At 46.2% G+C, this 72,089-nt stretch overlaps 1 protein-coding gene across 3 annotated transcripts; it reads right to left on the reverse strand.

Moving 5' to 3' along the window:
• Positions 1–784: 784 nt before the first annotated feature.
• On the reverse strand, positions 785–43,423 carry LOC118723655 (caspase recruitment domain-containing protein 8). Of its 3 annotated transcripts, none has more exons than XM_036446205.2 (17): positions 43,316–43,423; positions 31,659–31,690; positions 29,325–29,369; positions 27,656–27,700; positions 27,054–27,083; positions 22,531–22,575; positions 21,891–21,938; positions 21,680–21,726; positions 21,530–21,579; positions 20,565–20,782; positions 20,221–20,471; positions 17,322–17,456; positions 11,156–11,294; positions 10,375–10,428; positions 10,026–10,106; positions 5,920–6,183; positions 785–2,365 (listed from the first exon to the last, which is right to left on the reverse strand). In XM_036446205.2, exons 1-17 carry the CDS (start codon positions 43,345–43,347, stop codon positions 2,355–2,357), a joined length of 1,527 nt encoding a protein of 508 aa, XP_036302098.1. In that variant the 5' UTR covers positions 43,348–43,423; the 3' UTR covers positions 785–2,354. The 3 variants fall into 3 exon arrangements, with proteins under 3 accessions (XP_036302098.1, XP_036302099.1, XP_036302101.1); XM_036446206.2 differs by having other exon boundaries at positions 10,026–10,102; positions 10,371–10,428; XM_036446208.2 differs by lacking the exon at positions 27,054–27,083.
• Between the last annotated feature and the right edge of the window lie 28,666 nt (positions 43,424–72,089).

Consider the following 72,089-nt stretch of genomic DNA (forward strand, 5'->3'; position numbering starts at 1 on the left):
GCCAGCAGCAACATCCAGGCTCCCCGGCTGGGACCTGCCCTTCTGCTTCACCCAAGGCCTGTGACAACTGCTGGAGCCACCGCCCCATGAGAGCACATTTAGACAAAGGCAACCCAAGTGGCTTCTTTAGAAAACGGAGTGAAAATGCGCTTCCACGTGACAAAGCCGAGGAGGAAACTGTTGCCCTAAGCAATACAATGAAATAGCATGGGTTCCAAATGTGCAGAATCCCATTAGAGAGCCGCACGGGTGAGGAACTAATACAGACCCACCGGGTTTAAAGTAAAAGCATACCTTCCCATGGCCAGGGGCGGAGAAAAAGCTCTAAAGCATCCCGGAGTGAGACCTGTGCAAACTCTGGGTGCACTAGGTTATGGGGCGGGAGGCGGGGAGGGCAGATTGGGGGTAGGTTAATACTCACTCACTCAGCCTCTGCCCAAGACCTAGACCCCTGGGCACAAAACTAGCCAGCAGCCAAAACCGGTTTGGCTCAGTGGATAGAGCGTCGGCCTGCGGACTGAAGGGTGCAAGTTCAATTCTGGTCAAGGGCATATACCTTGGTTGCAGGCACATCCCTGGTAGGGGGTGTACAGGAGGCAGCTGGTCAATGTTTCTCTCTCATTGACATTTCTAGCTCTCTATCCCTCTCCTTCCTCTCTGTGGAAAATCAATAAAATAAAATAAAAAATAAACTAGCCAACATCCAGTCACAGTAATAGCAACCGAGGGGCCCGATGCTATCAGACACCACTTGTAAATAAGTAAGAACACTAGGGAGCCCACGTGCACTGTACAAATAAATGCAGGTTTATTTTTCTTCCCTTCATCCATAGTATGAAAATGGCTAGGAAACCAGCTGATATACAAAGCTTTTCTGCAATTATGCTTTTCTTTGAAAAACAACTTATAAAAAAATAATAAACATTTAAAAAATTTAAGTCCTTTTACGTAGTTTACACTTCCGAATGTTAAAAGTCCACGTGTTTCCTAAAATATAGTACAATTTTAAAAAAAAAAAACAACACAAAACAAAAAAACTCATTAAAGTGACACTGATCTGAATTCCACAGGATCCCGGACAGTTAAAAAATACGTTATTCCCTATAAAGTAAATCTGTTCTTCTTCACAGGCAAAACCATAAAGTGTGTCTCTCTGCTTAATTCATTGAGATTCATTTTACTCTCCAGCTAATGACGACAGAAGACTAAAGGGCAATTGATAGTGTCTTCCAATAAGTTAACAACACATATCCAAAATGCTAATCACCACAGGCATGATTCTGGAGGAGGGACAGTATCTGTACACACAGAACACACCAATTATCAAGAGCCAGTGTGACCCATGGTCCCCGAGGGCGAGTCTTCTTCAAGAAGAGGCGACGGTTCTCCCGTGGTCCGGCGGAGGCCGTTTCTGAGCGGGTTCCCCACCTACCCCCACCCCCAAAGTAAACGATCCCAGGGTCACAGTCCAGAAAGGCAGTGCTTGGCCCGGCGAGCTCAGAAAGCTGATGACACTTACAGCAACTCTGACAGCGGGTCCAGTTGAACTTGCCCGGGGAAGGCGAGGAGATCACCTGGGAGTGAGCTTATCAACGCTCCGATGGGGAGAGGATGACATTCCGTTCTAATCACTCCGGGACCAGGCGACCGGATGGGTTTGACTGTTTAACGGGCCGCTAACCAGAGAGGTTAGAGATGGGCGACGCGGAAAAAATTCAATCCCACGTGGAAAGATCCATTGTGCCCAGTGGCATGCGTACCCTCTAAGGGACTCCGGGAGGCTTGCAACCAGGGGAGCAATGGGCAGCGGCAGCTCATCCTGGGATCACCCCCCCAAACCTGTGGAGGCTGGGAGAACAGGAACCTCTCGTCGTGATGAATGTCAGCCCGACAAAAGCTACACTGAATCGGTGCAAGTGTAAGCGCACCACCGTGTCGCTGCTAAAAGTGTTCCAAACACTTGGTAGGAATTTCAGAGTCCACTCGGCTCCGAAAAAAGAATATTACCACATTTCTCACCTGCCTGAGTTGAGTTATTTTAAGCACCCTTTGGGATGGTACCTATTTGGGGTGGGGAGCTGGTGGGATGGTGTGAGCCAGAGGTGCCAAAAAATAAAAGAAAAAATCTTGAGGTTATAAAGGTGTTTTCTTCCTCAAGTTTTCCCAAAATGTTGCATTCTCTTTGCCCCTGGATAGTGTGAGCTACAGAGGGGCGGGCGGGGAAGAAGTTGTTCCAGAGACTGGGTTCAAGGTCGCATTAAGTCGCTACCCCAATGACCCGGTGAAATGGTGTTTCGCGGATAAAACGTTCCTGAGGCTTCCTTTTTCGGTTCATCTTCTAAATTTCATGTTGCCTATAAGAAACCTGACAAAACAAAGAATTAAACACATTTAGAGATTCGTTAACGCGGAAAACCGGGCAAGTGCTGAGATAAAATCACTTGTGTATTTTAAAAAAGAAACTTGTGGGGAAAGGAAAGAAGGAATTCCTGGGAGCTGTTTGTTAGACAGATGTGCAGAGCAAGGATGATGGGCCAGATACAGAAACTCTCCAGGGCAGGAGGCCCCGGCTGCCTAGCAACAGGAGAAACTGGGAAAATAAGAACGTCGCCCCTCGGGGTAACCTGCCCTCCCCTCGCATGTCACTGGTCGTGCGGTGTGGACCCTGGGTCTTTCATGTGGTTTAGACGCCCTGATCTTTTCCTTCCTAGATACAATGACTAGGCCTCAGTAGTATTTCAGCTCCAGGCCCCGAAAGGCAGCAAAACCAAAACCCTTTGGATATCCCCACGTGGCACCATGGCTGCCTCAGAACCAGCTGCACTGACTGAAGACCCCCTGCCCTGCGCGGACCGATCGCCTGAAAAGGTGGAGACCGGCCCCCTAAAAAGCTGCTGGATATTCTACGAAGACCCTCCCCTGAGGCCTCCCCTGAGATTTCCACCTGCAAGACAGAGACAGCTACGCTCAGGACAAAGAACCAGTGCATGCTCTCCCTGCAAGGAGCAGGCCCATGCCATTCCTCCCCCATCTCCTCCCCCCACATGTATGTGTCCCCTCACCTCTAAGGGACCCCAGGAGACTTGCAATCAGGGGAGCAACGGGCGATGGCAGCTCATCCTGGGCTCACCCCCAAACCTGTCTCCAAAGCCCCCTTTTCTCTGACTTCCCAGAGAGCCAAAGAGGCCCAGCCCAGGCTCTCCTGCTGCTTCTGCGGTGCCCTTCCTCGTTTCACCATCCTAAGTATATTCATGCTGCCACCATCAACCCAGTACCCCCAGGGTTTGGTGCTGTGCAGCTCTTCCCTTTGGATCGCCCCATCCCCTTTTCCGTAAATAAATTCCACTTTCTGTAATCACCGTCTGAGATGGCGATTTAGCCTGCCCACCCATGACCGACTTGAACCTTTCATTGCTGCGTTTCCTGAGCTGAAGAGAAGCCACTGCAACGTAAAGGCGATAAGATACTGAAACATCCCGATTAAAAAATATATATAATACAAACTTCAGCCAATTAGCCAGGTATTTTTGCTTCAGGAGGGCATAAAATATTGGTAAATTGGGGAGTGGGAGGGGTGTTTGTTTTTAACTGAAAGATTTTTTCTTTTCCTATTTAATGAGGAGATTGGACCAGTAAGTGTTTACGATCCCTGTACTGCCAAAATGATGTCACAAGCCCTTCTGTATTTCTAATGTATCAGCAAATCAGGTGTCAGCAAGGTCAGGAGCCGATAAAAACAAACAACACAAGATAACAACTTGCTACGAAGGGTCTGAGATGGATGTTCTGAGCCATCTGGTTATCGCAGTCGTGTGGCCGCTGCTGTACACAGCGCCCCACATGCAAATGCGATCTCCACGCGTGGGCCTCCGTAATCCACAGAATTTCAACACAGCCAAGAATACGAATGAAAACCTCGACGGTGAAACTAGTAACCGTTCTATTTGCGTGATGCTTCTGTACCCCAAGGCTCCTGGGGGGTGGGGGGTGGGGTTCAGACCCTTGCCCACCACCCCCGAAAGCATCCTGAGGGGTCAGCGAGTGCTTATAAACTTTCAGGGCTTGTGTACACTTCACATCCCTTTCGGAATAAAAATTTAAATAGCATTCCAAATAAAAACCTCTCTCTGACTTACCGAGGTTTCTGAGCAGTAACACCGCATTTGTTAACTAGGGCAACGATATAGTATAACCGACGTTTTGAATCGGTTTGATCTTGGATATAACGAAATCAAAACCACAAAAAAAAGAAGTGCTTAAAAACAAAGGAAGGAACCCTGTGGTTTTCTGGAACAACTCCCTTCGGCCTCGCCCACTCACCTTCCCCTCTTTGCCAACCGAGGTTCACTAGTGCCACCCAGTGGACTCCTGGAGCACTGCTTCAGCGCCTGGGGAAGGCCCAGAAGGCTCAGTGCTACCAGTTGTCTCTCAAGTACCAAAATGACATCCTTATCTATTCTTTACAGAGCCTTACTACCTGCCTGAAGCTTCAATCTATTTTTATTGATTTCAGAGAGGAAGAAAGGGGGGGAGGAAGGGGAGAAAGAGAGAAAGAAAATCATCAATGATAAGAAAAAAACTGAGGCCAGAGGTGTGGAGGGAAAAGGTATGGCCCACAGAGACACAGGGGCTGTAGCATCCATACAGAAGTTGCTGGAGCTGAGACAGAAGCTTGTCTCAGAGCTGCGGAGTGCCGGGATCGAGGCTGAGCTGCTTTACAAGAAAAACCCAAAGTTACGGAGCCGGCTGCGGTGCTGTGAGGAGGCAGGCCTCCCATCGTCAGTGAGCGGGAGCTCAGGACGGGGTCACCAAGCTCCGTTCAGCGGCCAGCGGAGAAGAGGTGGCTGTCCGAGGAGAAGACCTCGTGAAGGAAATCAGAAAGAGAACGAGCCAGCCCCTCTGCACCTGCTGAACCGTGAAAACTCTCAGAGGAGAGTGGGCGGGCACGACTTCAGGCTGAGACAAAACTCTGCCCATGTCCTTCGCCGTCTTCTCACACTTCCAGCGGGAAACCTGAAGAGCAGTCAGAACCAAGACTCTGTGATGATTTTATTGATAATCACGGGTAATTTTACGGTGCCGTTGTCCATAGGAAGCCCTGGGGGCTCAGTCCAGCCTGGCTCCTAGGCTACAGGGACGGGAACTGATATGGCCTCCTCTACAGGGGGCTACACCAGGAGGGACTGAGCCCCACAACCAGTCACCAAAGGTGCAATAAAATATCTCAACCTCTAAACCTCTTAAAAAAAAAAAAAGCCCTACCCAGTTTGGCTCAGTAGACAGATTGTCGGCCTGAAGACTGAAGGGTCCCCAATTGGATTCCGGTCAAAGGCACATGCCCCAGTGATGGGCCTGATCCCCAGTAGGGGGTGTGCAGGAGGCAGTCAATCAATGATTCTCTCTCATCACTGATGTTCCTCTCTCTCTATCTCCCTATCTCCCTTCCTCTCTGAAATCAACAAAAGTATATTTAAAAAAAAAAAAAAAAGAATTTGCTTGGTCACCAAGCTAGCCAGCACCTGAGCTGGGATTTGAACCCCTTCCTCTGACTCCATGCACAAATCATCATGACTAAGGCCAGTGGTTGGCAAACTCATTAGTCAACAGAGCCAAATAGCAAACAGTACAACGATTGAAATTTCTTTTGAGAGCCAAATTTTTTAAACTTAAACTATATAAGTAGGCACCTTGTTAACTTAATTTTGTGCAAGAGCCAAAGAACCGCATGTGGCTTGCGAGCCGCGGTTTGCCGACCACTGACTTAGGCTATCGCAGGCCACTAGCTCACGGCTGCATTTGCGTAATAATCTGAACCCAAACTTATACATACACAAGCATCACGTTTTACAGTAGAAATCTGCTATTCACAAAGACACAGCTTGGCTCCAAGTCCATGGCTTCAGACCATTTCCTGCTCACCTTCCAGCACATCCTGGACTTCCGCCGAGACGTTTTTCAAGCAGCTATGTAAATTCTGGACTGTGGCGTTGCTCTTCTCCTTCTCCTGCCACTTCTTCAGCATCCAAAACTTACAAATCGTCACATTTTCATTCTTCTCCCGGATATCGTCGATATCGCTGATGTCCAACTCCAGGTTGACAATGGCAACTTTTATCCACTCCTTCCCCAACTTCCCAGCAAGGGTAATCAACTGATCGTCTGTTACCGGGGTCTTTGCTGCATCTAAAAGCAGATGAGGAATTCAGTAGTTCCTCTCAACACTTGGTAACTACTTACAATGAAAATATATCCTCCTCCTATTAGAAAAGAGACTGAGCCCAAGCTGGTTTGGCTCAGTGGGTAGAGAGTAAGCCTGTGGACCAAAGGGTCCCAGGTTGGATTCCAGTCAGGAGCACATACCTCTGCTGCAGGTCCCTCTCTTGCCAGGGCCCTCTAGTCAGGGTGCTTGCAGGAGGCAACCAATCACTGTGTTTCTCTCACATCGATATTTCTCCATGTCTTTCCCTCTCTCTAAAAATCAATGGAAAAATATCCTCTGGTGAGGATAAAAAAAAAAAGAGAGACTATATTTGTAGTAACACTAACTGCTTTTAAAATATATTTAAATGCCAAAAATCCTTGCTTTCCAAACTATCTTAAGAACTAAAGGGAACCCTTTTTATATAGTAACATTAAACTGGAGTATAATGTTCATAATTATAAATGTGACTTTTACAAAGCAGCACAAATCAGGTTGGAATATAAAAATTCAGATACCAAAAAGAATTTATGGGCCTCAAAAAGAAAAATATACAGCTTTGCCCTTGTGACCTCTGTGTCTCCATCTAAATGCTCGCAAGATGTCTGCATCGGCCCTGGCTGGTTTGGCTCAATGGATAGAGCGTCAGCCTGCAAACTGAGGGGTCCCAGGTTCGACTCCGGTCAAAGGCACATGCCTGGGTTATGGGCTTGATCCCCAGTGGGGACGTTCAGGAGGCAGCCAATCAATTATTCTCTCTCATCATTGATGTTTCTATCTCTCTCTCTCCCTCTCCCTTCCTCTCTGAAATCAATAAAAATATATTAAAAAAAAATGTCTGCATCCAAGTCTCTATTGCACCATCTCCTGGCACTAGGGGAACAGCACGTCCTGTAGCAAAGTCATGGGATGGTTATCTGTAATAGCTGTTATCTCCAAGAATCAGCGTTATAATCTTGGAAGAGCATATATCTGCCAATGCAAACTACCGGCCCCATAAAAATATTAGCATTATCATTAAACTAGATGTTGGACGATCGCTCTGTACCATGATGCAGCCAAGCTCACAGGTTGCGGAGTTCCGGGTAAGGATCCTCGAGGCATGACAAATACTGGAGGACGTGAGAAGGGAGTGGGAGGTAAGAAGAATAATTCCTGCCCCTCCTCCAGGGCTGCAACACTGCTGCTCCAAAGACAGCAACTTATTCATGTGAATCTAACTCTGTGCTTGGACCTTTTCCACTTCGGCTTCCTCTCTCTAACTTTCTAGACTGAAGAACGGGTTCTTAAGGAAGGCCTTCGCCCTCTGGTGGTTTCCTGATACATGGCCGACTGCTCCTAGCTCTCGAGACTCCAGTAGATGAAAACGACTGCACAGGGAACCTACTTAGATGGAAGTTCTCAAGACCATCCCAAAACTCACTGTATCACACGCTGGGCCTAAATTTTAACAAGATCTCAAAATAATACTTATCATATTTTTAAAAGCAACACAGTGATATATTGAGTCTGAAACTGCCAGGCTAGTGACTGAACATCTCAAAGAATATTGAGGGAATACCTAATCAAACAAACGAAAAGTCTTTATTAATTAATTTATTTACTTAGATCCTACACTGTTATCAACTCCAAAACAGTTGGAAATCCATAATCTTTCTGGGTGCATTTGATCGTTTTGATTCTATTTCTAGCTACTCGGTATTGGAGCTCATTTTATTATATTTATTTACTAGAGGCCCGGTGCATGAAATTTGTGCATGGGGTGGGGGGAGGGGTATCCCCCTCAGCCCAGCCTGCACCCTCTCCAATCTGGGAAATCCCCCTCACAATCCGGAACTGCTGGCTCCCAACTGCTCACCTGCCTGCCTACCTGATCACCCCTAACTGCGAGCCCTGCAAGCCCAGTCATCCCTAACTACCTCTGCCTGCCAACCCAATCACCCCTAACTGCCTCCCCCAGCCCCCACTGGCCTGGTCGCTCCTTACTGCCCCTCCTGCCAGCCTGGTCGCCCCCAACCCCCAACTGCCTCCACTTGCTGGCTTGGTCGCCCATAACTGCTTCCCCTGCCAGCCTGGTCACCCCAAGCAGCCTGCTGTTTGGTCGTTACTGTTATTGTAACAGCGTCCCCAGACAATTTGCATATTCCTCTATTATTAGTATAGATTTATTAATATTTTAAAATATATTTTTTATTGATTTCAGAGAAGGGAGAGGGAGGGAGATAGAAACATCGATAATGAGAGATAATCACCAATATGCTGCCTCCTGCACAACTCTTACTGGGAATCAAGCCCACAACCTGGGCAAATGTGCAGACCAGGAATCGAACCCTGACCTCCGGTTCATAGGTTGATGCTCAACCACTGAGCCATGCCACCTGGGCTCATTGTAAATAGCCAAATAATTGCATGAAACAGAAAAACTTGCCCAGCCAGCATGGCTCAGTGGTTGTGTCAACCCATGAACCAAGATGATACCAGTTTGATTCCCAGTCAGGGCACATGCCTGGGTTGCAGGCTCGATTCCCCGTAGGGGGCGTGCAGTAAGCAGCCCACTGATGTTTGTCTCTCATCAATGTTACTCTCTCTTTCCCCTCTCCCTCTACAACCAATAAAAACATAAAGAAAAACTTGTCCTATAAGTCAATCAAATAAAAACTATGCCCCACTCAGTTATAAGATGAATAATTTCTGAGGATCTAATGTACAGCATGGTGACTAAAGCTAATAATACCATACAGTATTATATACTTAAAATTTGCTAAGAGAGTAAATCTTAAGTGTTCTCGCCACTAAAATAAAAAGTAACTGTGAGGTGATGAATGTATTAACCTGATTGACAAATATTTCATAATGTACATGTATATCAAATCATAATGTTGTACCCTTTAGTATATACAATTTTATCTGTCGAATTATCTCTCAATAGAACTGGAGAAAAATTGCATCTCGATGTAGTTATGTTTTAAAAATAATTCCAGAGCCTCACTTATTTTGGTGTTGACTATTAAAAATAACAAACATCTCTATAGCAATATACAGTAAAACCATTCATGTCATCCTTACCATCTCCCGCTCTTGAAAGTGTAACACAGATATCTTATTTCATTTTACAGAGTTTGCCTGCTTTTATAGATTCATGCCTTCTTACAATAACAGTAAAAGAAAAGGTACTTTGGTGTAAGGGTTCATTTGAAGATGTATATGAGGTTCCTAACTGCTTGAGATCTTGTCTCATATAATTTGAGTCTGGGCTTTTAAATTTAGATTTGTGAATTCTCGTTGGACTTGCATTTTGAACTACGAGTTCCATCTTTCTGGCGCCTTAAGAGTATTGTTAAATGTTTTAAATCTCCATTGTGTTTTCACAACTTTTGAGCCTAGCTGAGACCTGCCTCTAATGACTGAACTGGAGGTGCTTCACCCCGAAATAGCTAACAACTGTGAAGCCAATGAACGCACACATGGACATTCACAATCCCATTCATTCTGCTTGAATGGAATGCTCACCGTCTCCTACACGAGGCTCCATGCTCCATGCTACGGGAAATGTAACGATGGATAGGTACAGCCCTACCATTAAGGACTGCAAGGAACCCTCTACCTCACAGTCCTGCTGAGGGAAGGGGAGAAGCAGGGGATCAAATGGGAAAATAGGCCGGGGCAGGCCAAGAGGGACCCTTATCCAGGTCCGAGGCGCTGGGACACGTGTGCCCACAACCGGATGTGGTGCCAGGAACACCGATCCGAGAGCATGTGTGATGGATGAACGTCGACGGGAGAGCCCGGGAAATGACTGATGGCCGCTGAGGACAGCGTTACAAACCTGACGTGTCAACCTGCTTCAGCCTTTTAGCATTGATCTCCTCTTCAGGCAAAGTGCTACTTACTTTACGCCGCCTTTTACCTTAAAAAAGAGAAAAGGATCAACAAGTCTGCTTTCCATCGTGTTTATTACCCTCAATCTGGATTTTTTTTTTTTTTTTTAAGTTTCATCATCCAGGTAGAAAACAATTGAACATGGATTCCAAGATTGTCCAGATGATTGACAGAGTCACAGAGCACTTAACAGATCCACAATGCCGCCACCTCGGCGCAGCAAAAGACAAATCCCGGCGGACGGGAGGAACACAGAGTGGGCACGACTCGCCTACTGTCCGGCTACCAGCACTTACCACTTGTGCTGCTCTTGGAAACGTTCTGACTCTGTTCGTGTTGAACCCAGTCACCTGTCAGAGTACAGGAAGCATCCCTTAGAAAAACTGGCACGAAATCAGAATTCAAGAAATCGACTTGTGGAAGCGGGTGAAGCTCTGGGGTCTTGGCAACCTCTCTGCAGTTGCATTTGCGCACATATCAAATGCGACACCCCAAACACATGAGTTTGGGGCGTCACATTTGATATGTGCGCAAATGCACTGGGCTTGAATTTTTGAGATAAATAATGAGCAGGAGAGGATGTTGGGGGGGGGGAGGGGGGGCACTATCAGAGGGCTTCCCAGCCCCAAGAATTTGAACAGGGGGACACAGGGGCAATGGGCCCTCCCAGCAGAGCTGTAATCGCAGAGAACGGGAACTATCCATTGAAGGCCGAAGAGGGAGAGTCAGCCAGTGAGACACGCAGTCAGCCAAAATGCAGAGCTACATCCGGGGCATGTCACATGCCCCTAAAATATCTGAGATCCAAGCCTCAGAATGGTAAGAAAACAACAACTCCCCAGGCCAACTCCCCCACTGTCTGAAGTCTCCACAGACGCCCTGAGCCATCCACAGATCCCCAGGAGCTGGGTGTGGGTGCCTGAGAATCAGGGCCGCACTTCTGTCCCAGGATCCCAGGAGTGGCGCCTTCCCCTCCACCGGATCTTGAAATGTTATGCTGACGGGACAATCACTCTATTTGCTTTTCCACCCCAAGCCCCCACACACCAGTTTTCCTTTAAGATATAAAACACTTACATTCTCTCAGTTTGGCTTTCCACACAATCTCGTCGGAATCCATTTCGACCAACAGTAATTTAAACTCCATTGGTTGCTCCAAATAAACTTCAATATAACTTTTCAGTTTTAAAGTGGAACCATCCACAAATTCAATTTCCTTAAAAAAAAAAAAAAAAAAAAAAAGTGATTTTTTTTTTTTTTTTTATGGCAAAGTTGTATTCACTCACTGACGACATAAAATGCCGTCAATGGGTGTCAAACATAATAAATGTGAGCCATTATTAGATAGGTTAATGCTTACTTGAATGCTCACGGACACCTTGGCCCCGGAAATCCCTTTCCTGAATCAAACACCCTCTTATTCTCTTGCTTCCTTTTCTGCTACATTTTCCTAAAGCTTAACTTCTCAGCCCTTTCCTGATTTCATGTTTCCTGTTCCCAAACTCACCCACCAGCCGCCCTTTAGTCAATGCGTTTGAACTTCCTCACCTGCTCTGGCTTAGATCGGGTTATGCAATCAGGATAGAACAGATGCAACAGCATGCACAGACTGTGCTGCGTGTTTTATCCACACTTCCTCCCTGCACGTCTTCCCCCACCAAACCCTCTTTCTATTTTATGGGTAAAGAATCTCAGAGAAGCAAATTAACTTGCCCAACTTCACATGTAGGAAGTGGTAGAATTTAATGTGCGCCCACATCTTCTGACGCCAAAGTATGCACTCTTCACCGCTACACAGCTGCCTCGTGCCTTATGAAATGCATTTTTTAAAAAGTACAACTCGTGCGCTGTTTTATTGCATTTCACCGATGTTAGGCTCTTTACAAGCTGAAGGTTTGTAGCAACCCTACAGGCGCCATTTTCCCAAAGGCATTTGCTCACTTCGTGTCTCTGTGTCACGTTTTGGAAATTCCCACGGTTCAGACTCCTTCGTTGTTATTATACTAGAGGCCTGATGCACAAAGATTTGTACAGGAATAGGCCTTCCTTCCCCTAGCTGCCGGCACCGTCTTCCCTCAAGCACCCAGGACCCAGCTGCTTTGCTCCGGCTGCTGCCAGGCACTCGGGACCCAGGCTGCTTCCCTCCAGCCGCCACTGTCACCCACCAGACACAGCTAAGGTGGTCAATGCCACCTCAGGGCGACTGGTTGTTTGGTTGTTTTGGTTGTGACGTGACGCCTCTTGGCCTTTTATTATAATAATCTGCAATGGTGATCTGCAATCATGATCTTTGATGTTAGTATTATAAATATTTTGGGGCATCACGAATTTAATCAATAAGTATATGTGTGTTCTGACTGCTCCAACAACTGGCCGTTTCCCTACTTTTATCCCTCTCCTCAGGCCTCCCTATTCCCTCAGACACAACCATATTGAAAATAGGCCAATTAATAACCCGACTATGGCCTCTAAATGTTCAAATGAAAGGAAGAGTCATACGTACATCTCTCACTTTAGATCAAAAACTTGAAATTTTATTGAGGAAGGGATGCTGAAAGCCAACCCAGGCCGAAAACAAGGTCTCTTGCACCAAATAGTTAGTCAAGTTGTGACTGCAAAGGAAAAGTTCTTCATGGAAATTAAAAATGCTATTCCAGTGAACACACAAATGATAAGAATGTGAAACAGCCTTGTTGCTGATATGGAAAATGTTCTCATGTTCTGGATAGAAGATCAAACCAGCCACATCATTTTCTTAAACCAAAGCCTAATCCAGAGCAAGACACTAACTCTATTCTATTCTATGAAGGCCGAGAGAGGTGAGGAAGCTGCAGAGGTTTAAGGAAAGAAGCCATTTCCATAACATAAAAGTGCAAGGTGAAGCAGCAAGTGCTGATCTAGAAGCTGAGGCAAGTTATCCAGAAAAATCTAGACACGATAATTAAAGAAGGTGGCTATACCAAACAACAGGTTTCAATGTAGACAAAACAGCCTTCCACTGGAAGAAGGTGCCATCAGGACTTTCATGGCGAGAGAGGAGAAGTCAATGCTTGACTTCAAATCTTCAAAGGACAGGCTGACTCCTTTGTTGGAGGCTAATGCCGCTGGTGACATGAAGGTGAAGCCAATGCTCATGGACCATTCTGAAAATCCCGGGGCCCTTAAGGATTATGCTAAATCTACCCTGCCTGTGCTCTGGAACAACAAAGCCTGGAAGGCAGCACAGCTGCCTACAACATGGCTTACTGAATATTTTAGTTCACTGTTGAGACTTATTGTTCAGGAAAAAAAAAAAAAGAAAAAAAAAGTTTCCTTTAAAAATATTGCCACTCAAGTGTGGAATCTTAGATGGAAGGTGGGGGAGGATGGGTGGGTGGGAGTTAATCAACCAGGGACCTTGAATGCATATATGTATACCCATGGATGCAGACAGTGGGGTTCTAAAGGCCTGGGGAGGGGAGGGGGGATATAGGAGTGGGCTGGAGTCAATGGGGGAAATAGGGATCATATATAATACTTTCAACAACAAAGAATTATTAAATAAATAAATAAAAACATTGTTTCTCATTGACAATGCACCTGGCCACTCAAAAGCTCTGTTGGAAATGCACAATGAGATGTACGTTCCCATGCCTACTAACACAATACCCATTCTGCAGCCATGGATCGAGGAGTAATTTCTACTTTCAAGTCTTATTATGTAAAAAACACACTTCCGGCCCTAGCCGAGGTGTGGCTCAGCAGAGAGAGTTTTGGACTGCAGACTGAAGGATCCCAGGTTCAATTCCAGTCGAGGGCATAGGCCTGGGTTGTGGGCTCAATCCCCAGTAGGGAACATGCAGGAGGCAGCCGATCAATGATCCTATCATTAATGTTTCTATCTCTCTCTCCCTCTCCTTTCCTCTCTGAAATCAATAAATATATATATTACAATAAAAAAAAAAAAAACTAAGATAGCAGGCACCCAACTTTCAGCAACTTCCACCTGACCATTCAGCAGCCATCAACACTGAGGCAAGACCCTCCATCAGCAAAAACATTTTGACACGCTGATGGTTAGCATTTTTTAAGCAAGAAAGTATTTTTTTAATTAAGTATGTACATTATTTCTTTATTTATTTTTACTTATTTCAGAGAGGAAGGGAGAGGAAAAGAGAGATAGAAACATCAATGATGAGAGAATCATTGACCGGCTGCCTCCTGTACGCCCCACACTGGGAACTGAGCCTGCAACCCAGGCATGTGCCCTTGACCGGGAATCAAACCGTGACCTCTTGGTTCATAACTCGATCTTCAACCACTGATGTTTAGAACCCCAATGTTCAGTCAGGCTGTACATTGGTTTGTTTTTTTTAGACATAATACTATTGCACACCTAATACTGACATTAATATAGTATAAACGTAACTCTTAGATGCACTGGGAAACCAAAACACTTGTGACTCACTTTATTGCGAGATTCACCTTATTGTGGTGAATCTAAAACACAACCCACAGTATCTCATTGCCTTTGTGTCACTACATCACCCCGGGCCTGGCCATAATAAACCAATGGCTTTAACCGGCCCCTCTCCCCTTCCATCCCAAATCACTAGCTTTACCCTCACAACCTTCAAAGGGTCACCAGGGCCCATAAAGCGAAGATAACGCCCTCCCTTTGCCCCATTCTTCCCAAAGCCCTGTGTGTTCCCCTCCCTGCAACGACCCCCAGGCAAGTCCTGCTGCCCATGCCATCACCTCACCGAGGCACTGCTGTTCCCTCCCCCAGGGGCCCCTCACCCTCCACACCCACACCCAATGTCACCACGTGGGAACCTTCCTGAAAACCCGCTGCACTGTGCACCCATCTCGACGGTAACACCGCATCATGTGAAAATTACCTCTTCACAGAAACGCATTTCTCCCTCTTGGCTGGTGTCTTTGGAGGGAAACGCTCGTGACCGACTGGCTTTTTTAATGCTTAGCTCTCCTCCCAGGCCTACTTGGAATAGTCACTTTTCACAAATGGCAGTAAAAGAAATCATGAATGGTATAAAATGAGTAAGAACTCTTTTAGATTTACCCAGAGTTCTACAAATTTCAGAGTGCCCCCCCCCAAAAAAAAAACAAAACAAAACAAAAAAACACCACTTATTCAACCCTCTGTGCAATCTTGGGAGATTATCCCCGTTTTTAAATGCCAGAAATTTGGTTAAGAGAGCACACACAGCCCGTGACAGAACTAGACTATTTAAAATCCCAGCCACCGCCATCTTTGTAAGAAAAGCCTTGCGGAACCATGGCGGTCCCTTTCTGAGCAGACCCCACACGCTCACTGTGCGTTATCCCACTCTGCGTGGCTCTTAACCTTGGCGGCACATGGGTCACCGTGGGAGCTTTCACAAGCCCGACGCCCAGGCCCTTCCCAGAGCAGTAAGTCACCACCTCTGGAGGCCACAGCCTTCTTTCAAGCTCCTCAGGGATTCCATTATGCAGCAAAGGCCAAGAATCACTATCCTAAGCCAGTGGTCGGCAAACTCATTAGTCGACAGAGCCAAATAGCAACAGTACAACGATTAAAATTTTTTTTGAGAGCCATGTTTTTTAAACTTAAACTTCTTCTAACGCCAAAATAGACTTGCCTAGGCTGTGGTATTTTGTGGAAGAGCCACACTCAAGGGGCCAAAGAGCCGCATGTGGCTCGTGAGCCGCAGTTTGCCGACCACTGTCCTAACCAAACCCTTCAAATCGAATTGCACCTCCCGGACAAGGCTGCAGTCTGCTTCTTGTCATTGTCTTGAGGTGCCGTCTGATAGGGCTTGATCAGAATCCGTGATACAACCATGGCTTTGGGAGCCAAGGGCAGCGGGAGCTCAGAGCCAGGCTCCCTGCTGCCTAGGTGTGCGATTTGATCACATGCCTGCTCTGATCACATTAGTTTCCACAGCTGCATTGTCATAAGTCTCAAACGACATGGGGGCAAAGAGACCCTTGGACATGAAATAAGACCGTCTATGTTCGAAAGTGACGGAAAACTGACAACCTGATTGCCCCAAAGAGCACGAGGACCCTGATAACACAATAGAATAATGCAACACCTATCATTACAATTAGCTCCCTCTTGCTTCATATTTTAATATAATAAAATCGAAACATGTTTTCAACTTTTCATATACTATAAAAGAAACAGAGAGAGGTGTTCAAAAGGAATTTCTACACAGACGGCTAGGCTAGATAAGCTATGGCACACATTCAGAGCACATAACGAAAATAAGTTTTAAGAATAACTCACTCATTTACGAGAAAATGAAATCACTTGCAAATGCCATGGTGTGCACAGTGAATAGTTTAAATCAAAATGGCAATATGTTCCCATAACTATTTTTCAAATGCCTTCCAGTAAGAAAAGCCCAAACTCCCTTGTTAGCAATTCCTTTCCATTAACCTTAAATGCTCTGTTACTTAAAATAAAACTTGAGTTTTTCATCCCTTTGATGCTAATACTGAAGAATTTAATAAAGCATTCAAGAAAATTTAAAACCCTTTAAAAGGGAAAGCAATTGGCTAGTCTATCTTTGCAATGGTTGCAGACTAATCCTTAAATTCAAAGCATCTTTGGCCCTCGCCGGTTTAGCTCAGTGGGTAGAGCATTGGCCTACAGACCAAAGGGTCCTGGGTTCAAGTCCAGTCAAGGGCACCTACAGGCCGAAACCGTTTTGGCTCAGTGGTAGAGCGTCGGTCTACGGACTGAAAGGTCCCGGGTTCGATTCCGGTCAAGGGCATGTACGTTGGCTGCGGGGACATCCCGGTAGGGGATGTGCAAGAGGCGGCTGGTCGATGTTTCTTTCTCATCGACGTTTCTGGCTCTCTATCTCTCCCTTCCTCTCTGTTAAAAAATCAATAAAATATATTAAAAAAAAAAAAAAAAAAAAGGCACCTACAGGATCCTTCCCGGCCCAGGCCCTGGTCAGGCTTCATGCAGGAGGCAACCAATCCATGTGTTCCTCTCACATTAATATTTCCCCCTTTCTTACCCTCTCTCGAAAAATCAATGGAAAAATATCCTCAGGTGAGGATTAAAAAAAAAAAGCATCTTTGGAATAGGCTACAAGATTAGCAAGACAACTGTTTTCGTATAAGTAGGAAATAAAAAATGAGAACAAAATAGATTCCTTTTCACCATTGTAATGGATTCAAAACACCATAGCTAAGACATGTTCATCGATCCCCGCGATTACTCCAAGCTGGTGTGTAAAATATGTACCTCGGGGGTGATGTCGGCTTCCGGTTCACTGACCAGTCTGTACTTCTTGCCGTTCTGCAATAACTTGAGGCACACCGGAGGCTTGTCGATTTTCATGAATTTCTTAGAGGAGTGCTTGACAGCCTTGGCAATGTCCTAAGACGGAAATAGGTTTTGGTTGTGAAATGCACCAGCAACAACTCTAAGAGTGGCAAGAGACCCAGCCGTGCAGGGCCAGCCTGCAGGCTCTTCATTTCCTCCTCCCAAGTGCTGGCCTGAGTGACTTCCTCAGGGCTCTCAAAAGAAATGCTGAAGCACAGGCGCCTTCAGTCTGCACCATGAGCTCCTTGGTCTCCAAACATCCTTCTGCAAAAGCCCAACAGCTAAAAGCAACCCAGGTAGACTTGCTGCTGGAGAAGCTGACAAACTGAAGTTAGCACCAGCATGCACCTCTGTGCTCGTTCCATGCCCACCATGGGGATGGGAAGCATCTGTGTTAGGACTCGGGTCCAGTTTACTCAGAGCTGTTTCTACCCAGCATTGCGTTTCTAGCTGGTTGTCACAACTACTCCTCTGGAGGGGACACTGATTGTGTATGTATTGCTCAAATGGTCCCCAAGAGATTAAAGCAACCTTTGGCCCAGGTTGCCTTGGCAAAGCAGCTGTGCAGCTGACATGAAATGTGGGTTTCCTGTAGGCCAAGGTCAAGGAAACCTTTTCCTACAGAGGAGAAAAAAACCCCACCAAGAAGAATGCTAACATAAAACATCTGCCAGAAAGGGCTTCCTGCCTTTGCTGTGCGTGCTCCCTACTGTTCCGGTGGCTCCTCCTCTCCGTTGGCTGACAGGACTGCTTCTTACCCAGCTTCCCAGCAAGCACGGAAACTGAACTGAATTTACTTTTAAAAATACAAAGTTCCTGACTGTGGGTGGTGGGCACACTGCAGTAAACAGATCTCGTATCATAGAAAAGTACACTTGAAACCAGCATGATCCTATTAACCAATGTCACCCCAATAAACTTATTTCCTTTAAAAGCTGCCCAGCCAAGCTGGGTGTGGCTCAGCAGTTGAGCGTTGACCCAGGAACCAAGAGATCACAGGTTTGGTTCCCAGTCAAGGCATATGGCCAGGTAGTAGGCTCGATCATCAATGATTCTCTCATCACTGATGTTTTTCTCTCTCTCTTCCTCTCTCTTCCTCTCTAAAATCAATAAAAAAAATTTAAAAAGCTGCCCAAAAATCAACCAACGCACCTTAGGTTTGCTGTAAAAACTAAACCTTTATTATTTTGAACAAAAAAAAAATTTTTTTTAAAAATACAAAGCTCATTAAATAATATTCCAAAGCTATGCTAATTATACTTTAGATGGTATTGTTTTTATACCATTTTGAAAACTAGCTTCCCAATTGAACCTGTTATCATTAATGAGATTACAAAAAGCAGGTTTACCTTCTTAGGAAGAAACTAAAAGCCTATATTACTTACTATAAAGTGTTTAAACTTTCATACATATTGCTAATTATAATCATTATGATTAACTTTAAAGTCAAAGAAATACTACAACCTAAACCACCAGTAGATAGTTTGATATAAATTCTGTAATTCAAACTAGAACTCCTCAGTTAGTATAGTACACTTCAGACCTAATGCCTAATTTTTTGTTTTGTTTTTTAATTTCTTTATTAAGGTACCACATATTTGTTCTCATCTCTGCATTCCAATTGTTTTGTTTTTTAATGCTTACATTACTTATGTCAAACCCTGATCTAAAATCTGAAAGTATTATTTTAAGCCACTCTTTTATCTGTCTACTTCATTTATTTGTTCTCCACTTACCTCTAAGCCATTACAAGTGCACTGAGAATAGCGAAAGTATGAAAGGACATTCAACTACCACTATTCTAATCTATTTAGTTCAGAAAATGGGCTCAGTATCACAGCCTTATTCTACATCCTGGAAAACTGAACCACGATGAATATATCCAAACTCCCTCCTCTTCCCTCACCATAACAGGGGATTCATGAATATTTGCTGCCATAAAACACAGAATATTGAGGCCATGAACCATAAGACATTCAGATTATCCGAAACATTGCTCTGAGCTTAATGAGTTAACCTGGGAGGCCCATCGTAACTGAGGAGCATTAGGCCAATGAGAAATCTCAAGTCGCCCTATTCTGGACCCCAAAACCCCAGATGTCTCCCCAGTGTTTTTTTCTTTTTTAAAAAAATATATTTTATTGATTTTTTTTACAGGGAGGAAGGGAGAGGGATAGAGAGTCAGAAACATCAATGAGAGAGAAACACCGATCAGCTGCCTCTTGCACACCCCCTATTGGGGATGTGCCCGCAACCAAGGTACACGCCCCCGACCGGAATTGAACCCGGGACCCTTCAGTCTGCAGGCCGGTGCCCCATCCACTGAGCCAAACCAGTTAGGACTCCTTAGTGTTTTCTGGAACAAGTGCTTCTCACACTCTAACCACGCCCGAGTCCCCTGGGAATCCTGCCGAGTACAGGCTCTGCTTCGGTGGGTCTGGGGGAGGGCAGAGCGTGCGCCAAAATTTCAACATGCTCCCAGCTGATGCCGAGGGTTCTGGTCCCCTGGTTCCCAGATGATGTTCTGAGAAGCACTGCTGCAGAGACCGGCTGTCCATCAGGCCACCCTCAAAGGCCAGCCTGCCTGCCTGGGCCAACCTGCCCCTGAAGAGCTCTGCCCCATCTGCTGTCTTCGTGACGCCCATTACGTGTATAAACAACCATACTCCGCGGATCTGAGGACTAGGGGCACACCCAGGCACTGACATCATAGCCGCTGTAGGTAGCTGCCAAATTAGACCCAAAGGGGGACACTTCACAGGGGTAATGTTTGAACACAGAGAACCAAACATTCATTATTCATGTTTACTGGCTTTACCTTGATGAAGGACTCGTTGTTGGTTGCTATGTACACCCGGAAAGATAAGGATGGATTCTGGTCGATGACTTTGTACAGAATCACAGCCCCGTGGTGGTACAACGTTTCTTCGCTTTGAATCACAGGTCCCACAGGAGAAAGAGAGCTCACGTGCCATTTCACATGGGTCGAAGAATGGTCCACAGGGCATTCTAATGAGGCCTCGGAATTTTTAACGTGTAAGACTCGGAATGTCATGTTGGCATCTTGGCCTGCAAAAACATGAAGGTACATGGGTGGTCCAGGGGTTACGGGGGTTGCACACATACACACCATCCTTATCGTTTTAGCAAACAAGTACTTACGGCCCAGGCAGAGGGAATGTGGAAACTGAATGGAGGTAAGACAGGCTGGGTCACACTTGACATCAAACATGGGTCCCCCAACAGCCCAGGGCTTGACAACCAGGTCTGCGTATTTGCTCCAGGACAAGATGCAATACTTGATGTCAACTTTCCTGTTAACCTCAAAGATCAGACCCGTTTCCGTGCACTCGTACACTCCCTCCGTGTCCACCTTCAGCCTGCGTTGGACAGACAAGAACACCTGCTGAGTCTTACTGTCTGGTTAGGAGGAGACTTCTTACAATTATTTATGTTTTTAATTTCACTCAAAAGCATTAAGAAACTGTATTTTAAGAAGCATCATTATCAAAGAAAGCAATCCAGGTAATTATGTAGAATGTATGACATTAGTCATGCTATTTTATGTCTCCCCTAATTGGTGTTACATTTATGCAGAAAATTAAAGTACTCATACTGTCGTGTTTCCCCGAAAATAAGACCTACTTACAGATTTTCTTTTGAGTGAAATATAAGGCATCCCCCCAAAATAAGCCCCCCCACCCCCACCCCTAGGCTCTGTCTCAGAATGCTATTGCTAAACATGAGAGATTTGGTCCACTGATTCTGAAAGAAATGGAGTCGCAAGAAATTCACCAGGAAATTCAGGAATTGGATTTGTTATGATGATGTTCCAGAAGATGATGACATGATTGTCATTGAATAAATGAGTAAATTCTTGATACTGTAGGATTCACAGTTTGTCTGGTTCGTGTTGACAACTACCGTACTACTGTACCGTATGCAGGTAATAAATTTCCTTTATTTTCACTTAACAATAAATGTGTACCGTATTCTTCTTCATGGAAAAATAAGACATCCCCTGAAAATAAGACCTAGTGCATCTTTGGGAGCAAAAATTAATATAAGACACTGTCTTATTTTCGGGGAAACGGGGTACTAAGTCTCCTGTATTCACAATTACTTACAAAAACTGTCCCCCGGAAAGGCGTCTAGGGGTCACTTGTTCGTTGTGTTTCTGGAGAAAAACACATGTAACAAATGAATAACATATAATGAAGTGTTTTCTTAAATAAAACAAATTAGAGAGTCATATTTTACAATTAAAAGATACTTACATTTTCAGCATTACAGTGTTGACAGTGAGGTTCAATTTTAATACATTCTAAATAACAGAGACAAAGTTTTTCTTAGATGAATGTGATCGGCATTTTCAAATAATAATTTTTAAATACATATGTGTAACATGCTCAATTATAAAATTCAAAGGTATATATGCCCCTCAGCAATGATATTTAAAATAATGCTTTGGAAAACTTAAGTTCATACCTGAATTAAAATGCTCTGTGTGTGTTTCTTTGTCTCCCCATTCTTCAGCTGTAAAAGATGGTGTCACACATCTATTGGCACAAGTCAATCACGGGGTAAATCTCCTACTAAACACACCCCTTCAGCTTCACAGCCAATAGGAACTTTAAGCACATTTTAACTGTCTCTGTGTGTTGATTCAATGACACATGAAATGTCATCATATTTGAGAATCCCACTGCAGGTCTAAGGCAGGGGTGGGGAACCTTTTTTTTCTGCCAAAGGCACTTTGGATAGTTATAACATCATTCGTGGGTCGTACAAGATTATCAACTTAGAAATAGGACTGCTATATTTGGTCAAGCATTTGATTAACTTATCCCTAATGCCCTGGCAGGGCCAGACCAAATGATTTTGTGGGCCTTACATGGCCCTCGGGCTGGACGTCCCCTGACCCTGGTAATGCATGAAAATAAGTTTCAATGTGACAAGGTTCAACACACCCCATCTGGGCACATAATTCTTTATCTGACGTTTCTATACAGCAGCCACTGCTTTCAGCATCCCTCAACCCTCTCCTCGCATCCTCCTGACAGTTCTGCATGGAGATGGCAGGGGGAATCAGACAGAATGGGAGGGCAGCACGCTGCCTCGCTCTTACCCTGAGCGGAAGCGCCCTCGGCGGAAGCCTCTCCCAGTTCCTCATCTGTGGAGACAAGAAGGGCTTAGGGCACAGGTGCTCTCGGACCATCTCCTCCTCCCCCCACCGCCCCCTTCACCCCGGCCAGCTTCTCAGCCAGAGCACTGCGGCCCCTCCTGAAGGCTGACCGGAGTCAGGCACTAAGCAGGAGTCCTTGTTCCCCAGACATGGCGTGGCTGGCACCAGCCCTCCAGGCTGTCAGAGTTAGGGAGGGATGTGCTTGGAAGGGATCTGATTTCAGGCATAAAGCGGGACCTGAGTTGAGGCGGTTTATAAGACTCTCCGCCTTTGCACGCAGACTCCTACGTGGTTCCAGACTCAACAAGACCCAGGTGCCCACCTCTGGGCCCTGACTGCCCTCCAATTACCACCACCACCACCACACCCCCACCATTTGTCCACCCCACAGCACACTCCTGACTCAGGACCTTTGCACGCCCTATCTCCTCCCACAGATATTCTCGTTGCTCACTCTCTCACACCCTTGAGGTGTGTGCTCAGGGTCACTTTACCTGAGCACTGTCCTATTGGCCCCCCTGAAACAGGGTCTGCTCGACACACTCACTCTTCCCCCTTCATTTCCCTTCAGCATCTCCCTCCCGCTGACCTGGCACCTGCAGTTCAGTGTGTCTGCTTCCCGGCTCTCTCCCCACTAGAATGTCAGCTTCAGAACCTTTATCACTAGGGCCTGGTAAGTGTTCAATGCCTATTTCCTGAGTGACCAGAATTCTGTAATACCAGAAATCCTAATATGCTAAGTGTCCAGTCGTCCATTCAACCAATCAAAGTATAATATGCTGATGATATGCTAAGGCCGCTCAACCGCTCACTATGATGTGCTCTAACTGCCAGGGGGCAGACGCTCCAACTGGTAAGTTAGCTTGCTGCTGGGGTCCAGCCAATCGGGACTGAGTGAGATGGGCCAAACATGCCCTGGACCCCTCCCATGGTCTCTCCCTGGCTGGCCAACCTCCTGTGTCCCTCCCTGACCCCAATCGTGCATCCGTGGGGTCCCTCAGCCTGGCCTGTGCCCTCTCGCAATCTGGGTTGAGGGAGCCCTCCCCCCCCCCCCGCAGTGCACAAATTTCGTGCACTGGGCCTCTAGTGTACCATGAAAGAGAACAGCACTGGATTTCCTATTATCTACACTGGCCACTGGTTACATGAGCTTGGGCTGTCTATAGTTATGTTACTAAATCTTTGGTGCCTCACTTTCCTCATCTGTTAAATAGGGATTAAAATAATAGCACCCCACAAAGTTAGGAAAATTAATTATAGTTAGGTGCTGTGCCTCGCACTCAGCAATTCTTCAATGCGTGTTACCGGTCAACTATTATATTGCTATGGTGATGGGTAGGATTTATTAAAAAATTCAAGAGTTCTAAAGTAGCCTGGCCAGTGTGGCTCAATGGTTGAGCATCAACCCATGAACCTGGGCAACTCAATTCCCAGTGGGTGCATACAAGAGGCAGCCAATCAATGTTTTCCTCTCATCGGTGTTCCTATCTCTCTAACCCTCTCCCTTCCTCTTTAAATCAATAAAAACTTTTTTTTTAGCCGAAACTGGTTTGCTCAGTGGATAGAGCGTCGGCTTATGGACTGAAAGGTCCTGGGTTCGATTCCACTCAAGGGCATGTTCCTTGGTTATGGGCACATCACCAGTACGGGGTGTGCAAGGGGCAGCTGATCGATGATTCTCTCTCATCGATGTTTCTAACTATCCCTCTCTCTTCCTCTCTGTAAAAAATCAATAAAATTTATTTTTTAAAAACCCAGAGAGATTCTTAAAAAAAAATAATAATAACTTTAAAAAAAATAATTCCAAAGACAACAATCTCTCACTTGGGGTCGGATGCCTGGATTTGTATTTGAAATGTCTGAACGGCCTTTGGGAGGGTCACCCTGGGGTGGCATAGCACTCCTCAACATGGTGTAAGGCCCTGTGCCATCACCAGTGCCCACAGGTGCGACCTTCCTGCAGGACAGAGATCCATCGGGAGCTACACAGGCTGCCTCGTCTCTGGGACTTTCAGAGCAGTCCGTGTCCAGGCACCAGGACTGCAAGAGAGAGCCAACTGCCAAACACAGCGCTAAAACGAATGGCAAAGGGAGACTGAGAGTATTCAAATCCTGGACTCGGAATGCGATACCATGTTTCCCCGAAAATAAGACATCCTCCAAAAATAAGACGTAGCACATGGAAAGATAAGATATCCCCTGAAAATAAGACCTAGTGCAACTTTGGGAGAAAAAATTAACATAAGACACTGTCTTATTAATCGGGGAAACGGGGTAGATGAAAAAGGCTCTGAAATACTAACCCCAGTCCTGTACCACACAACCTGCCGATCAGATTCCCTCAGTCACTGCCCCTTAAAGAATCATTAAATTCTAAATTATAATAATGGCATACGTCACACTGTATGTCATCCACAATCCATGTTTTTTCTGTCTTGCCGTCTGCCTTGGGAGTAGAAAGAGGAAAAGAGCTTAGAGAATCCTAACCAGCGGGCAAACCCCGTCTGTAACTAGGTCTTCCCAGCCAAAGCGGAGGAACCGGTGCGACTCCCCCCCAGCCCATGAGCCACGGTTTCCCTGCGACCTACAGTGGTCCTCAACCTTCCTAATGCAGCGACCCTTTAATACCGTTCCTCGTGTTGTGGTGACCCCCAACCTTAAATTATTTTCGCTGCTGCTTCATAGCTGTAATTTTGCTGCTGGTATGAATCGTAATGTAAGTATCTGCGTTTTCTGATGGTCTTAGGCAACCCCTGTGAAAGGGTCGCTCGACCCCCGCAAAGGGGTCGCCACCCGCAGGTTGAGAACCGCTGATGGCAGAGCTCAGGCCTGTGCGTAGGGATACATCCGATCCCAAGGAAGATGGATGGGCCACAGTGCCAGCCAGCGCACGCAGGAGCAAGCATCCCGGGGGGTGGCCCACCTCCTCCTACTTGAGAATGGAGGTGAGTGGGAGGGTGCCTGCGCCCTCTCTCCCCCAGTGTGGAGAATAAGCGGCCTTCTCACAAAAAGAGTGACCCTGGGGAAGGCAGGGAGGGCCCTTTAGATGAACCCGGGGCTCTAAGGTCAAGCATCCTCTGCCGACAGAAGACATCGGAGCACTCTCACTGCCAAAGACTTAGGTGTCTAACCCAGCAGGGCCAGGGCCAGCCGCTCCTGCCCGCACAGGCCCTGCCTGACTGCAGAGGCCTTGCCTGACCGCACTGACCCCAGCCTGTCGTGAGCTCCGCTGACTCCAAATGCCTCCCCCGAGGGTTGCGGGCCCGGTGGCCCAGACCTCGACCTCGCTTCTGGACCGTACGGGTCCTGCCCCTGGTTCCTGGGTCCCCGTGGCCACTGACCCCGTTAGCAGGCAGAGACCACAGAGGTGTGATCCCTACGTGCAGCTTTCTGCTTTGGTTCCTGCCCGAAGCCAGTCGGCGGAGGCTGGACTGAGGATGAAACAATCTATTAACGTGTAAAGAAGACCGGGAGGTGGAGGGCACATTTTCCCTTTTGCATATCAGAATGGACATCTACTCCCCAGGCGTAACAGGGAGATAATTAAGGTTTGTATCAACACACAACACGACTGCAAAGCGCTTACAACTGCCTTCGGAGATTCCCGTCGGAAAGCTGCAGAGGGAATCAGATTAAGTGCAGAAGGACTTCTGAGGGAAGAGGCTTCACTTATGTTAAGTGCTGCTAAGAAGCCCTCCGACTGCCTCATACAGTGTTTGTGTTCACGGGCTGAGATCAGATTCTCAGGCCGGGGACAAAATCCTTTCGTGTAGTAAAATCGGTGAAAATATCAGCTTAGTCACTCACCAAACTTTAAATGCAAACAAACCAAACTTTATATTTAGAATCTGTGTCCTTAAAAGTGGTTTCAGACTCAAGTTGCTCACACAGAGCCAGAAGGAGCAAGCCAGGAACTGCCGACCACAAGTGGTGCCGCGTCTTCGGCAGCGGCAGTGTTTACCCTACGATCAGCCCGGGCAGTGACCGCCAGGAAGGAAGCCAGCACCACTGCGGCCTCAATCTGCTCTCCCCGGGGAAGCCGTGAGAGCAGAACCCCAATCTCTGCACCCCCGGGGCAGAGAACGAACACGAGCTCCCATGTTCAAAATGCTTACGAGGTGCTTAGTGTCACCGAAACCGGTTTGGCTCAGTGGATAGAGTGTCAGCCTGTGGACCTAAAGGTCCCAGGTTCGTTTCCGGTCAAGGGCGTGTGCCTTGGTTGCAGGCACATCCCCAGTGGGGGGTGTGCAAGAGGCAGCTGATCAGTGTTTCTAGCTCTCTATCCCTCTCTCTTCCCCTCTGTAAAAACTCAATAAAATATATATTTTTTTAAAAAGGTGCTTAGTGTCTAACTCATGTTTTGCTCAGAAATAGATCTTGAACAAACTTAGAAACCCCCGAGGGCTAACTTTCTCTTTCTTCCTTTCAACAACAAAAGTAAAACTTCAGAGGAAGGATGTACTTACTTGTCTCTTCTGTTTTGGGCTCCTCGTTATCTACAAAAAAAAAAAAAAGGCTAAGTCAGATTCAGATGCCAGCTTGAGAAAACCCAGGCTAAATGGGAGAATAGGTAAAATGTGTGCCCATCACCAATAGCAACCATTTCCTGCCTTTCTTCTTCAGCTCATCCTGTTTTGCTACTTCGCTTGCCAACTAGAATGATTCCCCATGTAAGTACTTTTTTGGTATTAGACAAGATCATGCTAGAAATTAATATGTCCTGAAGCAATGAGGTGTGTGTGTACAACTTTAAAATAAAGGGTTGTGGCCGAAACCGGTTTGGCTCAGTGGTAGAGTGTCGGTCTGCGGACTGAAAGGTCCCAGGTTCGATTCCGGTCAGGGGCATGTACGTTGGCTGCGGGCACATCCCCAGTAGGGGATGTGCAAGAGGCAGCTGGTTGATGTTTCTCTCTCATCGACGTTTCTAGCTCTCTATCTCTCTCCCTTCCTCTCTGTAAAAAATCAATAAAATATATATATATTTTTTTTTTTTTATTTATTTTTTTTTTAAATAAAGGGTTGTGTGCTTCGCCTGGATTAAAGAAACAGAGGCACATATACTACTTACCAGAGTCACTACTGTCAGAACTGCTCTCGGAACTGCTGTCCTCTCCTAAATAAAAACACACGCCAGAAGCACACAACAAATAAGCAGCAGAAACCACTGTAACTTACGCTGTTGAAAAACAGGTCCCATCTCCACTGATCTCTCCTTTTAGTCACTGCTCTAGTCCACCACGAAGGAGGCTTACACTTCCTTGGAAACGGATACAACTTGAACCCCTTTAAGGATGAGCTCAGCTCACATGCTGGCTGCGGTCATCATCCATGGGTGTCACACGAGTCCTAGCCGACCTTGACCTGCTCACTGCGTCCATCTCACCTTTACACTTGCACATCTAGAATAAGGTGACCAGACGTCCCACTTTTGGTGAGACAGTCCCGATTTTTAACAATGTGTCCCTCGGCGTTTTAAAAAAAAAAAAAAAGTCCCAATTTTTTTTCCAAAAATCGAGACTTTTTTAAAACGCCGAGAGATGCGGGACACATTGTTAAAAATCAGGACGTCTGGTCACCTTAACCTAGGAGGTTCCCAGGCACACGCTCCATGCGGACGGGGCAGAATTCTGGAGTGCAGAAGCCACTTCACGGGAGCACAGGACACATTCAGTCCACGTTGCTAACGACTACTGGAGTGGGCCCCGAGAATGCTCCCGTCACTTCCTCACCCCCCAGCGCAGCAGCTCCACCCACGGCAATCAGGCTACTGTTCCCACAACTAGTGTGGGATCCTTTTCCCTGTGACCCACAGGCCTGCTCACCCCCAGGCCCATGGCACCCGCAGCGAAGGACACCAACCACTTCCTCTTGCCCACATGACCTCCCCGGTGGAGCCGGTCCTGGCTCCCCTCCAGCCTCTCTGAGAGCCCTCCACTTGCCTCTGTGGCTTCTCTCCACTGTTCACCCCCATCTTCCTCTCCACCTCCCACCCCCAACAAAAGCCCCAGGCCTCACTCCCAATTCCCCACTCCCAGCCTCCTTTCCGGCCATCTGACCTTCAGTCTCTGAAAGCAGCGCTGTCTCTGGAACCAGAACAACTCTTCCCCACATTTGCCCTGTCACCCCAATTTATCACCTCCTCTGGGAAGCCCCCCAGGGCCACCCCAGCCAAGTGTCCAACCACCTGGCTGGACTCACTTGGGATGCTGTATTAAGTTAAAGTGGCCAGTCTGAAAATGACCTAACTGCCTCATCAGATAAATTCCAGTCCCACTACGTACAGCTTTATCACCAAACTTTAAAGTAACTGACTTCCCGGCCGAGACCGGTTTGGCTCAGTGGATAGAGCGTCGGCCTGCGGATTGAAGGGTCCCGGGTTCGATTCTGGTCAAGGGCATGTACCCTGGTTGCAGGCACATCCCCAGTAAGGGTGTGTGCAAGAGGCAGCTGATCGATGATTCTCTCTCTTCGATATTTCTAACTCTCTAGCCCTCTCTCTTCCTCTCTGTAAAAAAATCAATAAAAAAAATATATTTAAAGTAACTGACTTCCCGAGAACAGGTAATCATGAAACTTTAAAATATATTCAACTCTTTCAAGCTGAAAGATGGAAGTCCCTACCTTTCATTCGGATTGTTTGAAGTGAATCAGAAAAATAAAACTGTAATTTGCTATGAATTCGTGATTGTATAAAAATTTCACTTGGGACATTTACCAATATTAATCAGAATCTTTACCTGATTTAGAGTCCTTTGAAGTGTCTAGGTTGGGGCTAGGGCAACCTAAATTTTGAGAAAGAAAGAAATGTGTAAATACGACCATAAAGTAAACCATTATGTTCTTTTTTTTGTAAAAGGCACTTAGCCAATAAACGTAGAAGCTCCCTCTACTACAAACTGCATTCCCTCTTTAGACCCACAGCAACCTTGCATGTCAAACTAATGCAAATGATGTCACAGTCTCAGGAGAAAAAAAAGAGATAGACCAAGAAACCTTAAGCCTTTTCCAGGAAAGAGAGAACAGGAAGCCAACAAACTGGAGATTTCCACTGGGCTGGTTCTGAGTTTTGTGCCAAAACAAACTGCCTTTGTTCCTCTGATCAGCTCAGCAGCCCCCTAAAAACACCCCTGGCCATGGAGTAACTTGACACCAGAAAGAAAGAAACAGAAGTGATGTTCTTTCCCAGGCGAAGGACTGTCAACAGGAGGAGCTGGCAGGGTATGCCGAGACCAGACCAGGGAGGCCTGGAATGCCACTGGGAAGAACGAGCATCCCTGACGTTCCACAGGGAATACCACGGAGGCACAGACGGCATACTGGTAAGAGCTTCAGACTGGCCCTGGCGGTCCCCGAGATGGCGGCTACTGGGGGGCACTGATGTTCAGGATGGACCCGAGCCTCACACCAGGAGGCCACGGCGGAGATCCGGAGATGAAGGGACAAGAGCCGAAGCCAGGGGGAGTGCCCCGGGCAAGGAGAAATGGCAGATGATGGAGGAGAAGGGAGTGGCAGAAGTTACCTCCGATGTCAAATAAAGCCAGAACATGTCTGTGTAGGGAAGGACTGCTCCTCAGTTCTCATGCCCGCGTCTGTGTTTATGCCGCGCTCAACGACCTCTCATGCCCCCTGCACCCGGAACAGGCATCCACACCGGGCTGGTGAACCACAGCGGCTTAACTACGGATTAACTGACGCCCTCAGGCTTGGGCGGAGACTACTGACCCCCTCAATTGTATAAACAGACTCAGTGCCTAACTGTGGGTAAGCAAGCACTGGGCAGAAATGAGAAGAAAATCCAGCACCAGAAAACAGCTTACGGGTTAATGCCGCAATGAGGGCGGGAGCAGCTGTGCGTTAGACAAATCACTGCAGGAAATCACAACAATACTACAGAAGCTAGGCCAGGGGTGTGTGGGTCCAGGAGAGAAACAGACCAATCATTGAAGATGAGGGGTTCAGCACGAGTTCATGAATCTGGGTGAGCTGACACAAGTCTTGGAGGCGAAATGAGAGGGGAGGGAGAGGCATCTCAGGCAGACAGAAACGGGCAAAAGCGAAGCTGGGGTGGGGTGAGGGGTAGGGGTGGCGTGTATGCGGGCGGGAGGTTCATGTCAACACTGGGAAGGAGAGCCCCCAGGTCTGACTACAGGCATCCCCGGACATTGCCCACGCCAGCCAAACGCTACCCAAACCTTTGTTAGATTATATCATGACGCTTTTATTAGGCAGGTTATTGCTCTGCACTGAGAAGAAAAGAAAAAATGAGCCACAAGATGGAAACAGAACTTGCAAAGTAAGACAGTGGTCCCAGGATGGACTAGGGAGTTTGAGTGACACACTAACACCTCAAGTGGCCTCGGGACCCTCCTCCAGGATGGCTCTCAGCCACGCAGCGCAGGCCAGAGGCCAAGGCGAGAACTACAACACGCTTTATAGACTCAAAACAAGCAGCACCAGCCAAGAGAGGACTCGATCCTCAGCAGCCCCACCAAACCCAGGAGCAGACCTACTTTATTCCTTTAATTCGAGGGTTCTGGTTTGACCCAGAATCCGGGAGATAACTGTGTTGCTGCTTCATTAAGTGTATAAAACTGATGGTCACACTCAAGTATTAAAGATAACACCTCTTTTTTATGTACGGAAAATTTATAGAATTCAGTTGCTGATACTTCGTTATTGAATTTAAACTTGAATGCCAATTCGTCCCAGTTGCATCCACTATGTACGTTATAGAATTTAAACGTAGGTTAGAAAGAACATGAGACTCAGAGTTGAAAAGGAGTGGAGTATAAGAGCATGTACGTCCTATCATCAACTTGTGAAAGGCTACAAAGGCCCAAGCTCTTTACATTTCACCCTTTTAAGTATCTGTTGAAAAATAATAAAATTTTAAAGAAAAGTCCTATCCTTTCATCCTAACCCAATGATTATCTTAATACATTTCCATAAGTCAGTGAATGCATGAACGCAACAAAGCAACTGCAGCCAGTAAGTAAAATTAACAAAGAAATCATTTTCTAGAACTGCAAATGTTCCAGTTTTTCAATAAAACTGGCTTAGAGGTACCATACCTTTTTCTTCTGAAGAGACATTGTGATCATCACTAAAACAAGAAAAGAAAAATTAGTTTTATAAACTGATACTAATTTTATACACAATAATTATGAAAATGACCACTGTATTATGTTTCTCCAGGAATGCTACAGGGAAAGAACGTTCTCTGCTCAGCCCTCTCCCTGCCCCTCAGCTTCCATGGCCTGACTCCACACCGCACCCACACAGGCGGCTTACCCAGTGCGCCCGTGAACTCCCTGTCCTGGGGCACCCCCAGAGCCAGCACTCCTTCCCGGGTCCACGGCACTGCCATGAACATGCCCAGCCATCGGCCGCCCCTGTCATGTCTCCCGTAACCCAATCCTATGTGCCCATCCTGCACTGGCCTCCAGCCCTCACCTGGTTCCTCGGAGAGCCTCTCCCGGGTACCCCTGCTCTCTCGGGTCCCCTCCTCTCCTGGATCCCCCTTCTCTCCAGGGTCCCCCTCCTCTTCCTGTCCCCCTGCTCTCCAGGTTCCCCCTCCTCTTCCTGTCCCCCTGCTCTCCCGGGTCCCCTCCTCTCCTGGATCCCCCCTTCTCTCCAGGTTCCCCCTCCTCTTCCTGTCCCCCTGCTCTCCCGGGTCTCCTCCTCTCCTGGATCCCCCTGCTCTCCAGGTTCCCTCTCCTCTTCCTGTCCTCCTGCACTTCTGGATCCCCCCTGCTCTCCTAGGCACCTCTCTCCTGGGTCCCCCTGTTCTCCCAGGTCTACTCACTATGTCTCTGCCTCTCCCCTCAGACTCAGTGTGCCTGAGAAAAATGAAGGCTCAGAGAGCTCCCCTTTAACAAGTCCCTGCCCGGACCTGGGTGCCATCCTCACCACGGCCTGACCCTCTCTGCCCTTCTCCGGCCACTTCACCAAAGAACTGGGTTTCCACCTTCCCACTCTCCACTCTCTCCCACCAGTGACTCCGGCCCGGCAGACCCGGTGGCTTGGTGACCTCGTTCTCTTTAGAGGAAGCAGGTAGCAGGCTCCGCCCATGACTTCCAGACCCTCACCTGGTCTGCTCCCACTCCCCTGTGTCAGGGGCCTCTCCTCTCCCATCACCTGGCTCCATGGGCTCCAGCCTCCTGGGGACTGATGTGACCCACAATCTCATTGTGCACCCTCCTCTTACCGCTCCTCAGTGCCTCAGAGCTCACCTTCGCGTGAGCCAAGGCTTCAGATCCCAAATCTTTACTCCTTCTCCGGCCTTTCTCTGTGCGGGGACCTGGGGTCACTGAGCCTCCTCCTACCTGCCCCCACTCCTGCATATACTCTTTCTCCCTCCCTCTCTCATTGGCTCCCACCTGGTTGGTCGATTATAAATTCCTCCTGATTACCATGTCTGCCTGCAGTCTCTCCCTTGGCTCATCCCTCACGTGACCCTTAGCATGTTAAAATCCTGGCTTTGCTTAGAACGTCTGTGGCTCCTCGCCGCTTCTTGAGTTCATTGGCATGGCACGAAGATCTCCACAGGCCCCCTTGTCTCCACCTGCCTGCTCCCTCAGAGGGAAAGATCTTCAGTCCCAGCAACACCCCGCATAGCCCACACCCTCACACAAAACCCCATTCTCTGGGCCTCTGCCTGTGGCCTTGCAGGTCATGCACGCCAACTCTGGGTGCTCCACGGACATGTACTATGAGGTTGGGGTACCCCCTGGAGTTATGTGTGCATGCAAGTGACAGCCCTGCCTCCGCCATGATGCCCAAAGCCCTACTTGTGCTTTCAGAACAGCACTTCTGCCGAAACCGGTTTGGCTCAGTGGATAGAGCGTCAGTCTGCAGACTGAAAGGTCCAGGGTTCGATTCCAGTCAAGAGCATGTACATTGGTTGCAGGCACATTCCCAGTAGGGGGTATGCAGGAGGCAGCTGGTCGATGTTTCTCTCTCATCGATGTTTCTAACTCTCTATCCCTCTCCCTTCCTCTCTGTAAAAAAAATCAATAAAATATATATTTTTTTAAAAAAGAACAGCACTTCTCCAGGTGTGGTCTGAGAACCCTCAGCACCCTGTCCGATGCCCACTAAAAATAGTTTTTCTCATCCACTGAGTCGGAATCTTTGATGAATAAGTGAAAAGGCAGGATGAAAACAATAATGGTGCACTTACGAGTGTTGAAAATATTTTCTCATTTAATCAACCCAAAAATCCTATGAAAGCTATATGACAAATACAGACATAAAGCCCAGAGAGGTTAATTAAGTGCCTCACGGTCACACAGCTAATAAATCAGAAAAGGATGCCCTTGACCCTAGGCCATTATGACTTCCAAGACCATGTACTTGCCAGGTACCATGTCTTCCAGCACTCCCCACCGCTTCACCTCAAAATCCCAACGGCTGCCACAGTAAAAGTAAACTGAGGGAGAAACAAAAAGGTGCAGATCAGATGTTCACTCTTTCCCTTCTCTGCCCAAGCCAGTGGGAACCCTCAGATTTCTGAAAGCCTCCTTGACTCAAGATTTTACACTGGTAAGCTTTCCTGGTATACACGCAGTGTTTCCCAAGTCCCATGGTCTTAGGAAATGCATGTATTCTCATTTTCAGATCTAAATCTTTTTTTTTTTTATCCTAAACTGCTCAAAAGATCAGAGAGAAGAGGTGAACCGGAAATTGGTTAAGGCCTCAAGAAGCTAAAAAAGGCTAATATACGGTTCTGATGAAATGCATAAAAGAGCAAGCCAACCGCTACATCTTTTTTATTCCGGATTCGAACCTTTTATAATGCAGTCACTATGCCTTTCAACATTAAAATAATTATGAGGGACATGGGTTGGAAGTGAGCCATTCTTATTTTACAAAATATTTCTGCCTCAGACCCACTCCTGTGTCCTCGATGACAAAAGCGCATTTTTTCTCTTAACTGGCACTTTCATAATCCCCTGTCTGCAGCTGCTTATCTCTATTTCCAGGCGTGTACACGTCTGCTCAGATATCAGACCTGCTGCTGAGACCAGAAACCTCTCTATAAAGCCTTTATTCCCTCCGTGGAGGAGACGACAGTAAGAGGTGTCCAAGACAAGATTAGTGAGGCTGCGGGGCAGCCGGTCAGCTTCCTGCACAAAACACCTACCAGCGAAGAGGGATGGGAGATAGGCTTAGAACCGAGGAGGAGGAGCCTACCCACAGGGCAGCCCTCCCCCCCTACTTCACCTCCTCCCACTCTCCCCCTCCCCCCTGCCACCTTGTACAGCCAGGTGGAGGAAGCAGACCCCGCAGGGCTCTTGCTGGTCCATGGATGCTAGATCCCCACATTCTCTTCCTTTCTGTTTTTCCCATGTGACTTGTTATAAGGAAAACCATAGCAACCCTGGAGAGAGAGCCCCCATTCCAAATGCTCACAGTGTGATTTAGGGACCAGAGATCAGCAGGGAAAGGGGCTTGGACATTTACTTAGTAGCACTTAAAACGCCTACATTTTGATCAGGACTCAATCTTATTATGACTTCATGAGGTATAACTTCATGGCCATCAGCTTCCAGGCGCCACCTTATGACACCTTTCCCTTAGTAGAAGGTCTGAGCTACAACAGGATTTAAAGAACAGGCTTAAGACTTCAAGGGGAGCTGAGACCGGTTTGGCTCAGTGGATAGAGCGTCAGCCTGAGGACTGAAAGGTCCTGGGTTCGATTCCGGTCAAGGGCATGTACCTTGGTTACGGGCACATCCCTGGTAGGGGGTGTGCAAGAGGCAGTTAATCGATGATTCTCTCTCATCGATGTTTCTAACTCTCTATCCCTCTCTCTTCCTCTCTGTAAAATATCAATAATATATATTTTTAAAATAAATAAGTAAATAGCACTCATTAAAAAAAAAGACTTCAAGGGGATAACATAACATGAGGGTATTTATTGCATGTTGGTTGTGGGGAAATGTGGATTATATTAATACTAGAGATTCAGTGCATGAAACTTGTGCACTGAGGAGGGTTGGGGGGGTACCCTCAGCCTGGCCTGTGCCCTCGAGCAGTCTCAGGGGATGTCCTGACAGTCAGACATCCTTAGCACTGCCTCAGAGGCCGAGAGGCTCCCACCGCCTCCCTATGCCCGCTGGCTGTGAGCCTGGCTTCTCGCTGAGCAGTGCTCCCCCTGTGGGAGCGCACTGACCACCAGGGGGCGGCTCCTGCATTGAGTGTCTGCCCCTGGTGGTCAGTGTGCATCATAAAAACAGTGGTTCTGCTGTTGAGTCTATTTGCATATTAGCCTTTTATTATATACAATAGGTGCAAACAAATAAAACAACAAAATTATGGCTGGAATTAAGTCATGGCTGCAACAAAATGAGACCTAGAGCAAAACCAAATCCTCAAAGAGGCACAGTATGTTAGCGCTTCCAAAGCACTCTCAACCCAGGAGGGCGCCAGCTCCTCCCAGGACCTGCCAGGAATGCAGGCACCGAGCGGACACCCAAGCTCAGAGGTGTTACATCCGCTGGCCAAACCCACCCAGGCTGGTGAAGCCGGGAGCTGGGATGAGAATTCCGGAACTCCGGCCTCTGCAGGAGCCTTTCCCCCATCTCGGCCCCTGGCCTACCTCTGTGCAGCCTACACAGGCTGGTATGAGGTGTCGGGAAGCATTCGCTCAATTACTAACGATTCTCCAGTCACAGGTGCTTAACGAAGCTTTAAGTAAAAGTAAGACTGCAATATGATCACAGCTAATATTTACTTAGCATTTACTGTGTGTCTGAAACTGCATCGATTAGCTCATCATAACCCCCACCTTTTAGTGCCTAACAGTGAACCATGATTATCCCCATTTTACAGATGAGAAAATAAAGCCCCAAAATTCTTGGGAAACATATCCAAGAACACTGGTCCATCTGAGGACAATGCCCACGCTTTTACCAGTATTTATACTAATAAAAGGGTAACATGCAAATTGGTCAGGACACCCTCACAGTAATAACCAAACAGCAGGCTGGGTGGGGCAATAAGGCCGGCAGAGGGGGCAGTGAGAGGTGACCAGGCCAGCAGAGGGGGCAGTTGGCGGCAACCAGGCCAGCAAGGGGAGGGGGGGGGGGGAGGCAGTGAGGGGCAACTAGGCCAGTGTGGTTGCGGGGAGAACTTCAGGGTCACCAGGCAGGCAGGCAGGTGAGCAGTTAGTAGCCAGTGGTACAGGATTGTGAGAGGGATGTCTGACTGCCAGTTTAGGCCCGGCCCCCAGATTGGAGAGGGTGCAGGCTGTGCACAAATTTCGTGCACCAGGCATCTAGTGTTTTATAAAAGCAAAACACTTCCCAATCTCTCTTCCTAAGGCTCCTATTCCCTGTAAAAGTAATTCTCAACTATAATCACATTATAGTAGCCAGTATAAAGTTTTTAAGCACAATTAAATCCATAATGAGCCCCAAACCCTCCTTTAACTAACGTTTCCCCAGAATTAAACCAAGCAGTATCTTTGCTTCTTTTAGCCCCTATACACCTTCTAGGAAATAAACCATAAGAAGTAAACCGTTTAAAGAAAGTGGAAAAGAGTTCATATTAGTCACACAAACTAAGAGTTAATCTGTGTAATCCCCAAGTAGCTATACTTCCCAGAACATAAAGTCAGTGAAAGTAAGTCTCTAAAATACAAATCTCTCTCAACAACTCCAATTTCAAATGCCTATTTACGTATGCGAGACGGAGGAGGATATAAAAGTAACACATGACACATGAACCTTGCCCCCAGGAGGCACACCAATGGAGGACAAATAGAAAATGAAAAGTATATGATATGGGGAAAGCAAAGCAAAACCAAATGTAGTAAGCTGTGGTACGATGAACTGGGAAGCACTGAGCTCTCACTAAGAACACAAGCAGGTAACCCAAGCTACAAGGCCAGTGACACTCGGCGTAAGGCCATCTTGCATTTTCAGAGTGCAGCCACGCCCCAAACAGGATCCCCCTAAAGGCTAGGAAAAAGTGAAACCAAAAGGAACCCACGAGATCTTCCCAGTCTAATGCATGATTTCACAGAGTGGGCGATGGGACTCCAGGAGAGGTCAAGACAATAAATACCCAAGATCACACAGCCAGTTACAAGCAGAGACAACCTTACAACTTGTCTCTCCTGGGTGACGCCTCACTTCACTCCTTTAGCAAGCACGTTGGGTTGTGTGCTGGGCACCAGGGAGCAACGCAACTGGGCCTGGGCCTGACAGAAACCGTCAGAGAAACCGTCCGCCTGATGGGGAAGACTCTCCTTGCATCTGAAACAGGAAGTGCTTGGAGAGAAGACAAGAGGGCTTGTCTAAGATTGAGGAATAGGGGAGCGCTGCAGGGGAAGTGGCCTGGAAGCTGAGCCACAGAGAACCAGTGGGAATGGACAAGAGAGGAAGGGCTGGTGGGGGGTGGCGGGACAAGGGTGGGATTCTGTGGGAGGCAGGAAGGGGTTGGTCAAGGCCCAGGAACAGGAGGAAAGCAGGCGTGGTCACGGGGAGAGGCAGGAGAGGAGGGGCAGGCAGGTGGAGAAACCTTCCCTGTGTGAGCACACGGATGGCCAGCACGGAGCGGGCTGGGCATGCTGCAGGAATGGCTGAAACGTGAGAGCAGAGGAGGAAGTCCCACACCCGGCTGCCTTCCACGTCACACATGGACACTGCCCGGCCCTGGGGCAGCCCCTGGCAACCTGCAGGGTCAGACAGTGCCCGGGGGAAGTCCAAAAGGCCCAAGCACTTCCCTCGAGAAAACCTCTCTCCCTGGCCTGCCCAGCTCAAGAAGCTGCAGACTAGAGAAAAACCCTGCTCAGGAGGCTGGGAACGTTAAGGCGTCCTTCAGGAAAACAGCCTTCCCCCAGAATCCATTTTCAGGAGCCACAGAGCCACCACCTCGCCAGCGAGGACAAGGACTTCCTCAGGGCCTAGGCCCTGGGTGGATCAGGCAGGTGGAGGGCAGGAGGGGCAGGTAGGAGAGATGTAGGCACCTTGAGCTGCCAGCTGCCCACGCCCTTCGGGGACACTGCCCGGGGCCAGGCTGGGTCTCCCAGCATCGCCCAGTTTCTTTTCTAAACGCCCCAAAGACCACTTCCAACCAACTCGCCCGTGACAGAAGCCATCCCATGGCTTTTCTCCTTCTACATCCGGGTCCCTGAAGGGGAGCATAGCTTTCGATGCTTCTGAAGGACTTAACTCTGACAAAGATGGAACTAACTCCACAGGGCTGGCTCTCCAGGCCGGCTCCTCCACCTCCTCCTCCTCCCTTTTTTCAGTCACACCAGGTGCAACAGGTGGCCCTTTGGGTATGAAAAGGCTAGAGGACTCATTACATCGTTATGTGTAAAAGGCAAAAGCTAGAAATATCTACCATGCTCATCAAGAACAAAATCGATGGCCCCTAGCCCAGTGGTTCTCAACCTTTCTAATGCCAAGACCCTTTAGTACAGTTCCTCATGTTGTGGTGACCCCCAACCATAATTATTTTCATTGCTACTTCATAACTGTAATTTTGCTACTGTTATGAATCGTAATGTAAATATCTGTGTTTTCCGATGGTCTTGGGCTCTACAGCAGCAGTTCTCAGCCTGTGGGTCGCCTAAGACCATCAGAAAACACAGAATAAAAAGGTTGAGAACCACACTGCCCTAGTCAGTTAGGCTCAGTGGATAGAGCATTGGCCTGTGGACTGAAGAGTCCCAGGTTCGATCCCAGTCAAGGGCACATGGCCAGGTTGTGGTCTTGATCCCCAATAGGGGGGTGTACAGGAGGCAGCCAATCAATGATTCTCTCTCATTATTGATGTTTCTATCTCTTTCTTCCTCTCCCTTCCTCTCTGAAATCAATATATATATATATATATATATATATATATATATATATATATATGAAAGCCTAAGCAACCATTCAACCAATACCTATGATGCGCACTGACCAACAGGGGGAAGACTCTCAATGCACAGGCATGGAAACATGGAACTGACTGATGAATCTCAGAGCGAAGGGGAGAAGGGGGAAGGAGGATGGGGGAGGGTGGGAAGAGATTAACCAAAAATCTTATATTCACACTAGAGGCCCAGTGCACCGATTCATGCACCAATGGGCCCCTAGGCCTGGCCTGTGAGGATCGAGCTGAAACTGTGCATGGGGCTTCCGACATCCCCCAAGGGGACCCAGATTGTGAGAGGGTGCTGGCCAAGTCAAGGGACCTCACCGGTGTGTGCACTGGACCTCTAATAAAAATATATTCTTAAGAATTAGCCTAGATGAATAACATGTGATCTAATCAGAAAACAGAATACTATAAGCCATCAAAACAAAAGAACTACTACACACAACCATGAGTATCACCCTCACACACAGAACATTGCACAAAATAAGCCAGACACAACTGCATAGACTGTGTGATTGATTCTATTTTGATAAAAGTTTACAAGCAAGTAAAACTCATCTCTGGTCCCTTTGGGGAGGCAGGATAAGACAGTAAAAGGAATATGAAGGGCACTTCTAGGGTGCCATGTTCTATTTCTCGAGCTGGGTGATTGCATAAATGTGTTCACTTTGTGATAATTCATTAGGTTGTACACTTAAGATGTTTTGTGAATGATTGCACACACACACACACACACACACACACACACACACACACAAAGGGGAAAGGACACATTTAGGGCTTCAGCTTTGCTGGCCATGGTTCTGAACGGGGAGAGCCCCTGGGTGGCAGTGGGGCAAAGGGAAAAGTCTGACTGCCTTGGGAAGGTGACCTAAAGGCCACAGTGAGGGTGGGGAAGAGGCAGGAATGAGGGGGGTGGACAATTTTAGGGCTTCTTCCCTTCTGCCTTCTGGTAACTGTCAATGAATTCTCTGCATAATGTGCTTCAAAGGGAAGGAAAACGGCTGGGAGTAGGCTGGCAGTGAGAGGACAAGGAGGAGAGATGGAATCAAAAGAAATCCTAAATGCCCAGGTGGGCAAGGAGAGCAGGGGGTTGGGGGATTTCCACCACTCAGCCCAGAAGTAGAGAAGCCTCTTCTCTACTCCCCTCCCTGAGCCAGTGTTTGCTACACAACTGCATCGAAGGCTTTACTACATCACTCTGCATGAGAGTGTGAGAGTATGAGAGTGTGAGTGTAGGTGAGTGTGTGTGTGTGATAGTGTGTGTGTGTGATAGTGTGAATGTGTGAGTGTGAGTGTGTGAGTGTGTGTGTGTGTGTGTGTAGCTAAGGAATCCACATCCCCAGCATCCAACATATTGTTTGGCATATAGTTTGCACTGAAAAAAAAGGTGTTATTGGACAAATAAGTGACAGAATATGGGAGGCAGCTAGGTACAAGGTAGAGACTCTATTTCTCAATACTTAAGAAATCTGTAATAACAGCTTACATGGCTAAGCGCTCTGTAGTATACTGTGCAGCTACCAAAAATCACAAGCAACAGCAACAAGCATCTGGAGGGTGCTTTTGTTTACTATGAACTGCACCTCACCCTTGTCTGGCACAGAACGACACGGACTTGGCTGCCACACCGAAATATGACAGTGACGCATGAGCAGCAACCTCCCTGAGGAGGCCCAAGGAGGAGATGGTGGCCTAACAAGGTCTGATGGAAAGGGACGGGAAGGGTCCACATCTTAAGAGCAATTCTGAGCGGCTTGCCGCGCTTGGCTAGCTGTTTGTGTAAATAACTGAGCCAATTTCACATACTGTATTTCAACTCACTTCCTCTGTTTTCTTTAGAGACAGCAGCAGGAACAATATTAACAGTATTCACAAGTCTTGGTGTTGAGTGAAACCTCTCAGAAGTGTTTGATGTTCAAAGTGGACTCAGGTTCATGGGCCAGTGTTGTTTTATTTCATTCTCCTAACATCCTGGCGGGTGGGGGGGGGGGGGGGGGGGGGGGGGGAGGATAGCCTTGGCCCAGTGTGACTCTGTTGGTTGGGGGTGTTGTCCCATGAACCAGGAGGTTGCCAGCTAGAGTCTGGTCAAGAGCACATGTCCAGACTGCTGGCTCCATCCAGGTGTGGGGGGAGGGGTATAGGGGGCAGGCAATCATTGTTGCCCTCACACTGATGGTTCTCTTTCTCCCCCTCTCCCTTCCTCTCTCTAAAAATCAATAAACTATTCTTTAAAAAAACAAAACAAAACTTTTTTGTCTACGCTGTCTTTCTGACTGTATCAGTGTTATAAAGAAAGGAGAACACACACACACACACACACACACACACACACACAGAATCCCCCTCCACTCTGAAAAAAGCTAGGCCAAATGCTTAATGATCTATGAGAGAAAGAAAGAAAAAAAAAATGAAGCGTGGAGCCTTTAAACCTTGGCATTCGCTTCCTCCTCTCCTGGTGGTTCCTATAGAAACTTTGTTTTGCAGTTTGTGACTGTCCCAAAGGCAAAGTCTCTGCAGGCTCTGAATCTGACACTGCTTTGGGCGGACTTCCTGCAAGCACGCCAGCAGTGGGAGGATCGCGAAAAGGAGATAGTTCACAAAACGCCCATCACGTGCCTTTTGATGCGACAGTGACTTGCAGGGGTAAAAGCCTGCTTTCCGCAGAGGGCAGTGGGTCCCTCTTGGGGCGGGACAGCCCGCAACAGTCAGAGCTTTCCCACAACAGTTCCTAGCAAGCACTCTCACTTAAAAAGCTGTTTTGAAAGGTCTGTGGGACACTGGTAACTGAGGCAATTTTCACAGCAATTGCAGAAATCCTTCAAGCAGAAAGCTGTGTGGGCAAGACTGTGTGCTGGCGCCACATGGGGGTGAGGGGCTGACGGAAGGGCGGGGACTCCACGCATGGGCAAAGAGGGGACTAATCCTGCCTTCCCCTCAAACTATTTAAACATCGGTGGCCAGAAAAATAAAAAAATAAAAATAAAAAGGGCACCCGCCTGGGGCCACAAGTCCTCCTCCTGGTACAGAGGGCGCAGGGATTCCCGAGAGCTGGGGGCAGATGAGGACACAGAAGCTGCGCCCCGGGGCTGGGAGTCACCCAGGAGGCGGGAAGGGCGCGGGGCCAGCGCCGATGGATTGCAGGGGAGGCTCCGCACGCCACCCGCGCTAACCTGCCCGCCCCCACCACCCCCGGCCAGCCTCCTGCCCGCCCCCTGCCCGCCCTATTGCCCCCAGCCCGCCCCCATCGCCCCCAGCCCGCCCCCATCGCCCCCAGCCCGCCCCATCGCCCCAGGCGGTGCACAAACCGCGATCACCTGCGGCCGCTGCCCCGGGCAGATAGCGGAGGGGAAAGCCGGGCTCCCCGCTGCAGCGCCGCCCGTGGGCCCCGCCTCCGGGCCGGGCCGGGCCGGGCCCGCGGGGCCTCCTGGCTGCGCGCCGCCGCCTCCCGCGCGGGCACCTGCGCGCGGCCCCGGAGCCAATGCCCCCCGCGCCCCCCACCCTCCCAGGTGCGGCCGCCGAGGCCCGGGCCGCGCACCGGGGCCCGCAGGCGGGGAGGGCGCACCGCCTCCGCCCGCCCCGCGCCCCGCGCGCGCAGGTGCCGCCGCCGTCGAAGGCTCTTTGTTCGCGCGGCCCGAGCGGAGATGCCGGCGGCAGCGGCGCCCTCCGGGGCGCATACGCCCGGCGCGGGGCTGGGGCAGAGCCCGGGTCCGAGTGCCGCCGAGGAGGAGAGCCCCTCGGGGCGCGGCGGCTGCGGGCCCAGCCGCCCCCGCCCGCGCTCAGCCCTTTCTCCTTCCGACCGCCCCCCGACCCCGACCCCCATCCCGCCTCCGCCCGGCGGCGCGCTCACCTGCCCTCCGCGGCCCCCGCGCCGCAGCTCATGGTCGGCCCGCGGCTGGGAGGGCGCCCGGCTCGCTCGGCGGCGGCTGCAGGAGGCCCGCGTGCCGAGCGCCGCCGCCGCGGGTGGAGGGAGGAGGGAGGACGGGGGAGGGCTCCCGGGGGAGGGGACTGGGCGGGAGGGGCGCCGGGGCCCCAGCCAGAGGCGGCCCGGCTCCCGGAACGGAAGCGTGGGCTCGCGGGTCGGACAGCGTGTGCACATCTGTGTGCACAGCCCCTCACCGCGGCCGCGCGGGAACCCGGCTCGGTGACACTCACGCCGAGGCTTCTGTAAAGGGGAAGGGCCAGGGCCACTGGAGGGGACAGAGAGCTCGGGGCACCGTCACTGGAGGTGGATACTCCTGTGGCTGGGGATGTTTACTGGGGACCACGAAACACCATCCCCCAAGGATCTATCTGTAAACGCCCTGAAATTCTATGCCAGATTTTGTATCTAAAGAAGTGTGTGGAGCAGTGGTTCCCAACTTTTTTGGGGGGCCATGCTCCACCTAAGCATCTCTAAAATCCTGATCCCACATGTAATTCTTATTATTCGAAAAGTGAACTCCCATTCATGTGGAGAAAGCCTAAAAAAAAGGCCATTAACTTGGTCTAAACAGGCTTCCAAAATACATGGCATCCATGAAAGAGAAAATAAAAAGAACAAAAGAACAGTTGAAGTACTGAGGAAGAAATCACTAAGAAAATGTTTAAAAAATAATAATATGAAGTGCTATGAAAAAATAGCAAATAAAGTTTCAAAACAATAGAGAACTGAAATGCATAAATATGTCACAATATATATCTCTATACTGTATATGTGAGGTCCCCTAGAACCACAAGAAATGCAAAAAGTTCAATTAGTAATTCATTCTCAAATTGCCCCCCTTAAGAACCAAATTGCCCCCATGTGGGGCATGTCCCCATGTTGGGAACCTTGGATCTAGAGTGAGGGACCACAGCCTTCATTGGATTAAAGAGCTGTGTGACACCCCCACACTCACCCCAAACTAAGGATGGATGGAAAAAAACAGTGATTCAATTTGCTGCAAATTGAATCACTCAGATAGTTGTTGTTTTTTAATTGGGATGCCTGGAATGTTATCCCAAATCAATTTAATAGGTAGAGTAACGCAAGCTTCAGTATTTTTTAAAATCCCAGGTGATTTCAATGTGCAGAAAAGTGCCAGAAACTCTGCTTACACTGTTGGTGGCCGCACTGTACATTTTTTTTTTTTTAACCTGCTATCGATATTTCAGCATGACTGTTTGCCTGCCTCTGGAGGCCCGCCCTGCTGTCAGTGGAGAGCCAGGGTTCATGTTCACGGGGGCCTGTGGGGAGCCAGGCTAGCATGTCCCTTACTCAAGGGAGCTTTGGCTTCCACATGGGCCTGAGTTCCAACCCCAGCTCTGCCCTTTCCTAGCCATAAGAATCTGAGCAAGTAATTTAATTTTTCTCAACTTCAGCTTCCTTGCAAACAAAGTAAAAGTGAAAATAGTGGAATATCCTAGGAACTGGTATTTTTTTTTAATTGAGATATAATTGACATATAGTTCCAGGTATACAATATAATGACTTCATATGTCTATGTATTGTGAAGTGATCACCACAATGAGTCTAGTTAGCATCCATCACCACACAATTACATCTTTTTCTTTTCTTGTAATGAGAACTTTTAAGATTCTCTCTGTTAGCAACTTCAAACATACAATACGCGTTATTAATTCTAGGGAATTGGTATATTTTTTCTTTTTTTAAATATATTTTATTGATTTTTTACAGAGAAGAAGGGAGAGGGATAGAGAATTAGAAACATCAATGAGAGAGAAACCTCCTGCACATTCCCTACTGGGTATGTGCCTGCAACCAAGGTACATGCCCTTGATAGAAATCAAACCTGGGACCCTTCAGTCTGCAAGCCAATGCTCTATCCCCTGAGCCAAACTGGTTAGGGCTATTTTTTCTTTATTAAATAAGTTTTTATTGATTTTAGAGAGAGGGAAATGGAGAGGGAAAGAGAAAAAAATATTGATGAGAGAGAAACATCAACCAGTTGCCTCCTGCATGCTCCCTACTGGGGACTGAGCCCACAACCCGGGCATGAACCCTGACTGAGAATCGAACTGGCAACCACTGGCTGGGCAAGAATCGGCATATTTTTTGTAAGCTCCCCAGGTGGCCCAAACCAGCAGCTGTTGAGGACCCTGGTTCTGTCTCACTTTCCCGCCCTCCAATTTGCTTCTCAGCCAACCTTATGACATGGTTCCCCACCCACTCCCCACCCCCTAGTGAGCTTTGCTAGATTCAGGTGCCCTTGTATATGCCACTGACTCACTTGGCCATTTTCTCCTTCCTGAAATTGTCCTTTGGCTTTCAGGAGGCCCTTGTGGCCTGACAAGCCACTGAGACCCACAAAGAATTGAGGCTCTTGATCCAACAGCCTGTAAGAACTAAAACCTGGAAACAACCATGTAAGTGGACTTGGAACTGCATCCTTTGGTCCCAGTTGGATCTTTGGATGACTGCAGCCTTGGCTGCAATCTCATAAAAGACCTAGAGCAACAAACACTCAGCTAAGCCACTTCCAGATTCCTGGCACACAAATAATAAATATTTGTTGTGTTAAGCTGCTAAATTAGGGGATAATTTGTTATGCAGCAATAGATAACTAATACAAACAGGAACAAGATTCCATAGTTAGTGCAATGGAACCACACCATTGGTATTTTTATGTAAATTCAACCATTGTTGTGCAAAAAAAGAAAGGGTGGACACTACATAGTGTTGCTAATTGTGCCTGTTCTTCCAGTGAAGTGAGATGATGAGATGAAAGAGGTGGATCTGGTTCCATTCATGCTCTCCATCTGAGTCCTGGGCAACTCCCATAGAAGAGCAAGTCTTTTTTTTTTTAATAGAGAAAGTGAGCATTTATTTGTCTATAGTTTACAGGGAGAAGATAAAAGCAAAGAATTATCTGAAAGAAAAAATCCTGAATGATAATCAAATCTATGAACTACAGATGGCGGCAAGAATCCACATTTTGCACCACTCTCTTTCTCTCATCCCCAAGGCAAGGTATAAGATAAAAAGTTTGGGGAGCCGAAACAGGTTTGGCTCAGTGGATAGAGCGTCAGCCTGCAGACTGAAAGGTCCCAGGTTCGATTCCTTAAGCAGCTATTCGATGATTCTCATCGATGTTTCTAACTCTCTATCCTTCTCTCTTCCTCTCTGTAAAAAATCGATAAAATATATATCTTTTTAAAATGTAGCACTCTGAAAACAAAATTATTAAAAAAAAAAAAAAAAGTTGGGGGAATAAAGGTACTTAAGTTATGACAGTTCTCAGGGTCCCTTCAAAATAAATCTTCCCCTAGAAAATTTCTTAAATTTTAGCCTGCTTCTCAATGAACTACTACATGGCGACCAACATCTGAGCCAAGAAATAGATCACTAACTCCTTCTCTCCTTGAATTCTTGATGCTGGCTGTGCTGCTCCTATTTTTAAATATCCAACACAATACAAAGTGGGAAGAATGAGGCTAAGTCACTGATGTTGGTTCTACATCTAATGTAGTCAAAATGACCCTTGAAATCCCTTAACTCATGAGGACATGAACCCAGGACTCCCCAACCCCGGAATAGTTCTTAGAGCAATGTAAGAAGGGGCCCAGTCCTGGGCCCCCGACTTCAGAGACCTCCACCATGGCTCTTGCCAACCACACCTCCCACAGGGAGAGGAGTCACTGAGGCCCAAGGTATGTGCCTTCCAGAGCCTGTGTCCACTGCTCCCCCCTCCACCACCCCCAACTTTTAGACCAAAGTCTGGAATGAAAGGCCCCAAATTTTCTGTCCAAATGGCCCTGAGCCCATTTCCAGGGCCCGCATAGCCCTCTCCCCAGTCCACCTTTCCAAGGGTGGAACATACCACCAGAGTGCACACACCCGGCCAAGGTGAGACCAAGGGCAGCTGTGTAAAGGGGGGCAGCTTGTACACGGGAGCTGAGTGACCCGCATGCGTGCACAAAGACCCTCGCCAATCCAAGGCAACAGCTACCAGTAGATGCAGGAAGTGGCTGGGGCTCAGGTCACAGCCAGTGCCTCGCTCAGGGGAAGCCAAGGGAGGGAGTACATTTCCAGCTTAAGTAATGAGTTTAAGTAAGGAGAGGAAGGATGTGCCTCCAAAGGGGAAGGAAGCCGGGGAGAGTCTTCAAAAGGGCCACGGGGCTCAGCTGCTCAGTGGCCAAAAAAAATAACAGGCCTCTCTCACCTCCTCCTTCACCTCTTCTCCGAAGATTTCACTATGTGCTCCCATTCCAGATGAGTTGTCCTCTCCTCTGTACTGCCCGGAGCCCACTTGACCATTGGATTGGGTCACTCACTCTCCATGCTGTTGTCACTTTGTTTTTTTTTTAGTTCCATTTTATTTTATTTTTATTTTTTTTTTCTCATCACTATCCCCTCTATGCCCTCTTCCACCTTCATCCCCCACTCCTTCAGTCACCACACTGTTGTCCATATCCATGAGTCTCTCTCTTTTTTTTGTTATTCCTCACCCATGGATATTTGTCCATTGGTTTTAGGGGGAGGGTGGAAAGGGGAGAGAGAGAGAGAGAGAGAGAGAGAGAGAGAGAGAGAGAGAGAGAGAGAGAGAGAGAACACATTGATGTGAGTGAGACACATCTATCGGTTGGTTGCCTCCTACAGGTACTCCCACATCTCGACCAGGGCCTGCAACTAGGTACCTTCCCTTGACCAAGAATTGAATTCATGACCCTTCAGTGCATGGGCTGGTGCTCTAACCACTTAGGCACACCAGCCAGGGCTCTCTCTTTTTTTCACTGTTATTTTTACATTTTTTAAAAAAATATATTTTATTGATTTTGTAGAGAGAGGAAGGGAGAGAGATAGAGTTAGAAACATCGATGAGAGAGAGTCATCAATCAGCTGCCTCTTGCACACCCCCTACTGGGGATATGCCCACAACCAAGATACATGCCCTTGACTGGAATCGAACCCGGGACCCTTCAGTCCCCAAGCCGACACTCTATCCATTGAGCCAAACCGGCCTCTGCTTTCACTGTTATTTTTAAATGATGGTTTCTATTTACACAAAGCTTTACCGTTTTCAAAGCATCCCCATGAATACTTACGTTTTCATTGGAGCCACAGGACAATTCTGTGTGATAGAGAAAGGAGTGTTATCTCCATTTTACAGTTTGGGAAAGAGAGGCACAGAATGACTTGCTTGGGAGTGCCGAGACCACAAAAGTCCAAGCTCCTCATGCTGCAACCTTGTCACCACAGTCTAATGAGTTCATGTCTGTGCAGTAAATGGAGAGCCGTGATGTGTTATTACAATAAAAGGTCCTTACACTTGTCCATCCAGAATCTGCAAGCCCCGTCCTCTCCTTGTGGTATGATACAACTGTTACCAGAAAAAGTTAATGATTAATATTAATGAACTATACAGGAATGTATACAGGAACTATTCAGGAATGCCACTGAAATCCAAATGGAAGGAACTGATCAAACTAAAATTATTCCCTTGTTTATTCTCCTGCAGAAAGTAACTGAGAAATCTTAACTGTTTCTTTTGAACTATTTTGAAGAACTAAAATGACAACCATTTCAATTTTTTGTTATTTATTCTCATACTTTACAAGTCCTTCTACTTGTAAAGTCCTACTCCAGCTCCAGGGTGTTAAAGGGTAGCAAAGGGCAAAGACAATGATAGGACCCAGAATTCAGGTTTTCTGTTCTCCAAAATCAATGTTTATTTTGGGTTTCTCAAATAATGAGTCTCTTCTGTTTTTTTTTTTTCTACAAAGACACAATGGTTTTCTTTTATCTCTCCTTTAACAGTAGGTCACACCCCAGGGTTCTTTTATCATCTATTATGAATTCCACTAACTCTAATTCTTTTTTTGTTATTGATGTTACATCAAGTGAAAGACTTTTCAACCAGAGTTTAAATTGGGTGAGAGACTTCAAGGTCAAATGTCTTCGGCAAAACCTGCCCCAGGAAATAAGTTCTCAGCTAACGCAGCAGAGAAAGGATTATTACATTTTTTAATTTTATAAAGTCCCTGCTCTACAGGTATCTGATGATAAATATCACCATCCCATCTAAGTAGAAATACCTTTATTTATATCCACTTACTTTCCTTTCTAGTGGGTGAAGGGGTCCTTTTCTATAATATTTTGTATTGGTAATGACAGCCATGGTGCTTACTATGGACTATTCTAAGTATTTAAAATACATTATTTCAAATCCTCTTTGGTCCTATCAGCGTATCAATAATATTACCAACATTATACAGTTGACTAATTACAATCATAGTGATACCATTGTAATGACCTGGTTGTTATTTGACAGAAAAGGAATAAAGGAAGACTAGATAACATAGGCATGCCACTTATACAGCTTTGCTAATTTAACACTCTCCAAGTCTGTTCCCTGCTGATTGATGAGGGAAGGGACTGGACAAAGGCCTTTGAACCCATGCCCAGTAAGGTCTGAGTCAGTGGGAAAGTGCTTACCTGTCAGTCACACCTGGAAGCGAGTCAGTGGCCAGAATAGGTGTGGGCGCTGCAAGAGTGAGGAAGCTGAACATTTTCACTCCTAGACAAAGGAGTGTGCTTTCTGGTCCCTTGGCTTTTGGCCCTCTGGCCCGCTTGGGACACCCTGTTGCAGGGGAGCGCTCCCCTGCAGCCATGTGGGCTCCACACGATGGACTAATGAACTTCAATTAACCTGATGCTGAACCAGACCCAGCTTAACGTGGATCGTGGATGGGAAGCTCTGGACACTGGCCCCACTGGAACCCCAGCTGCACCTGCCTAAGGACTGGTTTAAGGGGCATGGGACTTCACAACCCAAGGAATGGAACGCCATGCAAATAAAGTCTCATACCACCTCTCATTCTCCCGTGGGGCTTCTGAAAATGCTTATTTCAGCTGTACCCCCAAGAACGCCACTCCTACTTGTGTCTGGGAAATCTGGCCCGTTAATTTCTTCAGTAACAATCATCATCATTCATCGTTACTGCTTTTTATGATGCAATTGGCAATAGTGCTAAACTCCTATACATTGTCTTACCTAGTCCTCATACTCTTCTTATAAGGTGATTTCTGTTATCTCTTCCCGTTTTACATATAAGGAAGCATTGTGGAGGGGAGGGGCCAGGGGGTAGAGGAAAGGGAGGGAGCCCATGGAAAGTAACCTCACAGGGTGATCTGATCACACATTCCTTAAGGGGCAGCCCACAGGTGGACTGGCACACTCTAGGCACTTAACTTCTTTACTAAAAGGCTATCTTTGCCGTAAGCAAGTCCTGTCCATTGCTTCTGTGCATCTAGGTCAGTGGTCGGCAAACTCATTAGTCAACAGAGCCAAATATCAACAGTATGATTGAAATTTCTTTTGAGAGCCAATTTTTTTAAACTTAAATTTCTTCTAACACCACGTCTTTAAAATTGACTCACCCGGGCCGTGGTATTTTGTGGAAGAGCCACATTCAAGGGGCCAAAGAGCCGCATGTAGCTCTCGAGCTGCAGTTTGCCGACCACGGCCCTAGTGCATCACTGGTATTGCAGTTTGGACCACCTCACCTTTCCTCCCTAGAGATAATATCTAAGCCTCAGTTTCATTCCGCTCCAGGCCTAGGTAAGCAGCAAAGCCAGGCAAGCTGACCTCAGGACCAGCTGTATTGAATAATGACCTCCTGCCCTGGCTTTGACCAACTAATCAGTGGAGACCTAGACCCTAAAAGGACACACCTAAAAGCTGTTGAATATTCTATTGAGATCTTCCCCTGGGACCTCCCCTGAAATCTCCACTCTGAAAACCCTTAGGACAGAGGACCCAGTGTCCTCTCCCTCCCAGGGCCAGGCCCAAGCCTTTCCCTTCTTCCTCCTCCTCCCTCTCCCTCCCCCCCCCCCCCAGGCACATTACCGTTACCTTCCTCACTCCCAAAGCTCTAAGGGCCCATCCTATAACTTGTTTCCTCAGCCCATTTCTTCTACAAATTACTTCTTCTACCTCTGTGACTTTCCAAAAAAATGTTCTCTTATAGTTTGAGTCTTGCCTCTGAATTCTTTCCTAGCTAAAACTCAAGTTGCTGAACCCGGATCCGGTCTCATACCACTGGTCTAACAACCTGGTGCTGTTAGAGGCTCCCAACACATAGAATGACTGAGCTTTCTCCTTTCTGTATTTCAAAGAATTCTGGGAGCTAAATCAGGTATTAAAATAAAATACTTTAAGATTCTTGGACAATTGTGGTCTCATTTCCCAGATAGAAATGGTGACTCCACTCAAGTGTGTTAACCTATATTACCTAGATATCTCTAGAAAATAACCTAGAACAGTAACATTCTTAATTTTGCAAAGTTTTAAGTTATCTCCAATTATTTCTAAGAATTCAACTAAATTCTTTAAAATAAACTTAACTAAAATAAATATTGTGTATGCAGTATACACAATAATCTGATATTACTTTATACAAGATTTATTAAGCTCAGACCATGTACCAGGCACCCTGGTAGGCACTGGGGGTACAGTGACAAGTAAAGGTAGACATGGGTCCTGTCTTCAGGAGTGGACCATCTCATAGAGGAGATAGACTCTAATATACTCTAGTTATGTGACTGCACAAGTCAATGTTAAAATTGTAATTTTGGTGTTATGAGAGTCACATGATTCGCCTGGCCAGTGTGGCTCAGTGGTTGAGCATTGACCTGTAAACCAGGAGGTCACGGTCGAATTCCTGGTCAGGGCACATGCGTGGGTTGCAAGCTCCATCCTCACTGTGGGGCGAGCAGGAGGCAGCCAATCAATGATTCTCTCTCATCACTGATGTTTCTATCTTTCCCTTCCTCTCTGAAAACAATAAAAACATATACTTTTAGAAAAAGAGTCACGTGGTGCCATGAAAATGTACAATGAGGGGAAATGGCTACCCAGGGAGAGGGGGAAGATTTCCTGAGGAAAGTTATGCCCTTTGGCCCTCTGAAGCGTGAGGAGGGATTGATGAAGAGCATAGAGGACATGTTCTAATGCAATCTGGAGTCAACCCAGATTTTCTGAGTGCATATATAACTGGGAAGCCCTCCTTCAGAAAAAGCATACCAACATATATGACTTATGAGAATTTCATAAAACACATGACCATACAAACACACTAAGGGTCCCATGCAAGTGAGGGATCTGAGGCTTCAGTGGCATCAGCTTGACCTCGGAACAGGGTAGACCCATTTTTTCATGAGATGAGATGGGCACAGCAAAGCATTTGAATTTGGGATTAAGAGGCAGCCCTAAACTAGCCTCTTGCCCTGCTACATCCCACTCTCTGAACTTGAGCAAGTAAACTATTCTGCTTTTTCTTGTTTGCTATATTTAGATCATGAAAACCTTTAGGTAAAATAGTGTGTGTAAGCACCTGGAACATGGTGTGGTAACTGGTAGCATTGTTACTATAGAATTTGCAAGGACCGCTTTGTCCTTTCATGGGTGCTGAGTTACTCCAAAGTGGGTGGGCTTCCCTTTGGGTGATGGCTCAAGGATTCCCTCCATTCAGTGTGGCCTCTCCCATCATGAGGTGGCTGCTCTCACCAACCAAGGCTTCATGCAACTGGTGAAGGCTAACACTGGGATGCTTTTAATGAGCAAGGGAAGTTTCTAGGCCCTACCAGAGGAGACAAGTACACGTCCCCTCTTAGAGATGGGGACCATTGAGAACTCTTTGGGCAATTCTATCTAGCGACCTCAATTTTTAATTAAAAGGCCCAAAAGAGTTTGGGGCAGCTTTTCTGAAAGGTACAATCATGGGCAGAGAGACGTCTCCATCCTCCATCAGCAGGATGTACAACCCAAGGCAGAGACCAGCTAGAGTGACTGGCCATCTCAAATGGCATGAAACTCTCCCAGGTTTAGCACTGAAACTGCCATACTCCGGAAAACTTCTCAGTCCCAGGCAAAAATGGGAAGGTTTTCACCCAGCAGAGGGCAGCCTGTGAATCCTTACCACTGTGCCTCTCTTCTGGAGAAGGGGTGCGAGGCAGGCATGAACTGCTGCCCATCCACAACCTGTCTCTGTATTTCAGCTCCTTTGAAGTTGGTCTTGCTATGTGACTTGCTTTGTCCAGTAAGACAGGAGTGGAAACGATGCTTGTGACTTCTGGGTAGAAGCATTTAAGAACCAGAATGTGATTCTCCATCTTTTCTTTCTCCTGCCCAAATGTCACAGCCGGTGGAGCTTTTGTCAGCCTGGGCCCCTGAGTAAGGACGGCACGAAGCAGAGCCCCCCCTATCACACCTCGAGGTCATGTAGTGTGAGTGTGTGGTAGACTTCCTTCTCTCAAGCCCCTGAGATTTGGATGTCATTTGTTACTGCAGCATAACCATGTCCATCCTGACTGATACTGGAAGTGAAACTGAGCCCCTGCTTAAACTCCGTAGTAGGAATTTGGTTAACGTGATTTTTCTATGGACCTTTGTACATAGCCCAGGGCGGTGCTGGCAGGTGAGAAACCAGTGTCCCCAACCACCTTCTAGGAGAAAGGCCCAGAAGACCTCGTGAGCGGAATGCCCTGGGCCTTCGGGTACTCTACCCTGTTTCCCAGAAAATAAGACAGTGTCTTATATTAATTTTTGCTCCCAAAGATGCACCAGGTCTTATTTTCAGGGGATGTCTTATTTTTCCATGAAGAAGAATACGATACACATTTATTGTTAAGTGAAAATAAAGGAAATTTATTACCTGCATACGGTACAGTAGTAAGGTAGTTGTTAACACGAACCAGACAAACTGTGAATCCTACAGTATCAAGAACTTACTCATTTATTCAATGACAATCATGTTATCATCTTCTGGAACATCATCATAACAATCCAATTCCTGAATTTCCTGGTGAATTTCTTTCAGAATCAGTGGACCAAATCTCTCATGTTTAGCAATAGCATTCTGAGACAGAGCCTAGGGGGGCCTTATTTTCAGGGGATGCCTTATATTTCACTCAGAAGGAAACCTGTAAATAGGTCTTATTTTCGGAGGATGTCTTATTTTCGGAGAAACAGGGTAGCAGATGCTGCTCTTGACTTCACAGACTCAGGTGCATAGGGGTCCAACCCCTTCAAAGGAAAGGAGGGTCTGCCAAGAGTGTGTTAAACTAAAGATTAAAAAATTACCAGGTACTCTGACAGCAACAGGGTTAGATTAGGTTTTACATATATCTGCTGATGAAGGAATCATTTATACACCATTAAATGGGTAATTTTAAGTGTACAATTCTAGCCGAAACCGGTTTGGCTCAGTGGATAGAACATTGGTCTGCGGACTGAAAGGTCCCAGGTTCGATTCCGGTCAAGGGCATGTACCTTGGTTGCGGGCACATCCCAAGTAGGGGCTGTGCAGGAGGCAGCTGATCGATGTCTCTTTTTCATTGATGTTCTTAGCTCTCTATCCCTCTCCCTTCCTCTCTGTAAAAAATCAATAAAATATATTTTTTTAAATGTACAATTCCATAATGTTTAGAAAATTTACCAAGTTGAGCATCTATCTTATATTCATCCATCGGAACAATTCTATCACCCCCAAACCATCTCTCCTGCCCAATCATAGTTAATTCCCATTCCCACCTCCAACCCCGGGGAACCACTAACCTACTTTCTGTCTCTACAGGTTTGCCTTTTCTAGACACTTTATAAAAATGAACTCATTCAATATGCAGTTTTTTGTGTCGGCGTCTTTCACATCACATAATGTTTTGGACGATCATCCATGTTGTATATATATCAGTGTCAGTACGTATTTTTTGCATATATTTATATATTATCTATCTATATCTATATCTATATCTATATCTATATCTATATCTATATCTATATTATTGATTTTTTACAGAGAGGAAGAGGGAGGGATAGAGAGTTAGAAACATCAATGAGAGAGAATCATCGGTCAGCTGCCTCTTGTACACCCCCTACTGGGGATGTGCCCGCAACCAAGGTACATGCCCCTGACCGGAATCGAACCCCTGACCTTTCAGTCCGTAGGCTGACGCTCTATCCACTGAGCCAATCCGGTTTCGGCCTATATATATTTTTAAATGGAGAAATCATAGACTTCAGACACTAAAAAATGTCAGTTCAATTATTCCCCACGCCCTTTAAAATGTAAGTCTCTTTACCTGAGTACAGATCCCCGCTAAAGTTCCCAGCATCTTTTTTCTCAAGGATTACATTGAAAGGTAACTGTCCATTAGCCACAGGATTTCCCTGCCCAGCAATACGGAGGCGGGGCAAAGCATCAGGAACCTCGTAGTGACCACCTTTCCCCTCTCCCCCCCATTCTCCCCCACTCAGCATTTCCTCAGCCCGACGGACAGAACAGCCTCAGGCGTGCACCTGACCCCATCCCATTTTGTTTTTGTTTTTTAACTCATGTATGTCTTTCCAGAGACATTGATGAGCCCTGGACTAAACTGCCCCGAAACAGGCAACAGGAGGGGGACAGGGAGGCAGGAGAAGACAGGGGCAAGATAACTCATAATCAGAGAAAGAAGTCGCAAACCACGCTGCAGGTACAGCCCCAACAGCCTCAGAGGAAAACTCCTGGGTGCCCGGGTTTGTCCTTAAGATACAGACTCCTATCCCTGCACATAAAGCTTTTCATTCCCTTACCGTAAACTTTATATATCCTGGCTGTTCCCATAGCGCATTAAACATTTCCTCTGCCATAAGATAATAAAAATATAATTAAGACCTCACAATATTGCAAAAAGCATGTAGGCCCTGAGCTATGGAAAAATACCAGGGAGATGTCCCCTCCCTGTGGTTCCCAATCCTGGCTTCACATTAGCATCACTGCGAGCCTTGAAAAGGCTCAATGCCCAGGCCACGCCCCAGCTGTATTAGTTTCCTGTGACTGTTACAGGAAATACGGTGGCTTGAAACAACAGACATTTATCCTCTCGCAGTTCTGAAGGCTGCAGGTTTGAAATCGAGGTGTCAGTAGAGCCTGGCTTCCTCCAAAGGTTTGAGGCGAAATGGCTCTCTGTCTGCTCCAGCAGCTGGTGGCTGCAGATGTTTCTGAGCCTGTGGCTGTGTCGTGGCCCTTCTCACCTCCACCTTCTGACTCTGCCTCCTCTCCTCCTTGTGTGTCTGCTCTGGGTATCTTTTCTAAAGGGACATTCATTCCACTTAGGGCCCACTGGGATAATATAGGATGACCTGGTCTCCAGACCCTTGACTTAATTTCACCTGCAGAGACAAATAAGGTTACATTCATAGGTTCTGAAAAGTGGGCATACTTTCCACTCAACTCACTACAAATGCTGGAGTGTATGCCCCTCAAAAGTCATATGCTGAAACTTAATCCCCAATGTGATGGTATTTGTTTTTCTTTAAATATGCATTTGTTTCCAGGTGTGCAGCATAGTGGTTAGGCAGTTATATAATTTACAGTGATTCCCCCTCATAATTCTAGTACCCACCTGGCACCACCCACAGTTATACAATGTTATTGACCATATCCCTATGCTCTACTTTACATTTTTTTTTATATATTTTATTTATTTATTTATTTATTTATTTATTTATTTATTTATTTATTTTTATAGAGAGGAAGGGAGAGGGGGAGAGAGTTAGAAACATCAATGAGGGAGAAACATCAATCAGCTGCCTCTTGCACACCCCCTACTGGGGATATGCCTGCAACCCAGGTACATGCCCTTGACCAGTATCAAACCTGGGACCCTTCAGTTCCGCAGGCCGACGCTCTATCCACTGAGCCAAACTGGTCAGAGCATGTACTTTACATTCTTGTGACTATTTTATAACCACCAAATTGTACAACTTAACCCCTTCACCTTTACAGCCCAGCTCCTCAGCCACCTTCTGTCTGGCAACCCTCAGTGTGTCCTCTGTATCTGTGAGTTCATTTCTGTTTAGTTTGTTCATTTGTTTTGTTCTTCAGATTCCACATGTCAGTGGGGCAGGGTCTCAGGGAGTCGTAAGGGCAGAGCTAGTGGAGCTCACCAGGCTAATGCAGAAGCAGGTTTGGCCATGTAAGGGGAGGGCTCAACACAGGGACAATGGCAGCTGTGCCTCCACAGCCTGCCCTGAAGCAACACAGCTCAGTTTCTCCCTGTTCGGCTCTGGCAACCCCCTGACCCTCTGTCCCCTCCAGAGCCCAACATGTGCGGACTCTCTGAGAGGACACCTGTGTTGTAACAGTCTTCCATCTTCCCAGGCAGACAGAATCACCACTGATTTTCACAGCCAGACGTTGTGTGGGCTCCTCTTCCAGCACTGGTGCTCCGAGCTGGGGAGCCCAGCCTGGGGCTGAGACCCCTCGCTCCTCAGGAGGGACCTCTGAAGCTGAGAAATCCCTCTGGGTTCTCAGCCACCACACGTGGGTGTGGGGCCAGCCCATTTTATGTCTTTGTCCCTCCTGCCAGCCTCCACATGACTTCTTTATATCCTTAGTTATAGGACATCTGTTCAGCTAGTCATCAGATGGTTATCCAGGCTGATTGTTCTGTAATTTAGTAACTTCGATGTGGTCCTGAGAGGAGATGAGTACAGTGTCCACTTACTCTACCATCTGTGATGGCGTTTGTAGGTGGGGACTTGGGGAGGTGATAAGGTCATAGTGGTAGGGCCTCCATAAGTGAGTTTAGTGCCTATATAAAAGAGGCCTCGGCCCAGCCGGTGGTTCTCAGTGGATAGAGCATCGACCTGTGAATCAGGAGATCAAGGTTCAATTCCCAATCAGGGCACATGCCCAGGTTGCGAGCTTGATCCCCAGCAGGGGGCATGCAGGATTCTCTCTCATCATTGATTTTTCTATCTCTCCCCCTCCTCACTATATATATATATATATATATATATATATATATATATATATATACACACCTCAGAGAACTCTCTCATACCTTCTGCCACATGATGACACAGCAAAAAGGTGGCCATGTATAAAACCCTAAATCTTCCCAAGCCAGTTTTGCTCAGTGGATAGAGCATCAGCCTGTGGACTGAAGGGTCTCAGGTTCTATTTCTGTCAGGGGTATATGCCTGGGTTTTGGGCTTGATCCCAAGCAGGGGAAGTGCAAGAAGCAACTGAGCAATGATTCTCTCATCATTGATGTTTCAATCTCTCTTTCTCCCTCTCCCTTCCTCTCTGAAATCAACTAAAAGAACACACACACTGAATCTGCTGATACTTTGATCCTAGACCTCCTATAAACAGTCTATGGCAGTCTGTTATAGCCGCCCAAACTGACTAAGATAGAAATCAACCAATTAAAGCAGGCTCTTTATGGTAGAACCTGGACATTAATATTTTCTAAAGCTCCCCAGGTGATCCAATGTTCAGCCAAGTTTAAGAATCAGTGAGCTATTTGAACTGCCACCCCTTGTCCAGCAGAGGTCCTTGAGTGGAAACAGACAAAAGGCCCAACGAGTAGCCAAGAGCATATTTTGACTCTGAACCCACATCTGAAGTTGAGTAAGACTGAGAGGGCTACCCATTCCCAAAGGGAGAAGAAGGAGGCTATGGTTGGAATAAAGTAAGAAATACCCAAGGGGAGGGGAGAAGCTCTAGCTTTTAAGGTTCAGGGTCTGTTCATAAGAGGGAGTGTTGTTAAAAGTTAAGGGCAAGGCCCTGAAGTCAAATAGGCCTGATTCCAAATAAAATGTTGGGCTTCATCATTCTCTTGCTGCATGACCTTGGAGAAGCTGAACAACCTCTCTGCACTTTACTTGTCTCACCTCTCAAAAGAAAGATGAGCCAGCAGCTGCACTGCCATCAGTTATTAGAGCTAAAGGTTACCAATAAAAGTTTGACATGATAGACCCAACTTCCAAAGGATTGGCTTACTGCATAGATTTTACAAATGCAAAATAATAAGAAATAAGTTAAAATACAACCCCTGGTCATTTTTACCTGTAATCACTAAAAAGTGATGGCTCATGGACATTAACAGTAGATTGCCAAGGCTTAAATAAAGTAGTACCACCTACAATATTATCAGTCCTTGATCTGGTTTCAACATAGCAAACAATACAAGTGAGAGGAGATTGGTACTCAGTGGCTGATCTTGCAAATGATTTTCTCTGGATCACAGTCTTAGAGTAGAGACAACCACAGCTTGCCTTTATTTGGGAAGGATCCCAATTTACAGTTACTGCATTGTCACGGGGTGGTTTAAATTTACCAGATTACTGCCTTAATTTGGTTTGCACTACATTGATGATGTCATGATAATATCTGAAACGGAGAAACAAGCCAGGATGACTTCCATGCAGTGGTAACACACATGACTAACAGAGGCTGGCTGGCAAATCCAGCTAAGATCCCAGACCTCACCCAAACATGACATTCTCAGGAGTAACCCCTAACATTCCATGGGAGAACTGAAAATAAACACTTGTCATTAAGAGAGCAGCATCTGTTGGGTTGTTTGAATTAAAGGACATATATTCCACACCTGGAAGTATTGCTTGCTCCTACAGTATAACTACCTGAGAGAAAGATATATTTAAACAGGAGTCTTAACAACAGCAAAATGATGGCTCGGTCAATATTGGATTCTTATGATACATGCTCAGATATGATTTTGTAAATAACTGCAACTCATACTCAACAGGGACTGGAGCTTATGGCAACATCCATGTGAATGCTTCCCACTGTAATCTGAAGTGCAAAATTGCCAGTGGTAGCAGTGTGGTACCCATCATTTGAGACACAATTATTGGCTTGATATTCTGGGCATTAATTAAAACTGCCTCTATGACTGACAGACATAATCTAAAAACTGAACTATGCATGCTATCTTGGGTGATGTCAGAGAAACACTCCAATAAGGAAGCCTGTGTCCAGAAGAGCTCTGTGAGAGAGTGAAAATGGTTTGTTCAAGAACGTGCTACTGGAAGAATCAAGGACATTTTCATTATATTCATAAGCAGGTAGCCTCATGTCCTAGAGCCTTCATCTTGGACCTGCCAGATCCTTCTGACACATGAGTGGTGTCCTATGAACTGCTCTGACCAGCAGGATGAAGCAGGGATGATCTCCAAGCAAGAAATTCTAACTGTGGCTTTAAATCTATGGGTTGCATGTGCCTTCACTTCATCTAGCAAAATCAGGTTGACAGATGCCCTGGTGAGTATTGCTCAGTGGATGAAGTGTTGGGCTGCCCACTGAAGGGTCCCGGGTCCCGGGTTTGATTCCAGTCAAGGGCATGTACCTTGGTTGCAGGCACATCCCCAGTGGGAGGTGTGCAGGAGGCAGCTGGTTGATGTTTCTCTCTCATTAATGTTTCTAACCCTAATCCCTCTCTTCTTCCACTCTGTAAAAAATCAATAAAATTATATACATATTAAATCAGGTTGACAGAGAGTGCAGCTGTCCTGCGCAGTAGTTGAGATAGCCCACTAGTTTGGTGCCTGTGTAACCCTACTCTATAGGAATGGGAGTGGACTGAGGAGGAGGCATTTACAAAGTGATCATCACTGCCAGCAATCTGGATCAGCACAGTAGCTGAACCTAACATTCCTCCAAAAGGTGGAAAAAGTTTGGCTAACAGTCAATGATCAGTAGAGAGAAGGAGAAGTAGTCCCTGGGGTCAAGGAAGGAATACATGAATTATGCAAAAGAAGAAATCCAATTATGCGTTGGTGCCTCTAGAGAGGCTCCAAGCAACAGAAAGATACCGCCTCTTAGCAGGATTATATCAGATGCTTGCTGGGGTAAAGTTATACGTTTGCCAAGACCTCCTCTGCTTTTGGAATCTAACAAGGTCAAGTGGAAATCTGCAAACTTTAGTGGCATTGCGCTGGGAGACATTTTAGTCATGTGATGTAATAACGAACTAAGCTAATTTTTAATGACTGAATGGAATATTCCAGGATCTTTCATCTCTTATTTTTTGGGTTCCTTTTACTTCAAAGTATGTCATAAAGTTGGGAATTTCTGGGAAATGCTTTCCACTGAGCTATTGGACCATGCAATGTACAGCTTCTGGCCACTGATTATTGTTGTAGCAGTAAACCTTGATGATCAAATGCTTATAAACGTCTCCAGTTATAATGGAGCAGAGGCACGCCTAGTATGTCACAGTGTACTGTGCACAAATACTTACTCTGTTCTTGTGGGTGGAGAGCTATTAAACAGAATAGGGAAAGACAGCGAGTTTCTGATGGGAATAAGGAAGTGGGCATTATGTGGTGGATTTGAGTTCCCCTGGAGAATGACCCCACCCAGGATGAAGAAGGCTACGGGAGCCCTGAGGGCATCCTCAGACTAAACTACGTAAGGCTAAGGCATGATTACCACTCATCTCACCCTAGAATGGGGGTTACAACAAAACACGTATCCTGACTACCCCTAAGCCATTAGTACACAATCATAGCTACATGCATAGTGGATTCAACAACTCTGACCCACAAAACAGAAAAGAGCCTCAGGTGACATGGGTACCAGTGCAGGCATCATGGGAGGGGCCGAATTTGCTTTTAACGAAGAGCAGCATTCAGAAGGTGACAATAGTTTTCTTATTACTAGAAGGGAAGGTGCCTAAAGTCATCCAAGTCTGTGACAAAAGTCATCCAAGTCACTAATACTTAAAGACATTTTAATTGAATGCCCAAGGCAACTTCAGAATAAAAATCCCACTTTTCACTGGGCAAGTAGCCAAAAAAAAGTACCCTGTAAATTTATAAAACCAGTATCCAATCAAACTCATCTATCATTTTTAGATTCTGTGTCATGAACATTCTTAAACATTCTTAAACATATCTGGTTTCTAAGGGTCACAGTTTTAGGTCAGAAACACTGAAGTTCCACGTGGATCAGGCAAGACTCCATTCATAAATCTTCAGCTCCCACTCCGGAAATGCTCTTTCCTGGGCCTAGGCGTCGGAAAGGGTTATCTTAAACTAGGTTTGGATGCCTGCTCCTGTGCCTCTCTTTCAGAGCACCCCAACCAACCTTGCCCCCTCGCCCCTGATGCTGCCGCCTAACCTACAAAGTGTTACTGATTGGGAGGAGGACAAAGAGCCGGAAAGTGTGCCAGACTGTGACGCCAATGGCAAACAATGAAATATTCATGGTGCCAAAAGGAGCCCGAGGGCGTCACAGAGGCTCCCATTGCTCAGAAGCTTTGTGGTTTTACAGCTGCTCAGCCATGCGTCAAAGGCTAACACCCAGGTCCAGTGCACAAACTCCCAATTATGAGGGATGCTGGGTCTTATAAGCAATAAAGAAAAAAGTTAAATTTCGGGTTTCAAAATATTTATTGTCACTTTTGTTGTTTAGGACCTATCTAGGCAAAGAAATTTTTTAAAAAAAATGTTTAAATTTGAAAATATTAATAAGTGCAAAAAATAATTCAAACTCAGAGCATCATACTCTAAGGCAAAGCCTCAAATACGTTTTCATTGTTTATTTTTATTTTGTTGTTGTTGCTGTTTTTATTTCCCCTGTTTACCTGCTCATCAGCTTCTGAGGGGGGGGGGGAAGAGAAAATATATATATTTAAACTTTTGGAAAGTATACTTTGAAAGAATTTTAAAATACATTCTTTGGGGACTTTAAGTAGCTGGGTTGAGAATACCAGTAAAACACTGTCCTATTTTGCTTCTGGTAGAGAGATTTGAAAAGCATTTTTATTTCTTTAGGAAGTTCAAAGCCAAATAATTTGAGGCAAATGTTTAAGCATCTGGAATTTCCAACTCTCTCATTATTTCGGTCTAATCTCAGAGAGATGCAAACATACATTGGAGAATCGCCTCCACTTTTCCATTGTTTATGTATCCCTGCTTAAGCAAACAGAAAACATCACTGGCAAAAAATGAAAGTACTTTGATTTATTGGGGTGACTGGAGGGCTTATGGGTAATCTTTTCCTTCTGATTTATGTTGATGTTGCTACTATTACCATGATTTCGTAACCACATTTCACAACTGGTCCCTGCATGACGCTTCTCCCTCCAGAGCCAAAAAGATCCAACGTTGTGCAAACACAGTTGTGGAGCATGCAGGTTCTTGCCTGGATTTGTGAGGATTTCCCCTTAAGACCAAAACGAGAGCCCAGGATTTTGAGGGATCTTAGAATGAAAATAAAAACTCTGCAAAACCCAAGGACCTGTTACTTACAAATAAGGAATAAATTAAAGCAGCAGATGAACCATCCCATCTCAAATCTAGCTGCACATAGAATCACCTAGAAAGCTTGAATAATACAGCTGCTCAGATTCCGAGGCATTGTGGTTCAATAGCTCTGGGAAAGGAACCAAACATCTGTCTTTTTCAAATCGCCATAGTTTATAATCAGGTATGAGAACATCTGTACAGAACAGACAAGTTCCTAAGCAGGGAGGGGCAGTTCACTTTTTATTTTATATCCAAATGTATGATTTGACTTTTTTTTTTATATAGCATGTAGATATAGTATAAGAAAACAGTTTCATTTACAATCACATGACTGGCAATCATATGCTCATTGAAATGTGTCCTTGCCACAAATGTTTCCCTTCTCTGCTCCTTCCAGATGCCTTTTCAACTCTGTTCTTTTGACATCCAATTGCAATGTCTCTAGAGACACGGATCCTCAAACTAAGCTGTGCATCAGAATCACCTGAGAGTATATAAGCTTTCCTGGCCCCTCCCTAAGGAGATTTCACTCACAACCTCCAGGTGGCACCAGGATTCTGAATTTTTAAAGGCCCCCCTAGGGCAAATTAAGCAACTCTCCATCAACCAAGGACACCATAGAGTCTGGGGATGTGGGACAGATCTGGTCGAGGGGAGGAGGGAGCAGGTTGGAGGCCACCACAGACCAACTCCCCTACCTTGCACACATCGTTTTCCCTTTCACAGACTCCCAAGTTATAAAATACAGTAAACTCAGTTGCCTTTCAACCATTTTGGCCTTTGAGACTATTTTAAAATTGTGGGGGGCTGTTTCTCTGTTTTCCGTGTCCATCTCCATCACGGAAAAAGAAACAGGTTCCTGAGTGGAGGAGCTGGGGATTAAGAAATTAAAGAAAGAGCCCTAACTGGTTTGGCTCAGTGGATACAGCTTCAGCCTGAGAACTGAAAGGTCCCAGGTTCGATTCTAGTCAAGGGCATGTACCTTGGTTCGGGCACATCCCCAGGAGGGAGTGTGCAAGAGGCAGCTGATCAATGATTCTCTCTCATAGTTGTTTCTAACTCTCTATTTTTCTCTCTTCCTCTCTGAAAAGAAAGAAAGAAAGAAGTTAAAGAAAGAAAAAGACCAAGAGGCAGAAATAGATTCATCAAGCTGGGAGCTAGGTGGGCACCATCCCCTCTGATGGAGAGGCAGCAAGCACCCAAGCCACGCAGCAGGTTTATTTTATAGGGACCATGGAGCTTATTTGCATTCTTAACTAGACCCTAGCATTACGTGATTTACATATCTAGACCAGCCCCTGCTGACACCTGGACAAAGGTAAGTCAGAAACTGAATAACACCCCCAGCCCTCTTGTGGCAGTGTAACCGGGACATGGACTCTGCCAGTGCCTCAGGCTCAGCTGACAATTTAAAGGATGTCCATGTGCCTTCTCAGGCGGCCCTCTACAAAAATGAATAATATATGTAGAAGCTACAGCATTAAAACTGAAGCAGAGCTGATGCTCCAGGTTCCAGCTCCTGAGGTGCCCAGTGAAGGCCTGGCAGGTGCCCATGAGGGTCAACTGCTCACTAACAGCCCAACAAACTTCCAATAAAGCTCCGGGTTTTTATCTCCAGCCCCTCTTTTGAATGTCCCGGGACACATCACTCATTGGGGCCTCGGGGTTTTTCTGGCAAATTAACAAGAATGTGTTTTGTTTTTTTTAAACTTTGAGGCTAGGCCTCTGAATAAACAGTTCTAGAAAAGTGGAAAACTGCCGGGACCGGTTTGGCTCAGTGGATAGAGCGTCAGCCTGCAGACTGAAGGTTCCCGAGTTCGATTCCGGTCAGGGGCATGTACCTTGGTTGCGGGCACATCCCACTGGGGGTGTGCAAGAGGCAGCTGATCGATGTATCTCTCTCATCGACGTTTCTAGCTCTCTGTCCTTCTCAATTCCTCTCTGTGTAAAATCAAAAAAATATATTAAAAAAAAAAAAAAGAAAAGAAAAGTGGAAAACTTTGTTAAAAAAAGAGTAGAATCAGTTCTAAAAATGATCTGGCTGGAGTAGGAGATGATGAGTCTAGAAGAAAAATAAATTAGGAAAAGTCTAGGAAAGTTTTTCAAAATACCAGAGAGCCTGTGCACATTGGGTATGAAAGGTTTTTAAGTATTTAAAGAGCTGGTGAAACGGTTCCCAATCTTAATGAGCCATAAACACATCACAGGACAGTATCCAAATGTAGAAGAATTTCTTTATGCCAATATTCTGAAGACTTTTTTTTTTTTTTTTTTACTCACTCAGATATGTATCGATACATCCATAGTGACACACTCCAACAAGATTCAGGAAACAATATGTAGGAAGGCAACACTTCCAATGACATTTGCTTTTGCTTTTGAAACAAAGATTTCTCCCTTGTCTTTAAGCCATAATATCCTGGTGCTCGGTAACATTTTTTCCTTCACATCCACTCACTTGGTTTAATTTTTTAAAGTGCCTTTCTCCATGCGTTCCCAAATAAATTATTTAACCCTCTAAAAATGTTTTAAACATCAACCCAGCCAACTGTGATGTAAGTGAACCCAGAGGAATTGACAACACAAAACAAAAGTTTTTTTCTTAAATGGAGCTACAGAAAAACAAGGAAAAATGGATAGAAGAATAGCCTTAAACTCTCCATTTTCCAAGGAGGGGAAAGGAGTGTGAGACAAATGGAAGCACGATGGTATTTTCCCAGATTTCTCCTTTTCTACCCAGAGGCAAGCATTAGCATACCCAGCGCCTATTATCGATACTACAAGTGGGCAAACCGCTAACTCGCAAAAGTTAATGGTCACACAGACCAGAAGTAGAGTACTTTGTCAAAAAAAAAAAGGAAATATTGCAACAGGCTGAAGTGAATTTTCACCGTGATTGGATTTAATTAAAGAAACTTGGAGCAAAAGATATCTTCAGGCAAAAATGTCACCAAGTTTTATTTTGGGTCAAATGACCAAAGATGCGCCTAACAAATGAACTGTGATTTTTCTCAGGTTCGCAAAGCAAGAATGAACATTTCCAGACTCTGACTCTGACCCTAACATAAATGCAGAAATGGGGACAGCGTTGGCCTAAAAGGGGCCTCTGTACTGGGTGCATTTCCAACCTGGATTTTAAAAAAATGTCTCCCGGAGGATGAACTGTTTAAGCCTGTCTCGCTGCAGCTGGATGCTAACAGAGCAGACAGACCCAGAAAGCAGAAGAAGTGAGCGTGGGCGAAGCCAGGAGCTGGGATCTGTTCCCACAAGAAATGTTTATATCTTCATTAAATCAGAGACTCCAGCCAAAGAAATGGCTCCAGGGACCAGCAATCAGGAATCTTTTTAATGCTTTAACTTGTAATGAGCTACTCACGAAATAAAGTTGATCCAGAGAAAGAGCCTGCCTCATTTTCCTACCCACAGACCCCAGTCCCCTGGTTTCAGGGTGAGAAGGAACCTGGCCATTCAAGGACTCCAACGCCTCAGTCTTATTATGTTATCCCCCAGAAAATGGAGGCTCAGGTCATGTTTTTTTCTTCTTCTAAACTTCCCACCGCCCCTCCAGGCCCCAGCCTGGTCCCTTGCTCAGTTGCCTCTGGTCTTTAGCCCTCGGAGACACAATGTTTTTGGCCAGTGAAATCCTTAGGTCAAATGAACAAGCTGCCCAAAGCCATTTCCTCCCCTTTAGATACAGGCGTGCATAGATGTAAAGCACAAAAGCTCACCCAAGAAGGACAAAAGCAAGAACAGATTCCTCACCCAAATAGCAAAGTGACAAGCAGTTACTTTTTCCCGTAGCCTGTTGAAACAATGGAGTTTCTGTAAAAGCACTGGCTGGGAGGTCCCTGCTACCTAGAAATGTGGGAGTGAATGAAATAAGACAAGGCAAGGCAGATAAAAAATTCTGTTTACTCGCAGTGGAGAAACCTGGCAAATGTTAGCAGTGATAAATTAGGTTGATGGTATGTACGCTTGATGTGATATGATAAAATTGGCTTTGGGTTTGATCAAGCCATTGAGTTGAAGTTCCCCCGGGAACTGGTTTTCCAGGCCATGTCACTATAAACATTCCCTTTGTGGAAGACCACATTTCACTTGTGGTGACCACACTCCACTCTCTCCCCTCCGGATACGCATAAAGAAGTCTCCGCCCAGAAAAGTCCCGCCAAAAGTCCTTTAAAAGCTGGGTGTGCAGATGATAGAATAAATTCATAATCCCTCCCCACTGATGAGCCAATCCAGGTTCAGCCACCTGGTGTGCAGATGATGGAATAAATTCATAATCCCTCACCACTGATGATTGAATAAATTCATAATCCCTCACCACTCTGACCTTCGTTCCTCCTTCAGCAACCTAACAATTGGCATTTTACCTCTGTGGGCTCCCCCCTCCTCCCCCAAGAAAATGCATAGCTCAGTCTAATCATGACAAAAACATCAGACAGAGCCCAATGGAGTGACATCCTACAGAGTAACTGGCCAGTTCTCCTGGAAAGTGTCCAGGCCATCAGAAGCAAAGGAAGTCTGAGAAACTGTCCCAGCAAAGGGAGTCCGAGGAGACATGATGACTGAATGAAACGTGGCATCCTGGATGGCATCCTGGGTCAGAAAGAAGCCTCAGTGTGGGAGCCCCTTCCACATCCAGTGTGGTTCAGGGTTCCTGTTCTGGGTTCCGGTTCAGGAGAAGGCTGCACGCAAAATGAAAAGAGACTAGAAAAGAATTAATTAGGGAAAATGGAGGGCCAGGCAGTCGTCCACTTCTAGGAGGAGGACTACTATTGCTCTGGCCTTTGCTATCCTTTTTATTGAGCTTATGAGATGCACCCATATCCTTTAGGCAGGAAATTCCAATAATAGACAATCAGCAAGAATTTGCATATGATTAACAGGTGAAGGTTGCTTTAACTACCAATGTCTCAACTAAGCAACAAGTGAATAGCTCCAACCATTCAGAGCAACTAAGGTTGACCAGCCTTCTGGATTCCCTTTTCACATTTCTCTATTAGTGACAATGATCGGTTTCTGGTTTCCGGCATCTCAGATAAAAACTGAGCAAACCCGAATAGAATATGGACTGTAATAACAGTGCATTGCTATTCATTCATTATTGTAACAAATGTACCCTACCAAGCAAGGTAAGACATTCATTGTAGGAAAACCCAGGTGCAGAGTATCTCTCTATACTAGTTTTTGTGGGTTTTCTGTAAATCTAAAACTGTTCTGAAGTAAAAAGGTCATCTGCAAGTCAAGGAGGGAGGCCTAGGAAGAAACCAACCGTGCTGATAACTTCATCTTGGACTTCTAGCTTACAGAACCGTGAGAAAATATAGTTCTGTTGTTTAAAGTTTAAACTTTAAACCATCCAGTCTCTGGTACTTTGTTATGCATGGCAACTCTAGCAATACAACCTCAATCTAAAGAAATGCCTAGAGAACCGGGGACAAATTCTCCCTCCTATCCAATTCTCTTTTTCAACTCTCCTGAACTATAATTACAACTCAGATTTAAATAATTTATTTACATAAATATTTTGTTTACATTTATTTGTATAAATAAACATTTGTACAAACATACTTGTGGAAATATATTCAAGCAGATCATCAAAATCCCTTGCTGAAATTCAAAAAATTCACTGAAACTGGTTTGGCTCAGTGGATAGAGCATCGACCTGTGGACTGAAGGGTTCCAGGTTCGATTCCGGGCAAGGACATGTGCCTTGGTTGTGGGCACATCCCCGGTAGGGGATGTGCAACAGGCAGCTGATCAATGTTTCTCTCTCATCGATGTTTCTAACTATCCCTCTCTCTTCCTCTTGTTACTCCCAGACTTCGTGATCCCCAAGGACCACCAGGGAGCCAAGTCCGATGCAATAAACAAAAGAGCCTTTTCCATGCTAGCATGGGCTCTGTCCCACTCACGCAGGCAGAATGGCGGAAGAGAGAGCGAATTTCGCCCAGTCCAGGGGTTTTACTCAGGTCGGTGGTGATGTCACTGCCTCGGCTAACCCTGATTGGTTGGGTGAGGGCTAGAGTCCAGCCACAGAATGGAGGATAACTCCGCCCTGCCCCACAGTGGAGTCAGGAGCCCATCCTCGCCCTGCCCTCTCACCTCTCTGTAAAAAATCAATAAAATATATTTTTTAAAAAAATTAGAACATTCTCTAGTCTGGAGTTTACCAAACTTTACCAAGGTTTCTCTATGAAAACTGATTTTGTGGTTAAAACTGACATACTGCCGAAACCGATTTGGCTCAGTGGTAGAGCGTAGGTCTGTGGACTGAAAGGTCCCGGGTTCGATTCCGGTCAGGGGCATGTACATTGGTTGCGGGCACATCCCAGATAGTGGGTGTGCAAGAGGCAGCTGGTCGATGTTTCTCTTTCATTGACGTTTCTAGCTCTCTCTCTCTCCCCCTTCCTCTCTGTACAAAATCAATAAAATATATTTAAAAAAAAGAAAGAAAGAAAAGAAAACTTATACTAGGAATAACCACATGCTGGCCCTCTGGAGCCCACAATACTCACTTAGCAATTAAAAATAAAAATAAATAAATAAATAAAAAACCTGACATACTGCACACTATATCTTCTCTTGGGAGTTCCCAGTGTACATTGACATATTAAAGTTCTGCGAAGTCTATTAGTAAAGAATGTATATCAACATTATCTAATCCAGCATTTACAGAAGTTATCTGGCATGGAATTCTTTCCTAGAAAAACGTTGCCCTGATCCAATGCTTTCCACTTGCCATTCGTCACTTAAATGTGTTATTTCATCAGAAGTCAATTAATGTCACCCTTTTTACTTACATGGTTCCTGTTTTTCAGGGTGACATTTCGTGGCTGTCTTCCCAGATTCACACATTTCTAGCCTTTTATTCACACACCATGGAAAGATAAAATTCTCCCAGGAAAGCAAGGCAAAAGGGAAAATGGAAATCGCTGGAGATAGTATCATTATCTTGTCACATCAGATCCAAAAGTTTCAATGGGGGCCTCGGGAAGACCAGAATGCAATAGAACAGGAGAAGCTCCTGCTTGATGAAATGTACTTGTTAGAAGGGCATCTTTTCTGAGGCTGAGGATCTGAGGATCTAATCGCAGCTAATGTCTTTAAGAGCCAGGTAAAGAAGATGACTAGTGGGGAAGCTATTTGTTACCTGTGTGATGTCTGAAGGGGTCTTTCTAGAAATTAAAATGTATCCTATCTGTAGCCCTTTTTCATATGACTTTTGTCTTTTTTTTTAATATATATATTTTATTGATATTTTACAGAGAGGAAAGGAGAGGGATAGAGAGTTAGAAACATCAATGAGAGAGAATCATCGATCAGCTGCCTCTTGCACACCCCCTACTGGGGATGTGCCCGCAACCAAGGTACATGCCCTTGACCGGAATCGAACCCGGGACCCTTCAGTCCACAGGCTGACACTCTATCCACTGAGCCAAACCAGTTTCGGCTGACTTTTGTCTTGATGACAGAAGTTAACTCAGTGAGTTCAAAGCTATAATTATTTATAATTGCTTTGTGTCTTGCTTCTTGGCCAACTGACAAAGAGAACAAGCATTCCTTTTTGGCCTACTCTTCACTTTCATCTCTTTAAGGTCCTGATGCTTCTGCACCTTGGGAGACAGCAGCCTCTGAAAAACAAACAAACAAACAAACAAACAAACAAAGAAACAGATGACCAGCTTGAAAAGGAATATAAAAATTCATTTTCTAAAATGAGTAAGCTAGGGTATAATTTACCAACCTGCTAAATTAGAATTGCAAATAGGATTAGAGAAACTGCCCAGAATTTTAGAGTTGAAAGAGAACATGGTGACTATCTCACATCACACTCAGCCCCCTCCCATTTTTGTATTAATAGAACAGACTCGGGACCAGACTATAAGGGAGGCTAAGGGGGACCCAGCAAGAGCAGGCACCATCGTGGAGAGCTGGCTTCCACCTCGGGCTAAGCAGCTTTCCATCTGGTGGACCCTGAGCATTCAGTCAACCCTTCTACAAGCCTGTTTCTCCCCCATAAGTGCAGTCATTGCTGCTGTGCCCTCCTTGTGGTTTCAGGGAGTTAAGTAAGATCAAGTGAATTGGTAACTGGGTGACATCTACATGGGAGACAGCAAACTGGTGGGCTGTCATTTTTTTTTTTACCAGTTAAAATATTTAATTGGCCGAAACTGGTTTGGCACAATGGATAGAGCGTCAGCTTGGGGACTGAAAGATCCCAGGTTTGATTCCGGTCAAGGGCATGTACCTTGGTTGCGGGCATATCCCCAGTAGGGCGTGTGCAAGAGGCAGCTGATCGATGACTCTCTCTCATCGATGTTTCTAACTCTCTATCTCTCTCCCTTCCTCTCTGTGCAAAATCAATAAAATATATTTTAAAAAATATTTAATTGTTTAGTTTTCCCCAAATCAATAACAATTTTGTTATGTCAATTTTTAAAAATTTTGATATATGTGCTATATAACCTTTTATTATAGTGTCGTTTGACTTTATTTTATCTTATTTTTTTAAATTTCTTTAATGATTAAGGTAACACATATTTGTCCCCAGTCCCTCACCCCCCACTCACGCCCCCACCCCACTAT

This window comes from Pipistrellus kuhlii, unplaced genomic scaffold, assembly GCF_014108245.1.
Source record: "Pipistrellus kuhlii isolate mPipKuh1 unplaced genomic scaffold, mPipKuh1.p scaffold_m20_p_2, whole genome shotgun sequence".
Taxonomy (NCBI): Eukaryota; Metazoa; Chordata; class Mammalia; order Chiroptera; family Vespertilionidae; genus Pipistrellus; species Pipistrellus kuhlii.

What these genes read in the sequence shown, in the direction of transcription:
- LOC118723655 (XM_036446205.2), bottom strand. Translation starts at nt 43,347, where the DNA reads ATGAGCTGCGGCGCGGGGGCCGCGGAGGGCAG. An exon ending in TTCAAAGGACTCTAAATCAG is followed by an intron (nt 27,701 to 29,324) that starts GTAAAGATTCTG and finishes GTTTTTATTTAG; the next exon opens with GAGAGGACAGCAGTTCCGAG. An exon ending in GCCCAAAACAGAAGAGACAA is followed by an intron (nt 22,576 to 27,053) that starts GTAAGTACATCC and finishes TTGTCTCCACAG; the next exon opens with ATGAGGAACTGGGAGAGGCT.